At 37.2% G+C, this 71,642-nt stretch overlaps 6 protein-coding genes and 1 pseudogene across 6 annotated transcripts; 5 read left to right on the top strand and 2 right to left on the bottom strand.

Annotated features, from left to right (window-relative positions):
- Positions 1 to 2,007: 2,007 nt before the first annotated feature.
- LOC116525291 (olfactory receptor 51A4-like) lies at positions 2,008 to 2,949 on the top strand. The gene is given in 1 exon segment (XM_032241091.1): positions 2,008 to 2,949. A coding segment is annotated over 1 exon segment (942 nt).
- Positions 2,950 to 13,840: 10,891 nt separating this feature from the next.
- On the top strand, positions 13,841 to 14,782 carry LOC116524975 (olfactory receptor 51A7-like). The gene has a single exon (XM_032240494.1). It carries the CDS (start codon positions 13,841 to 13,843, stop codon positions 14,780 to 14,782), a length of 942 nt encoding a protein of 313 aa, XP_032096385.1.
- A 9,955-nt stretch (positions 14,783 to 24,737) lies between these two features.
- LOC116525290 (olfactory receptor 51G1) lies at positions 24,738 to 25,822 on the top strand. The gene has a single exon (XM_032241090.1). It carries the CDS (start codon positions 24,800 to 24,802, stop codon positions 25,763 to 25,765), a length of 966 nt encoding a protein of 321 aa, XP_032096981.1. The 5' UTR covers positions 24,738 to 24,799; the 3' UTR covers positions 25,766 to 25,822.
- An 11,359-nt stretch (positions 25,823 to 37,181) lies between these two features.
- On the top strand, positions 37,182 to 38,205 carry LOC116525289 (olfactory receptor 51G2). The gene has a single exon (XM_032241089.1). It carries the CDS (start codon positions 37,198 to 37,200, stop codon positions 38,161 to 38,163), a length of 966 nt encoding a protein of 321 aa, XP_032096980.1. The 5' UTR covers positions 37,182 to 37,197; the 3' UTR covers positions 38,164 to 38,205.
- A 6,311-nt stretch (positions 38,206 to 44,516) lies between these two features.
- LOC116525287 (olfactory receptor 51A7) lies at positions 44,517 to 45,550 on the bottom strand. The gene has a single exon (XM_032241088.1). The coding sequence runs from the start codon at positions 45,517 to 45,519 to the stop codon at positions 44,581 to 44,583; it is 939 nt and encodes a 312-aa protein (XP_032096979.1). The 5' UTR covers positions 45,520 to 45,550; the 3' UTR covers positions 44,517 to 44,580.
- A 14,058-nt stretch (positions 45,551 to 59,608) lies between these two features.
- LOC116524974 lies at positions 59,609 to 60,548 on the top strand (annotated as a pseudogene).
- A 7,390-nt stretch (positions 60,549 to 67,938) lies between these two features.
- On the bottom strand, positions 67,939 to 69,300 carry LOC116525286 (olfactory receptor 51T1). Its single transcript, XM_032241087.1, has one exon. It carries the CDS (start codon positions 69,169 to 69,171, stop codon positions 68,125 to 68,127), a length of 1,047 nt encoding a protein of 348 aa, XP_032096978.1. The 5' UTR covers positions 69,172 to 69,300; the 3' UTR covers positions 67,939 to 68,124.
- Between the last annotated feature and the right edge of the window lie 2,342 nt (positions 69,301 to 71,642).

Raw genomic sequence — 71,642 nt, 5'->3', positions numbered from 1 at the left:
GTGCTACCTGTCTTACTGCAGCTTACTTTACACTGTCATGGAACAAGTTGACTTGGTCCACAAAGTTGAACATTGAGCCAATGAACACATGAACATTGATCCAATGAACACAGGACCCAACCAAAGCAATTTCACACACACACACATACACATTCTGCTGTCTCTTCAATAAGAAGTACTTGGAGAAATCTCAGAGAAAAAGCAAAGAGGAAGGATAGAATTCTTGACAACATAACCAAATGGGGCTTAATTATAATTGCGAGGCAAATAGGCAATTGGCAATTAAGAAGTAACCATCACATAGTTTAAAATAATTTATGGGAAGATTATGGTAATACTTTCTTATGTTTCCACCCTTTAGTCAATAAATATTAACATCCATCCAACGACTATTTACTAATAGGAGAGAGTATACAGTTTTCTTCTCCTCAAAAGCCTTCTCCTTAGGATCTCTGTGCTAGCATGATTTTCGTTGTAAAGATTTCCAACTGTAGAACTAAAAGTTTTATTTTACCCCCTAGAATCTACTAGTATTCTGTTAAGAATGCTAAAAATAATACACAATTCCAGCTGTACATGCAGTTCATAATGCCTTAAATATTGCTTAGCAATCTGATAGCATACTATACACTTAATTATCAGGAACATAACAGACCTGAGTTCCTATTTTACCTCTACTCTGCAACCCTTCTGTGATCTTACACCCCTCCTGTGACTACTTGATCTCCTTGAGAAAAATTTGCTTCATCAGTAAAATGAAGATAAAGATATAACTTGATAATCTCATTCAAAAAAATTCAGATTTCAATATCATTATGTGGTAATGGAACTCATTAAATAAACAATTTAATTGTAAGAAATATTGGTCATTATTTTGTTCAAAATGTAAGAAAAGGAGCTCAGATTTTTGGCTTGCACATTCTTAAAGGCTTATTACTGTAATAGGTCCCTTAAAAAGGATAGATTTGGGAAGGGAGAAAAACTTAAGTTGGGCAAGTTGGTTTTAAAGGATATTTAGTTAGTAATGTCTAATGGGTCTGGGGAGATGGATCCAGGATTCTGGAATAAAATCTACGATAAAACATTGTGTCCTAGGATGTTTGTCCTGCAAGACTTCCTTGAATTCAGAATCAACCCGTAGCATCTCTGCTTAGACTTGGCCTTGTGCAGAAAAGTAATACACAAGCCAATTATCCATCAGAAATATTCAAGTGAGATTTTGCAGAGAATTTACCATGTTTCTCTAATACCTAGAAATTAGGACCTCTTGCCAACAAAATAGTCTCTTGTTACAGGTGTTACTAGATGTTTTAGTTTCCTTGGTATCAACTGTCTCTGTAAATATACTGTATCTGCAAATGTTTATTCTTATTTTCAGAAAAGATCTAGCCTTGCTGCAATCCCCAGAGAACTCAGCAGTCCCAGAGCCAATGGTGAGGTAATAAGCAACAGGCAAGCCATTATATATAAGAGAAGTCTTTTGTGGCAGACAAATTCAACAATACTGTGGGTTTGTACATCAGAATTCTTTAGTTTTTAATCAAAGGTGCCTATATCCACTCACTGGTGAGTACCCATATATTCTCATTTTTTTGGGTTTCATTTGAATTCTATTATTGGCAATTAATCACATAGAACTGAAGTTCAGAACATAGATCTGAAAGCAAGAATTAGTAGAGGATTCCAGTTAATTGACTAGGGCTTATTAATATTTTACAGGAAAAATACAATCAGATGCATGTATAAATGCAAAATTTAAATCTGGCTTCTCTATAGAAAGACATCCACAAATAATTTTTCCAATGTATTATATAGGCAGATTCTAGAATAGAGTAACATCCATTTCTCTTCAATGTGACAGCCATATAAATGCTTTGTTTTGTCAAAGGAAAGCTGAAAGAAGTCACAAATTTTAACACTGCTTTTCTTTCTGCTAAATTTTCAGATATTCCTATTTTTTCAAAACAAGCTTCTGTATATTTCATTGCAGAGCCCTATGAATGTATCATGTCCATTATCAACACATCATACGTTGAAATCACCACCTTCTTCTTGGTTGGGATGCCAGGGCTAGAATATGCACACACCTGGATCTCTATCCCCATCTGCAGCGTGTATCTTATTGCTATTCTAGGAAATTGCACCATTCTTTTGATCATCAAGACAGAGCCCTCTTTGCATGAGCCCATGTACTATTTTCTTTGCATGTTGGCTATGTCAGACTTGGGTTTGTCTTTATCTTCTCTACCCACCATGTTAAGGATCTTCCTGTTCAATGCTCCAGAAATTTCTTCCAATGCCTGCTTTGCTCAGGAGTTCTTCATTCATGGATTCTCAGCATTGGAGTCCTCAGACCTCCTGATCATGTCATTTGACAGATTCCTAGCCATCCACAACCCTCTGAGATACAGCTCAATCCTCACAACTGTCAGAGTTGCCCAAATATGAATAGTATTCTCCTTGAAGAGCATGCTCCTGGTTCTTCCCTTCCCTTTCACTTTAAGAAGCTTGAGATATTGTAAGAAAAACAAATTATCCCATTCCTACTGTCTCCACCAGGATGTCATGAAGTTGGCCTGCTCTGACAACCGAATTGATATAATCTATGGCTTTTTTGGAGCACTCTGTGTTATGGTAGACTTTATTCTCATTGTTGTGTCTTACATCCTGATCCTCAAGACTGTACTGGGAATTGCATCCAAAAAGGAGCAGCTTAAGACTCTCAATACTTGTGTTTCACACATCTGTGCAGTGATCATCTTCTACCTGCCCATCATCAGCCTGGCCGTTGTCCATCGCTTTGCCCAGCATGCCTCTCCCCTCATTAATGTTCTCATGGCAAATGTTCTGTTACTTGTACCTCCACTGATGAACCCAATTGTTTATTGTGCAAAAACTAAACAGATTAGAGTGAGAGTTGTAGCAAAATTGTGTCAACGGCAGCTATAACTGACATATGTGATAGAAAACAAGGAGACGTCTGGTAAGATATTTAAGATAAATGTGAGAAAAAATAATATTTGACACCAAGAATTATCAACACTTATTTTTTTTATTGTAGACTTATTCACTCTGGATACTGAGAATGGGAATCGAAGTAGAAACAGGAAATACGTTGCCTGATGTCCCCATTTCAGTTAACTAGAATAAAAATAAATGTCTTATGATAGCAGCTCTGATACAAGCAACACATTACAACCAAGACAGAAAAGTGACAATTTTCAAAGTTCTGACAGAATTTGGATCGCTCATTTTTCACACTCAATAATTAGAATAATAATAAATGTCTTATGATAGCAGCTCTGATACAAGTAACACATTATAGTTAAGGCAGAAAAGTGACAATTTTCACAGTTCTGGCAGAATTTGGATTGCTCATTGTCCACATTCAGTCTCACAAACCAAGTTCTTTTAATGCTAGACCTAAATTATATATTAACCCTTTCTCTTTGTTCATTTTAATCATCTTAGTATATCATCATAGTTTTTAAAAAATTTAATCTTTTATAATCAATATGGGGGTATGTGTGTTGGATTTTTACATGGGTACGTTGGATCCAGATAGTGAGCACAGTACCCAAAAGATAGTTTTTCAATCCAGTCCCACCTCCTTCGCTTTCCCACTACCAGTAGTCTGCAGTCACCAGCATTTCTTTAGTAAATTGTTGCTAAGTTCCCTGCTTTATAATTGATTCACTATGCAAAGCAAGAGTAATCTATAGCCAAATTGAATGTATAAGTGCCTGTTTTAAATTTAAACTCTTACTTCATTAAAAATACAATTATATCAATAAAGAATATATTCTAAGACCCTACATAAACAAGACCCTTTCTACTTCAACACCACGAAATGCTTGTTAATCTCCAGCCACATTGACCTACTGAATGGTTTTTTAATTTAGAGAGCTCTTTGTTTTTTGTGAGTATTCACACCATACCTCTTTTGTTAAAATGCTCTTGACACCAGTTTTGTATAATGCATTTCTATTCTTTTTTCTTTAAATTTTGGCTTAATTTCATCATAGATTACCTAGTCCGAGTTTGTATTATGACCTCTTTTTTCTCTTTTATTGCTGGTATATTTTTTATTATACTTCATATTTGCAATTATAGGTATATTTATGCTTATTTCATTTCTTTCTACTTCTTGAATAAAGTGTACTATAAGTGATTGAAGAGACCAATCTATTTTCTTTATTTTTTTTTCCTGTCTAATGTCTAGGACACTTCTGATGCAGAGTAGATTTCAATAAATAATTGCTAATGAATGAATTTAAAAATAAGACCATGTTTGTAGAAAAAGTTGTTTGCAAAAGCACTCAGTCATCTTTCTTCAAGGTAGGATACAATTTTTCGCTGGGCAGGGCATCTGTGAAAAAAGGCAACAACACATCAGAAACTTATAAATAAAACCCCAACTTCCTGAGACAAAGCACCTGGGAAAAAAAGGCGGTTATGAGTTCCACTGCAGCAGACTTAAAAGTACCCGCCCAGCAGCTCTGAACAGAACAATGGAACTCACAGCTCAGCACTTGAGTTCCTATAAGGGACAGACTGTCTCCTCAAGCTGCTTCACCACCCCCATATATCCAAAGAGACACCTCATAAAGGAGAGCTCAGGCTTACATTTGTGGGTATCCTTCTGGGACAAAGATAACAGAAGAAGAATCTGGCAGCAACCCTTACTGTTCTGCAGCTACTGCAGGTGATCCCCAGGCAAGTGGGGTCTGTAGTGGACCTCCAGCAGTCCTACAGCAGAGAGGCCTGTTAGAAAGGAAACTAAGACACAGGAAGAAATAACTTCTTCATCAACAAACTGAACATCCACTCAGAGACCCCATCTGAAAGTCAACAGCTACAAAGACCACAGGGAGATAAATCCACAAAGATGGGAAGAAACCAGTGCAAAAAGGATGAAAACACCAAAAACCAGAATGCCTCTCCTCCTCCAAGGGATCACAACTCCTCGCAAGCAAGGGAACAAGGCTGGATGGAAAATGAGTCTGATGAATTGACAGAAATAGGTTTCAGAAGGTGGGTAAAAACAAACTTCTCTGAACTAAAAGAACATGTTCTAACCCAATGCAAAAAAAACTAAGAACCTTGAAAAAAGTTTGATGAAATGCTAATGAGAATAAACAGCTTAGAGAAGAACATACATGAATTGATGGAGCTGAAAAACGCAACACAAGAACTTTGCGAAGCATACGCAAGTTTCAATAGCCGAATCGACCAAGCAGAAGAAAGGATATCAGAGATTGAAGATCAACTCAATGAACTAAAATGAGAAGGCAAGATTAGAGAAAAAAGAGTAAAAAGAAATGAACAAAGCCTCCAAGAAATATATGGGATTGTGTGAAAAGACCTAATCTATATTTGATAGATGTGCCTGAATGTGACAGAGAGAATGAATCCAAGCTTCAGGGTATTATCCAGGAGAACTTCCCCAACCTAGCAAGGCAGGCCAATATTCAAGTCCAGGAAAATACAGAGAACACTACAAAGATATTCCTCAAGAAGAGCACATAATTGTCAGATTCACCAGGGTTGAAATGAAGGAGAAAATGCTAAGGTCAGCCAGAGAGAAAGGTCAAGTTACTCACAAAGGGAAGCCCATCAGACTCACAGCAGATCTCTCAGCAGAAACCCTACAAGCCAGAAGAGAGTGGGAACCAATATTCAACATCCTTGAAGAAAGGAACTTTCAACCTAGAATTTCATATCCAGCCAAACTAAGCTTCATAAGTGAAGGAGAAATAAAATCCTTTATGAACAAGCAATTGCTCAGAGATTTCATCAACACCAGGCCTGCTTTACAAAAACTCCTGAAAGAAGAACTAAATATAAAAAGGAACAACAAGTACCAGCCACTCCAAAAATGTACCAAATGGTAAAGAGCATCGACACAATGAAGAAACTGTGTCAACGAACGGGCAAAACAACCAGCTAGCATCAAAATGGCAGGACCAAATTCACACATAACAATATTAACCCTAAATGTAAATGGGCTATATGCCCCAATCAAAACAGACACACTGGCAAATTGGACAAAAAGTGAATTTCAAATGTAGGCATATCATTGATGCTAAGGATTTTTAAAACAGGGGGAAAAAAAGATATAGTGTTAGAGGAATTTATTGCCTTGGATTTGTGGCTGAAAAATAACCCAAATTGCCTTTTTAATATGACCTCAAAATCTTGCATATTATGAAAATCACCTTAGCCTTTTCATTTTACCCACTGATTGAATCAAGTCATTTCCATCAACCACATCAGCTCAAGTCTTCTACATTTGCATCCTCAGGTAAGTCAAGAAACACCTTCCAGGAGTGTCAAATGCATAAAAGTAAAAATCAGTCCACAACTGACAGTACCTCACAATTAATGGAAAATTTTGATAGACACAGCATTGCTTTTAAACCCCTAATATATGCACAATATGCTGCCAGTATTTTTAGGCATTTTAAACGTTTGGTTTTCACAGTGTCCCAGCTTTTTATTAAATGTTTTTTTCTATTCTTTTAGTTGAAGAGACTAGGGCTCTGAGAGTTTGATTTAATCAAAGTCACACAGAGAGGAAGTCAAAAGCTGGGATTCAAACCTCATCTCTGATACTCCAGGATAGTATTACTCTGAGTATATTTCAGTTTTTAAATTCAGAACTACATATCTTTTCACAAACTTTTTCTAGTATAGGAAATCCTATCATCGGATCAGGGCAAGAATTCTTTCTATGTTTGAGGTGCCTGACTATATCCATCTGCCTTTTCCAAAACCTTACAAATACAGACATGGGGTTGGGGTTATGGTACAACAAAGCAGTAGTTTACGTGTTTTATTAATTGAAAGAAACAGAAGCTCATATTCTCCAAGTGTGAGGATAGGCAGGCCAATATGAAGACTTCACTTTTGCTAACAAGTTGAGTAGCAATTAGGTAGCTTTAATAGGCATCTTATTGTTTCAGGATATTGTACGTAGATGTCACATACAAGAGTCTCTAAGATAATGTGTGTTTGGGGGAGTTTGACAGTCTTAATAAAATGAATGAAAAATAAATTAAAGATACATAAATGCCAATGAGGAGGTGATGATTTATGGTCAACGTAATGATTTTCACGTTTCTGAAATGAAGAACGTAGTTTTTGAAGTATTTAAAGCTCAACTCTGGGGCTCCTTAAACAGTGCTTCTCAACTGGCAGCAATGTTACCTCCAAGAGATGTTTGGCAATCTCTGGGGACATTTTTGGCTGTTGCAGCCTGGGGGCATGTGTGTGTTACTGACTTCCACTGGTTACAGGTTGGAGATGCTACTAGCCATTTTTTAGTGCACAGCATAGCCCCTACCAAAAAAAAATTATCCAGCCCAAAATGTCAGTAGTGCCAAGGATAAAAATTTCTAGCCTAAATGTAATTGTCAAATAATAAATTATTAAGCCCCATGGTTGCACAGATTATCTTGCGCTCAACCACACAGCACCTAGGATCAATCTGGTAACAGATAAATTCCTCAGAAAGGAAACCAGTGAGAAACTTTGAGAAAATTGAAAGATTTCATTTTAGAGATATTAAAAGACATTTTTATTCATCATGAATGAAAATGTATAAAGAGTAATGTGAAGAATGTAAACCTTACCAAAAGGCAAGTTTGAATACTTTTTAAAGAAGATTCTAGTAAGTCTTGTTGTTATTGTTCTGCTGTGTTGTGTTTTGTTTTTTTATTGGACATTGGCCATTTGTGAGAGGTTTGGGGAAAACATTGTAAGGGATGGAACACTATAAAATTAAAAGGGAGGGAAGGGAGCATCATTTAGTCCACGTAGAGAATATGTGAATTAGGTGGAAAGAATATGCCTTTACGATATAGGAGTTACATGAGAACACTAGCACAATTTTCAAAGTAGATGACTGCTTGTCTGTATGACCTAAATGTCTTAGTTTTACCAGGGCCCTTTCTTTAGTATGTTTCCCACAAATATGATCACTTAAGACCTCACATAAGTTGGAAGCCTACTGTCTTCTAGACTTCTATCCAACTCTAAACTATAGAAGCTAGTGCCATATTGCATCAAATCATAGACGCTATTGACTGTAAGCTGCATTTCTTTTTCAGAGATGTTAAAATATAAAAAAGTGCATCCTAAAATGCATAAAATACACTATTATATTTTCATGTAAAAGTTGCCCCTAGTTGTTGTGAATTAGGAATTTTCAGAAATATCGGGGTACTATAAATTTTTAATCTGGCAATAGCAAGAGACTCAGAAATAAATGTTTTAATTTTTTGCAGACATTTGGAAAGAAAATTAGAAAATTGTTTCTCTGCATTATTCTTGTTCTGTTTCTTTTGCTATCTTTCTGCCACTCTCTCAAACACTTTTTATTTCTGTATGACCATTTCTCACAAATTAATTTTTTCCCAAGTTTCTCAATTTATAGTTCAAGATGCTTTTCTACAATTTCTTTTTGTATTGTCTGAGGCGGTTTGATAAATTACTGATCCTAGAAACTGCGCAGAGATTCTCATTTTAAGTGTCTTTTAGAATGCTCATTGAAGGCATGCATATTTAATTATTTGGCACCAGTATATTCAAAAGTCATTTGTTAAATGCCTACTTCGTTCTAGTCACTTTACTACATGCTTACGAAAAAAATGATCAATGCCATGAGAAAATTTCTTTAGTATATTCAATTAATTGTATGCAATCAACCCAATCCACTTAATTGAATGCATTATTCTTGCTTGAGAATTTGAACAGCCCATACATGTCACATTAAAAAAGATACAGTATATTTGTGTGTGTTTATGTGTGTGTACCCATGAGTTTGCCCATTTCTTAATGTTTTTGAAGTAAATAAGCCAAAAAAATTTATCCTTTTGGTTTTTGTGACATCATTAACATTCTTAAAATAATCATAACTTAAAAATACATTTAAATACAACAAGAGCATGTTAGAAAATATTTTATTGCAACAAAATCAAAAATAGTTCACTACAATATAATAGCCAATCATAATTTTAAAAGAGTTTTAGAAACCAAGGAATAGAAGATAACTACTTTAATTCTAGAAAGTGAAACTTAAACCCTTTTCTCAATAAAAAGCAGTAAGTCTAAAAATCAATGATAAAATACTAAAACATTCTCTCAAATTTCAAGACAAACAAGGATATCCTACATCACCACTTTCCTATAATTTTTATTCAAATCTAGCTGGCCCACTAAGAGAGGAGAGAAAGTAGCAGGAATAGAAGATAAATAGATACCCAAGAACTCCTGAAGATAATCCAGGATATAAATAAATAAGTAATAAACAAACAAACAAATGTAGTATAATTGATAAAAGAAATAAAAACCTTTTTTAAAAATGTAAGACTCACAACATTGTCATTTTAACACAACAAAAGCAGTTCTTAGTCAACTTAATCTAGAAAAGGCAATTTTTATCAGCTGTGTTCTTCTTGGCAGCAATCTGAGTAAGGTTTTACTTTTTTTTTTTTTTTTTTTTTTTTTTTTGAGATGGAGTCTCGTTCTGTTGCCCAGGCTGGAGTGCAGTGGCATCATCTTGGCTCACTGCAACCTCTGCCTCTTGAGTACAAAGGATTCTCTGACCACAGCCTCCTGAGTAGCTGGGACTACAGGCACATGCCACCCTGCCCAGCTACTTTTTTGTATTTTTAGTAGAGATGGGGTTTCACTGTGTTAGCCAGGATGGTCTTGATTTCCTAATCTCCCCACTTCGGCCTCTCAAAATGCTGGGATTACAGGCGTGAGGTATCGCCTCCCACAGGTTTTACTTTTAAGTTACAAAAACGAACTTGCAGCAAACAGTTTGCTTGTTTATTTATTTCTATCTTTTTTTTTCCTTTTAATAAAAACTGAATAACCTCCCAAGCAAATCAAACATGATGGACAGATTTGTTTCCACCTAACAGAACATGTAGCATGGTAGTCAAGCAGCATGCCTCAAGCATGGTGGTCTTAGAGGACCAGTGCAAGCATCACCTTGGAACTTATAAAAAATAGAGTAATTTACAAACCATTCAAAATCTACCGAATCAAAATAAGTATTTTAACAAACTCTTTGGATAATTTTTTGGCACATTAAAGTTTGAGAAACACTGTACTAAAGCAATTCATTATCATCAAGTGTATAAGAACTTGTATGTGTTTCTGTATTAACAGAGGTAGAAAGACTTATAAGGATTACAGGTAAAAAGTGAAAATCCATAGTGAATTTGTCTCTTTTTAATTTTCACATGACTAATTAGATCTTAAGTGCCTTATATTAAATAAAGTGGATATGATTTACACTGAAAAGACAAGCTGTCTACATGTGGTTGCTGGCCCATGGTTTGCTCAAACTTGTTACAAAGAGAATCTTCTGCCTAACAATTAAAGATAGTGTAAATCTAAATAAACTATCATGACTGATTCCATCAATTGGTATCAGTCAATCTAAACAGGATTGACTAAGGGACTAAATAGGCAGTGATATAGTGAGAGAATAAATATGCTCTGCTTAGCTAACAAATGACATATCCTACATATATAAAACGTCATTTTTCATTCAAATCAACGTGCAAAAGGCATATAATCCAACAGAAAATGAATAAAAGCCTTGAACAGATGCTTCAAAAGGAGGAGATGTAAATGGTCAATAAGCATATAGACAGGGGAGTATAATTTCCAGTTGGAGGGAAATTAGTATGCAATATTAATTATCTGATCTCCTTTAGAACTTGGGACTCTAAAACAACTAGCTGATCTGCCTCAGGTTATACTAGCTGATTACAGCTAAGGGAAAATGAGCCAAGGTCAAGAGCTGATAAAGGTGCTGGGTTTGAATATGACCCCCAACTTCATTTTTTTTTTCAATTTTTTTTATTGTACTTTAGGTTCTGGGGTACATGTGCAGATCATGCGGGGTTGTTGCATAGATGCTTAGGTGGCAAGCTGGTTTGCTGCCTCCAGCCCCCTGTCACCTATACCTGGCATTTCTCCCCATCTTATCCCTCCCCAACCTCCACACCCCCCTCTGTCTCTCCCCTAGAGCCCCCAACAGACCCCAGTGTGTGATGCTCCCCTCTCTGACCCCCAACTTCTGATCGCATGCAGTTTTCTTTGCCTGAGCCTGCATTATAAGTTTGGCCCTAAATTTGCGTCCCTTGAGTCAACCTTTAGAAGATTTTCCATAGAGTATCGTGTTATTCTTCAAACAGTCCCAGGCTTAGGCATCCCAAGCGGCTCTTAGGGCTTCATAAAACAGTGCCTGCAAGCATAAAAGAGGAGCTTAAAGGATTTTTTCCTACTTCCGATCACTTTCTTATCATTGACTTTATAGGGAAGTATCAGATTGATTTTAAAATGGTAAGATAAAATTCTACTTTTTCAAAATATCTGACATAATTTGCATTACATCTTCTGTTTGGATTATGAAAGGGTGGATTAAGTGTCAAATTAACAAGAGGAAAATAGATTTCATGGAGATTAAGAATATTGCAGAATTTTCAAGGAGAGATAGAGTGTACCCAGTAGGAGTGGGTGTCTGTGGAAGTATTAGGAATATTAATCCAGCCATGCCCAATATGTATATGTGCGAGAAGAATGTGTATCTATATTATAACATGATTTTCCTTTAAGTCATTGCACCTCTCTAAGATTTTTTTAAATGTATAAAATGGATAAAATAATAACCTAAGTGAGAAAACCTATATAAATCATTAACCAAAATGGCATATTACTATCTACAAGTTAAAACATAATAATATATCATACAATAATTAAGTTTGTGGGTGTTTGTTCTGCACATTTGAATTATATTTCCATAGTGACTGCCTCTAAAAAGTAATGCAATATTTAAGAAATGGTGAGGCAAATGCCAGAGCACACATGGCCGCGGTCTGTTGACATACGATTACTTTAGTTATACCTAGTACAGTAAAGAAAGCAAGTGATGTGGCTTAGATAAGAAGATTCAGAGGATGTGTAAACTGTAAACACATAAGTAATGTATATTATGTGGGATTTGGTCTTTCTCTTAAGTTCCAAATATTTATTTTTAATAAGCTATAGATACCCAAGGAAACAAGTCCTGGGATAAAACTCTGAGCACATTGAGAGGTTGTGAAGAAGGGAAAAGTCTCTCAACAAAGAAGCCAATAGACACCATCCATAAGCACTAAGAAATTGTACCTTCCTTGAAGCCAAAGCTCTCCCATACTGTCAATGTCTTTAGAAAAGTCTGAATCCAACATTGACAGGTAATTAAAAATGAGGGAGATTTTGTGTTTAAATAGTTAATAATTCCTAGATGATTATGAAAATGGAAAATACAACCCATATAGAAAACAACTTTGGAAAAGATAGCCACCCTCTTGGGAAAACAGCCAAAGAACTGTATTCTGAGATGTTACTAAGGAATAATACATTTTGCTGTCTGAGGAGCACTGAATGATTGCTCTAAAATAAGACAAACCAAGAGGTAAAAATCAGACACATTTTATTTGACGAAATAAGTGAAGTTTAGCCTAAAGAATGGGGAAAATTATATTACCATCTTTAACTTTGATAAATGATGCTCCATTCAGTAAATAATTATGAAGCTACAACTAATTTTCACGTACTATGTTTGGTGCTAGAAATGCAATAGTGAAAAGTGTAAGGTAATTCTCTACCCTTATATTCTAGTTGAGGGAAAACATAGACATCAAATAATAATCAGAAAAATAAGGAAGTTATTTTGTGTAAATGGGACTAGATTACATACCTGAAGAGAAAATAAGATTAAAAAATTTAAAAAGCATATATCAACTCAATTCAAAGAAGAAAATGAATTTGAGTATTCAACCATGAAGCAGAAGGCTGTAGATATTAGTTAATATAGGAATACTGAGAAGAAGGTAGGATGTGTTGGCTGATGACTACCCATTCAGCATGATTTAGACTACCTTCTCTATAGGAAGGAGGGTAAGACCATATTTTCTAAAGGTTTTTTTTTTTTTTTTAATCCTAAGATCATATAATTAGGAACTTCCAGTTCTGCCATTATTTCAAATATTCATCCTATACATATATGTTGGTAGGAATATAGGTTTGGAATAATTTATGTATTTTCCTCCTAATTCACAGTAAATTGTGCTGTTCCCTTCAGAATTTTGCTTTCTTTGCTCAAGAAGTTTTCATAAAATTGAAATAAGATAACTGGTTTTATGAGACTGAGACATGAGTATTTTCATGTAGTCAATGGATTGTCTAGAATTGTTATGTGCAAAGCCTAAGTTGTTTGATAATTTAACAAGTTCCAACAACGTCCTGGATGAGGAAGCAACTTGTATTCTTCCCATGTGCTTTAATGTTTGGCTTTCTCTCTTTTTTTTTTTTTTCAGTCTGAACTGACAGTAGGAACATAGATGTTTGACATTAAGAAGTATCTACTCTTAGTATCTATAATGTAACAGAAACGAATATCTGGAAGCCATCATTCTCAGCCAACTGACACAGGAGCAGCAAATCAAACACCGCATGTTCTCACTCATAGGCGGGTGTTGAACAATAGGAACACATGGACACAGGGAGGGGAGCACTGCTCACTGGTCTGTTGGAGGGAAATAGGGGAAGGACAGTGGGGGTTGGGGAGTTGTGGGGGGATGGCATGGGGAGAAATGCCAGATATTAGGTGATGGGGAGGAAGGCAGCAAATCACACTGCCTTGTGTGTACCTATGCAACAATCTTGCATGTTCTTCACATGTACCCCAAAACCTAAAATGCAATAAAAAAGAAAAAAAAGATATTTCCAATGTCACTGAGAGAAGCACCTAGTAAATGTATTCCTATGTGTCATGCCTCCTCTTAACGACACAGAAATGGAAGTCCTTAGATTCCTCCTTCTTGGGATCCCCGGACTGGAGAAGAGTCACATCTGGATATCCATTCCTTTCTCATCTGTGTACCTTCTTTCTTTGATGGGTAATTTTACCATCCTTTTATTAATCAAGACAGAGCAAAGCCTCCATGAACCTATGTACTATTTCCTTTCCATGCTCTCCATCTCTGACCTAGGGCTGTCTCTCTCTTCCTTACCCACAACTTTGGGACTATTTCTATTTGATGTCCATGAAATTCATGCAGCTGCATGCTTTGCCCAGGAATTTTTCATCCATCTGTTCACAGTCAGTGAAGCCTCTGTACTGTCTGTAATGGCATTTGACCGGTACGTGGCAATCCGCAACCCTTTGAGATACAGCACTATCTTAACTAGTTCCAGAGTCATCAAAACAGGGGTTTTTCTGACATCTAAGAATATTCTTTTGATCCTTCCACTGCCCTTTCTCTTGCAATGGCTGAAATACTGTCATCAAAACCTGCTCTCCCACTCCTATTGTCTCCACCAGGATGTCATGAAGCTGGCATGTTCTGATAACACAGTCAATGTTGTCTATGGACTCTGTGCAGCACTTTCTACTATGCTGGACTTGGTGTTTATTATCTTCTCCTACATTATGATTTTAAAAACTGTACTGGGAATTGCTACCCCTAGAGAACAGTTCAAGGCCCTCAACACGTGCATCTCTCACATCTGTGCTGTGCTTATCTTCTATGTGCCCATGCTGAGTGCTGCAATGCTCCACCGGTTTGCCAGGGATGTGCCTCCTATGATCCACGTCTTCATGGCTGATATTTTCCTGCTGGTGCCACCCCTGATGAATCCCATCGTGTACTGCGTGAAGACCCGTCAAATCCGAGAAAAGGTTGTGGGGAAGCTTGGTCCAAAAAGAAGCTGATCAAAGGAACGAGAAAGGGAATGAATATCGAAGTGGTGACTAAATAGATATTGACTGTTTCAGTGGGAGAGAGTACAATATACTAGAGGGGTCTTGTATTTTATAGTCAGATAGAGCTCATAGAGTGAATGACTTTTGACACTCAGTACCCTAAGTGCCCTTATGCCCCCGTGAGTTTGTGAAAATTACTTCAGGTCTCTGATTCTAAGATTGTACATCCAATAATTTAAGCCTTAAAGGAAGACTGGGAGCATCTGCTTCCTGCTTTTAAAAATATGCCAATAAAATAATATGAGAAAAGTACCTATATAAAACTTGTCTTAAAAAAAAGTATTCTCCTACTTTTCTTTATATTCGCAGCAAAAAATTCCTATTAAGAGAAGAGCTGAATTATTTCTTCAATTTTATTGAAGATGCAATATTTGATCAAATTCATAAACACCTTGCATAGGCTTAATAATTTTAAAATATGTATACTAACTGCATTTTTGGATGGATATAAATTCATACTACAGAAGCTATTTTTCTGGAGTCATACTATTCAGTTACATTATTACAAAGGTCATTTTTTAAAAGAACTCTAGACGACCATATCTCCGTTGTTTATTTTAGTGACCCATGTTACAAAAAAAATACATTTATCTTCTCATGGGAACATTCTTAGCTCTGGCTATTGCTTTTTAAGCCTTTTCTGCATATATACTTTACTCCCAGTTCTTAGACTCAGCTAATCATACCCATTCTCTAAAGATTGTCTTTTTTTATAATTTAAAAGTAATTAGTGAAGATCTTACTATTTTCCTCAATCTTTTATCTAAGTAAGACTGCATTTTCACTATGAAGTCTTTCCTGACCATTTCCAGCCAAAATACACTTTTGAACTTCTCTTAAATATCAATCTTTCTGTCTTTATTAATCATTTTACATATGTAAATTGCCTTGCCACCCTAGAGTCCCAAATGTTGTTTTTGCATATATAACCTGTGTTTGTAAGGCCTTAAACAATTATTTGATGTTAGAATGTGAATCTCAGGAGACTAGTGATTGTCTGCCTTATTTACCGATTCATACTATTTGCAGGCACACTGAGAAGCCCATAGTATGAACACAAATAACTGTGAATAAATAAATGAATGAACACTTAGCAAACATTGAGATAACGTATGCAGAGTCACAAAAATCACACATACACAAATACGCACGCATTGTCATCTTTAATCCTGAATTTATAATTTCTCCAAATTTTATATTTTCTCAATCCTTTTAAATATTTTCCTACAATAGTCCACAGAGATCTTTTTAACATCATAGAGAAATAAGGTTTTTTGGTGACTCATTCACGTCTTTGTTTGTTTTCTTTGTGTCCAACACACGCTTCAATGCCAATGTTTGTCTTAGATTGTAAACAAGGCAATGAACTTTTATTTTTATAATGCCATGAATAAATATACTTGATAAAGCTCTTGAGAGGAACTAGTGAAAATGATGTTTATTTTGATAGAGAAGAAGTTCATTTCTTAAAGCCAAAGGTCAGAGTAATTCAGAAAATGACTTTGGGGACTTTAACTGCGAAGAAAATTAGGTTTCTTGACCAGGAACCATATTCAAAAATAGCTGGATAGCAAACCACTCCAAAACTAAGTGACCCAAAACAACAATTATGTATTTGGTCATAGCTCTGTAATTTGTGCAGAGCTCAGCAGAGATATCTTGTCTATTCTCCACAAAGTACCAACTGGACACCTTCACTGGGATGGAGGATACATTTTGAATACAGTTCATTCCCAAAGCTTGCACCTGATGCTTGCTGTCAGCGTTGAGTTTAACTAAGCTTGACATATGCTTCTCCATGTAGCTTAGGCTTTTATGAGCATGTTAGCTGGTTTCCAAGAAAAACTGTTTTCAGGAACAATAGAGAGCATGCCAGGAAACAGGATAGAAACTTCTCATCTTTCTAAGGCCTATAGCTGCAACAAATAAAAGGTAATTTCCACTGCATCTATTAGTTATACATTAATGGAACAAGCTCAGATTCAATGGAAGAGAAATAAATTCCACCTCTTGATGGAGAAAGTGATACATTATTTGGAGCTGCCTTTTATCCAACACAGACCAGAATGACTATTTAGTTTGATAGTCATTTTCACAAACTGCAAATTATGAATCAGTGTAGGCCTCCACCTGTGTGTCTGTGCCTGCGTGTCACTGAGCACTAATGGAGACCATCCGGGAGTTGTTCAAAATGGAACACCTCCATCCCGGAGTTGTTCATAATAACTGCTATTTCAATTGATCATCAAATATGACAAAATATGATTACTTTGCATTCTTGTTCAGCTCCCACATTTATTTCTCTCAGGGATCAAGGAAGCTGTGTATAAGCATCTTTATACGCAGTGTTCTGAAGAAAATTCACAAACTTTTGACATTGAGTGTAGGAGGGAAACCCCATAAGTGCTGTGGCAAGGGTCTGAAGCCTCAGCCTGTTCCCATATAAACATTGATTTATGTGCACGTGTCCTTATAGTAGAACTATTTAGAGATAGCAAGGGGAGAGATGCCAGATGTAGGTGACGGGGAGGAAGGCAGTAAATCACACTGCCACGTGTGTACCTATGTAACAATCTTGCATGTTCTTCATATGTACCCCAAAACTTAAAATGCAATAAAATAAATGGGAAAAAAAATTGATTTAGAAAAGAATTAGAAATGTAGGCACATAGTTATTCCTTTATATAATCATATATAATCTTACAGTTACCTATAATCATAAAGATATATACTCGATATAACCTTTAATTTTACTAATGACTATCGATTGGGTTATGAAGCATGGAACTGAGGTGACATTGTGAACAAAGTGATCCTAAGGCAAGATGCTCTAAGCCCTCTGCCACGCCCTCATAAGGGCTGCTGGAGGGTGCCTCCGCTGTGCAGCAGCGCCAGCTCTGTGAAAGCACCAGCTGTTTAGTCAACTAGGGAAGGAGATGTCTAAAGTGACGGAGACATCTCCTTCTTTGGGGGAGTGAGGAGAAAACTCCGCTTCTCCAAGCTCTTGTGGCAAGGCCTGACAGCTGTCAGGGAAGCCGGCAGACATCCAGGGGCTTAACTGTCTCTATGTGATGCTGTGCTTCAGTGGTCACATTCCATGTCTACTTTCACGCCCTGCTTCTGCACCTGGTTTCTCTTTTTCTCAAGAATTAATAATAGTAATATAATCTTAGTGTCCTTGATATTTCTGACAAATATGCAAAGAGCGATGATGCGTCAGGTTTTCTCCTCACCTCGGCTACTTGAAAGTCTTGGGCCCCCTATCTTCAAGACACGTGATTTACCTGACCCTATCACCGACCACCATTACCTCACCCTATCTTCCCTGCCCACTGCTTTGTATTCAATAAAAGTCAGAGTGTCCAGGCACTCGGGGCCACTGCAGGTCTCCACGCGGTTGGCAGCAGACCCGCAAGCCCCAATTCTCTTTTCTCTACCTCTGTGTCCATGTCTTTTATTTCTACAGTTTCTCATCTCCACACCAACAGGGAGGGGCTCACAGAACCCTATAGGGCTGGACCCTATATCTGGCATGCCAACGTGGGTGTTTTCCAACGTGGGCTTCTCCCTTGAGGTGTGAAGGTATGCCTTGAGCGTGGAAGTGGAGGATTTATTGACGAGAAATTCCTGAGGACTGCGACTGATAAGCTTGTGGTAAGCTTAGGCAACTCAGAGGAATTCGGGGTAACCATGGGACAACGGAATACAAAGTATTCAGCCTTTCTTAATTTTATTAAAATTCTTATTTAAAAAAGAGGGGTTAATGTTTCTTCTGATAAACTCTTTCAGTTATTTGAGGTGATAGATCAGTTCTGTCCTTGGTTCCCCATTGATGGAACCTTAGAACTTAAGGATTGGGACAAGGTCAGCAGCTACCTTAAAGCGGCTCAAAAGGAAGGGCATGTTTTTCCTGTTACAATCTGGTCTATTTGGTCTTCTGTTAAAACTGTCCTTCAGTCTTTGCAGACACAAGAATAGTCCTTGGAGGTCAACTCCTCCTTGCTCTCTTTAGAGGAGGTTGAAGACGTTCTTGAAGTACTTTCTACTGAGAACACTGCCAAGATAGAGGAAGCCATTGCTGATATGGAAGCAGACCCAGCTCTTTTGGATCTGCGTCTACTCCTAAACTTTTAGCACCACCTTTTGATGACTATGAGGATCTTACACGTGAGTTACACACTCTTAATTGGCAAAGCTCTGTTGAGCCTCCCATGCAACAACCGTCATGGTCAGAACCTTCTCTGCCTGGCTGTGGGCATCAGCCCAGTAATGAGGCTAAGACTTTGCCCTCCTGTAGGGCTCAGCCTGCTAATCAGGCTCAGACTGTCTTATCTCTGCCTTCCGTGCATCAGGCTCCTCAGAAGCCTGCTCTGCCCTCCACCGGTCAACCTGATTTGCAGGAAGCCGTGTGCAGGCCTCGCTATAAGGCTCTCAAATTTTCCTTTCAACAGTCCAATTTCCTTTCCATTCTGGTCTGGCCACGACTGTGGTTAGCTCCCAAAATCAGCAAATAACATATATTGGTGAAAATAATACTTCTCTTTTGAGAGCAATTGCTCAGGCTAGGGAAAAAGCAGATGTGCTACTTACTCACATTTAGTAAAGCACCTCTTAAGAACAGGAAAAGTTCAAGTTCTCTATCAGTTGTTTTCAATCTATCTGTGCTTTCTTACTCCGTTCTTCTGTTGCTTTGTCTTTCATTGCTTCATAAAGAAATAGCTGAGCAAATAGGGATGAGAAAATTAAAGATAACCCAGCTAAGAAAAAAGAAAAAATAAATGAGGAAGAAGGAGTCCGTCAGACCCTCCTCCGTATTTTATCAAAGAGTGGCCAGATCCACCTGACATTCCTCCATTAGAGGAATCAGAAGCCATTTCTTTTTTTTTTTTTTTTTTTGAGGCGGAGGTGCGCTCTTGTTACCCAGGCTGGAGTGCAATGGCGCGATCTCGGCTCACCGCAACCTCCGCCTCCTGGGTTCAAGCAATTCTTCTGCCTCAGCCTCCTGAGTAGCTGGGACTACAGGCACGCGCCACCATGCCCAGCTAATTTTTTGTAGTTTTTAGTAGAGACGGGGTTTCACCATATTGACCAGTATGGTCTCGATCTCTTGACCTCGTGATCCACCCGCCTCGGCCTCCCAAAGTGCTGGGATTACAGGCTTGAGCCACCGCGCCCGGCCCAGAGGCCGTTTCAAAAGTGAAACTTGCAGCTCCAGCAGCAAACTTTAAGTCAGCCCAAGGCCAACAAACACTGCCCAGGCAGGGTGAGCAAACAGCACAAAGACAAACAACAAGCAGCCGCTGGACGGGGCCAGGTCCACAAACCTACACACTGCTTTCCGCAGGTGTTCCACAGTGAAATTTTGTATGTTCTTTGCGAACAAGTAACATCCCAAATTGTAATTTTCTACTAAAATTTAGGTAAAATTTAAGTATTTGTAAGACCTTTAAACGTGGCTCTTTTAAAATCTGATTTAAGTAAAGCAATAACCTCTATAGGGAAAGAAATTACAGATAGCCCATAAATTAGTAAGGAGCAATTAGAAGCAAGCCATATAGCTTTGCTCCTCCGTACAAAAGAATTTCCTAATTAACTGATAATTTGCAAAACCTTCTTAATATCTTAAACGTCAACAGCAGCAACAAGATGGTTCAAGGCCTCATGCCAAAAACCTTGCAGGCAAAAAAGTGCAACACTTGTACCAGCAGGGTAAAAGACCACCAGCCCAACACAAAATCCTGCTCCAGCCAGAAAAATGTTACAAAAAGGGTTAAGGTATGTCAAAAGATAGAAAGAGAATGTGTGCGAAAGAAAGAGAAAGAGATAAAGAGGTAAGGAAGGCAAAGAGAAAGAGAGGCCCAGAAAGTAAAATACAGGAAACACATAATGAGGTGAAGAAATATTTAAAAAGCTATAAAACTGCACCCTTAGTAAGGAAGGTTATAAACCAAACAAAGTTTAGCATGTCTAAGTTTGTCAGTGAAAGTTGTAAAAATGTCATAAAAGGGCATTTATGTAAATAGGTTGTATAAATTTTGGTTTCAAGGTTTAAACAAGTTTTAAAACATTAATTGTAAAAAGAAATTTTTTGTGAACGTATTAGTTAAAAGTATCATCTAGTGTTTTGTAAACTAGACATTAAAATAAAGCACAACAGATTTTCTTAAACCACTAATCTGCTATTTTACAAAAATTACAAGTCTCTTACATGTTACTGTTGACACTTTCTCTCATTTCATCTGGGCTATGCGCCAAACAAGAGAAAACACAACTCGTGTTAAAAAGTATTTGTTATCTTGTTTTGCTGTTATGGGCATTACACAAAAAATTAAAGCAGACAATGGCCCTGGTTATAGCTTCAAAGCTTTCCCAAAGTTTCTGTTACAATAAAAATATTTTAGTATTCCTTGCCCGCAGATCACAGACATGATAGATTTCCATTTTAACACTTGATTTTTGTACCTCATTACATTATCCAAGTATTGGAGTTTCCCAGCCTCTCATGATCTCCATCCTCAGAAAAGAGCCATAAGAACTCTTCAGGGAATTCTCAGACTCGGGAAAGGCCACTGAAGAGAAGCTTCTGAGCTCTTCAAAAAGACCTTGAGTCTAAACAGGGAATATTCTTGGAGCTGAGCTACCAGCAAACCTGAGCTCTGGATGGAAGTGTGTCCTCCAAGCCCTTTTCTCTTCAATTGCCAGGGCTCAGGTATGCATTGCAAGCAGAAGCACAGACAACAGTCAGAACACAAAGATCACTAAGCACAGGGAACTTGAGCCACACACTGAGCTCTCAGTCTTAGCAATTTGTTAAACCCCCTCATCATGTCAGTCAAGGCAGTTTTGAGGGGCAGATGGACTCGAGATTGACCTGTGGTTCTAGTACTAGCTTTGTAATTTTGTTTAATCTTGTAAAGCCATGTTCATCATTTTGTTTAATCCTTGCTACCTCTCATCTCTTCTCTCATCATTCGAAGCACTAGTTTTTCTACCTTCCTCACCTTAAATTGTATCATGTGGATTTGACAGCACTTTCTAACAATTAAGCTCTACAGTAAGCTAAGGTTATGATTGTACTTGGAAGGTATTTTGGAGACTGTTGTAAAGACAGATGCTGATAATAGTAAACAACTTTGTGTGCAACTATGTGAGGAATACGAGCAGAGGGAATCAGAGTCTCATCGGAATTATTGCGCAGCCCACCTCTTTTCTGTCTCTGTCATAAGCCCTAGGATGACATTTCTTTATTTCATTAAATAAGAGCTGAAAGAGCCATGTGTCATGTAGTTTAGTGGAGGAAATCAAGTGACACTTCTCTGATCCACTGAACTGGAGGTAAGTGCTATTGAGAAGAAAATGGACAGTAGCTGTACTAAATACTATTCTGTGTAATTCCTACGGCATTTCATCTCTTTTTATCCATTCACTCATACATTTATTCAACATGTATTGAGAAGACTTTAATTAAGTTCCAAATCTGTGCTAGGCTTGTGAGCTCTGATGATATGGCCATTCCATTTCCTGGGCGTGAATCATGATGTGCTTTTACCTATTTTATTCCTCATGCTTTGCACACTTGCCTCTTACTCATATCCAAATTATAATATGCAAGGAATGTATTTTGAAAGTGAGAAAATAAATGGGATGGAGTATTATGATTGTAACCATTCACTAGGTAGGCAGGATAACTCTTCTCTGGAGACACAGAAGTGAAAATAGATGACCTCTAAATGTTTCTGGTATTTCTCAAACTCTGAAATGGCTCAGAGCAAGATAGATGGAAATTGTGTCTTCTGCCTGAAAAGTCATATATGTATTTAAACTTTTATTTGCATCTTTTTATTGATAGAGAATTTTCTCTTCTTTATCACTATTTCTTATTAAAATATGTTGCCATTTTCTCACTTAATCAATGCTGTTAATCCCATAAGGGCTTTCATCACTGCCTAAGCTGCTCATAGCAAACTCTGCAAATCCTTTGATAGCTGCTTTTTCCTTCACAGCCCAGCTCCCTTCCAAGTCTCCACATCTTTCCTTTATTTCTTCTTCTTTCCTTGCCATCTCTCTTTATGTCCTTTTTTTGCTTGTCTTTTGAAATCATAAAACGAGAATGGTTTTATTCTTATATTAATTATTATGCTATTACTTTATTGTTACTCGCTTGCATTTGAAATGTGAGTGGCAAAAGCTAGAAGGATGATATTCTTTCTTCAGTAGAGGACCTTCAGCATGCCTCTAGTTTACCAGGAAAAAAAGAAAATCTTTTGAAAGAATATTCTCAACTTCCTATCTTTCTTTCCTACAAAATCCTAACATTCTCATCCATCTGTAGATTTTCTCTCAGAGGGAAATGACACAGATGATAAACTTTTTACTTAATCCTCCTCACCCACTAATAAGTTAAGCCCTTATAATACTTTTTCAGTCTATTGAAACAGTCTCTGAAAAATTAACCGCGACTTAGTCATTGTAAGTAAAATGATATATTTTAAAAAAGAAAAATACCTTGACCTACTTCATCTTTTTTTTTTGTAGTCAACAGTGGTGGCTTGATTTTATTGACATTGTGTACTATTACTTTCATCCTATTTCTCCGATTCTCCGTTCTCTGTCCCCTTTCTAGTTTTAATATCATGACCTGCCCTCATTTAAAAGTTATCAGTTTTATGAACTAACCCATCTTTCCTTTTCACCTTGCATCTCCTAGGAATTTTCTCCATATTCATGGTGCATACCTGTAACTCAAGCCCTCAATCACACCACAATCACTATATATAATGTCGTCTAGGCCCACTCCCCAGAAATTTCTTTTTAAAGTTAAATTCAGCAAATCCCAAACTGGACTTGGTCTCTGAAACATGTGTCTTCTATTGTTATCATCTTGACTTATTGAATGCTACTCATATAATGGAAATATCTATTTGTAGACTTTTCCAAGACAGGAAAATCATGGGGTTTAAAATTTTATTTTTTTAATGTTCTCTTATAACAGCTAAAGTACTGTGAAATCGTAATGGAAAAATATGGTTTAATTTCTGGTAACATAGGCTTTGCAGTACACAGTCAGGGTCTAAATTTCCTCAGTCCTTACTTGCTCTGTAAACTTACCCAGGTCACTTTACCTCTCTGTGTCACAATTTTCTCACCTGTACCATGCTCCTAAGAATAAAACTTATAAGATAAAATTGCTGTCAGAGTTGAATGATGTAATACACATTAGGCATTTACAAAATTAACAGGTTTGTAATGTGTTTAATACATGTTATCTAATATGATTTTAATGCATATAATAAACAATGTACTAGTCACACTACACTTATATATATAAAACACAATGGAGCATTTTTCAATGCAATTGAATAAAATTTACGGAGGCAGAACAAAGGAGAACTCAGTTCAGATATTACAGGAACAGACCTGGATACCTACATGTCATATCAACCCAAGCTGCCCGGCATAACTCACTCTGAGTGCCTTCTGATTTAGTTTCCTCATTCTAGAGATTACAGGCTTCTGCTGATTTCAGATTTTTCTCCTTTTCTCCGTGTGCTTCAGACCCGGTGTAGATCTCTTCTGCCTCCCCATCTCTAGATACAGTCCTGGCTTAATTGCCCTGCTATTAGAGAAACACATCTCTCCTCATATCTCTCAGAACTAAGTCCCAAACTCCCCTTTTCTAGAATTGCTTTCTGAAGTCCAAGATTCTTCCAAGATGTTCCTTTGTTCCAGGCTTCAGATTTGCCTACTACTATTTGCCTCCTCACCCACCAAAAGCCTCCTTCCTAGACCCAATAGAAAAGGCTAATAGATTAGCGCCCCCCCCCCACCCAGTTCTTCCCCATGCTCTCTGCAGACCCTTCCTTACTGGCTGGTCATGGGACATGTAGGTGAGTGAAAATTCAGCCTTGGCACTTTCCAGGAATCTCATCATATATTGCAGGTTTCTGAATCCAAGACTGTAAAGCTATGACAATTCTTTGTAATAGCAGCTTCCAAAGAGCCACTTTCTTTCTGACGGGCTTCCAAGGTCTAGAAGATCTCCATGGCTGGATCTCTATTCCCTTCTGCTTCATCTACTTGACAGTTATCTTGGGGAACCTCACCATTCTCCACGTCATCCATACTGATGCCATTCTTCATGAACCCATGTACTATTTCTTGGCCATGCTAGCTTTCACAGACTTAGGCCTTTGCCTTTCCACACTGCCCACTGTGCTGGGCATATTTTGGTTTGATGCAAGAGAGATTGGCATGCCTGCCTGTTTCACTCAGCTCTACTTCATCCACACCTTGTCTCTAGTGGAGTCATCAGTTCTATTATCCATGTCCATTGACCGCTACGTGGCCATCTGCAACCCACTGCGTTACTCCACTGTCCTGACACCTGCACGTATTGTCAAGATGGGGTTAAGCTCCACGCTTAGAAGTGCCCTCCTCATCCTCCCCTTGCCATTCCTCCTGAAGCGCTTCCAATACTGCCACTCCCATGTGCTGGCCCATGCTTATTGTCTCCACCTGGAGATCATGAAGCTGGCCTGCTCTAGCATCATTGTCAATCACATCTATGGGCTCTTTGTTGTGGCTTGCACTGTGGCTGTGGACTCCCTGCTCATCTTCCTCTCATACACCCTCATTCTTCGCACCGTTCTCAGCATTGCCTCCCGCCAGCAGCAACTCCGAGCCCTCAACACCTGTCTCTCGCATGTCTGTGCTGTGCTGCTTTTCTACATTCCCATGATTGGGTTGTCTCTTGTTCATCGCTTTGGTGAACATCTGCCCCGCACTGTACACCTCCTCATGTCCTATGTGTATCTGCTGGTACCACCCCTCATGAACCCCATTGTCTACAGCATCAAGACCAAGCAAATTCGCCAGCGCATCATTAAGAAGTTTCAGTTTGTAAAGTCACTTAGGTGTTTTTGCAAGGATTAAGTTAGAGTAGAGAGAGGAAGCCCACGAGTTTCTGTTTGTTTGTTTTCAGCTATGCTGTGGCAAAACAATAAACTGTTGTCAACAAAAAGGCAATTGGATGTGCAACAGAAGGCCCTGAGACCAGGAGAAAATTACCTACCTCTCTGTTCTCCAGTTTCCTCAATTGCAGAAGAAGCAAGGAAATAATTATAATACCTGCCTTCCTTGTAGGAATGTTGTAAAGATTAAATAATTCGTGTCGTTTTCTAATACAGTATCTGGCAAATACACAGTTCTCAATAAATATTAACCATTATGATTGGACAAAATCTGAAACAGTACAAAATTTTCATCTTCAATTATCTGGCCAGTATCATTTCATTGATGATCAACTTTTTAAATATTTTAATTAATTAATTTTATGTTACTTTATTATAATTATAAATGTTATTCATTTACAGAATATTTGTACATATCTACATCCACACCCCAGGTAATGACTTTTCATGATAGTCTTTACTAAGCGTATGCCCACAAAATTAAGAAAAGGAGAAGATGCCCTGAAGTTTAAGGGAAGTTATCAAATTGAAACAACACAAAATTATTCATGGGTTGTCTTCGAAAGATGTAATTGAGATTGAGGATTATCACCTACTGAGTAACTAGGGGAAGCTTGATTGCTTCCCCTAGTTATGATGGTAAAAGAGGGTAAAAATATAAAAGAAAATTATGTGCTATTTTATGCTTATTTGTAAGATGTTTCTCTCACATCTGTATCTAGACATATCAAACAAAGCCTGCATGAACATACAAGTACTACTGTTTTTCTTTCTTGGTGTATTTTGATATTTGTCAGCATATATATCTGCTGTGTCACACTTGTTTGTGTTGATACATATGTCTTAGTTGGCCAGTTTGTATGAATTCATTTCTGTACATTATCACATATATCTAGATACAGAGAGAATGAAGTTAGTAACTCTTTATATATTCATGTAGGAAGAAGTATTCTCTGCTACAACTTTATGTGGATTCATGGGAAGGAGCGGGTTTTGATTCAGCAATTTCTTTTCTTTCTAGTTACCTTGGCTTGACTCTAGATGCCAAAAAGAAAATTAGTGGAAGGAAAATACAAAAATGTGAAATTCACCATGACGAAGAAGTAAATTTAACTAGTAGTGCTAGAAGCAAGTTACCTACATTAAAAATGATCTATGAAGTTGATTATTTTTTCATATGTGTGTTGGCCATTATCTTAAGTGAAATATCTCAGAAACAGAAAGTCAAAAACTGCATGTTCTCACTTATAAGAGAAAGCTAATTAATGTTTATACCAGAACATAGTGTTCAAAATAATAAACACTAGTGACTGAGAAAGGTGGGAGAATGGGAGGGCAGTAAGATATGAGAAATTACTTAATGCGTACAATACACATTGCTTGAGTGATGGTTACACTAAAAGCCCAGACTTCACCACTATGTAATATATCTATGTGATAAAGCTGCACTTGTAAAGGTTAAAATTAGACAAAATTTTTAAAAGTAACAACTCTAATAAAACTTTTTTAAAACTAAAAAAGATATATTTTAGAGCCTTTTCTTTCTCTGTGAGGAAGACACCAAAGAAAACAACTATAAGCATAACTACTTTTGCATAACTTTAAATAAGTGCATATGATTAGGAATACATGCAAAGGTGCACAATGTATTCACATAATGGCTTGAGTATTTTAAATATGTAGATTCATACAAATATACATCCTAATGAAATATCGAGTTTTGATCAGACACATGCAATGAACAACCATGCTTACAGGCTCATACAAGTGAAACCATACAGGCATACACATACATGCCTATATGTACCAATTTATAAACCTTCTGTAACTACTCTTTTTCTTAGTACACTGTTTCCATACTGGATGACGCCATCAGCCTTTGGTCAGTGCATGACTTGAATCCCTCACTGACCTGCCACTGTCATTTATTTTATTTTATTTTGTTTTGTTTTATTGTATTGTATCCATGTTTACAACCTAGTCCCCTTACTCATGTTGGGCCTCTTTTGGAAAAGTCAGTATGTCTCTCTCTGCTAGACTGAGCCCCCAAGGCAAGATTTGGGACAACTTGGTTATACCAGAGATCTTTGGACTACACCTGGACTGTGGGCCTAGGGAAAATGAAGAGCTTCTCTTTTACAGAGTTCAAGTAAGACAGGCTCGTCATCCATTTGTCATAAGAAGGTAAAAGTCCAACAAGCTGTGTCTATGCTTTCTACCATTTGTCAGTTATCCTTTCAATACCAGGTTGTTACTCAGCTCCTGAAATATTGTTTGGAAATCAGGACAGAATCTAAATAAGCTCCAGTGATTTGACTTCAAAGATTAGCTATCTCTAAATTCACAGAAGTCAATAAATATTTACTTGTTTCTGTAGTGTTATATCTAAGTAAACACTCAAAGATGATGTCTGATACCTATCAGTAATGACTGGATTTATTTTCTACTAGAAGCATTTTATTTTCTGAATTAAAGTATATTTTTTAGGTAGGATGTTAGAGAAAAATATTATTCTTCTCATACGATGGCAAACCATAAGTATAGGTAAAATTTGAATGAAACCCAAAGGGATTTTTATAATACAATTTCTCTCCCCATTTTGGGCTGAGAAATGAAACCAAAGTCCTTGACAGAACTGCGTGCAACACTGCCTGAAACCATACTGAAGACATTATATTTCACTGTTCTGTGCTTGCTTTGCATTTAGTTATCTTTGCTATTGCCATTATGACCATAATCCTCCATGATATTCTGAGCACCTCTTACGTCTGGGGCCTCATGACAGAGTATGAAGGCTTCCTTTCTGTGTCATAATGAGTTTGGTGTAAATCCCAGTCTCCAAATATCAGTGGCTAGAAGGAACTATGTTGTAAGAAATTAAGCTGGAAGTTATAGAAATGGTCATAGCTAAACAGGAGGAGAGGAAGTACATTGTGGAATAACATAGAAGGTACAGCAAGAAAAAGAGCACTTACACAAACCAGTTATAGATGGCCTACTCTTGGTTCTACTAGGAACTTATATTAAGGAAGGATGAAATTCAGGGCTGTCAAAGATTTCTGAATAATGTTAGAACCCAAGAGAAGAAGGCTTAAGTTTCTTAAAGAGACCACAAAGAGCGCTTATAAAAAGGTTCCATAAAGACAGAAGAAATCTAGGTATCTGCAAAACATAATATCCTATTCCCTCCCTTTTTTTCCATCTCTGGCGCACGCCGCTCTCATCATCTTTTAGATTCACTCACGTGTCCTTGCTGTGGTTCTAAGTACAGGTGAGTAAACCAATAACCTCTAAGGCAGGAGGAAAAACAGGCAAGCTGGCAGGTCTTCGTTGTTCCTGTGCTTTTCTGAAGTACAAAATTTAGATGTAGGAGAGAAATAATTAAGATGCAGTGATAAGACAGGAAGTTATCTGTGATGGAAGAAAGCCCAGAAAACCTCAATCTAGTGAAACATTTTCAAACAAATAGATAATTTGAGAAGAAAACTAGAAATGCATTCAGGTCCTAAGCATGGAGCAGGAGACCTAGAGATAGGGGTGGGTGGTAAGCAGAACTCTTTTCAGTCTTGCTGCTATGCTAAGCACACAATGGAAAAGTGTCCTTTGCAAAGCATTAGGAAGCCACGTTCCAACCTTTCAAGTTTCTGTTTCATGAATGTATTTAGAAATATAAATCTGAAACTTGAACGTTTTTCTTCAAAATAAAGAAATTAAGAATGTGGTTAAAAAAAATAGAGGGAGAAAGAAGGAAGCCTTCACTATAAAGCATTTTCTCTTTCACAGTGTTGCTTAATCAATTTCCAGATCTTCAGGAAATGGGAACTTAGGAGAGTGGATTCGGAAAGCTATGGGAGAACAGCTAGGGTGGTCAGATATGATATATTGAATTCTAGTATCAGAACTCAGGAAGAAAGGAAGGCAAGAAAAAGAAGGTATGCACACAAGCAAAGGTTCTGTGACCTACTTCACCAGAAAGCAAATATATCCTGAGAGCCAGGTGACGCCTGGCACTGTACTAGGCATTCGTAAGATGGGGGAAGTTTATTGTTTACATATTTCATTGGGCTTCTGAGAGTGTTAAATGCCAGTCAAGGACGAGTACATGGGATGTACATTAAAATATTAACACATCCTATTTTAAAATTTTTAAAATTATAATGACTTACATTTTTATTATAATCATCAGAATTTGTTTGAAAAGGTAGAAAATAGATATAAAATTTACTGTTAATTTTATTATATTTTTAAATCTGCCTCTTTTATAAACATCAATTTAATTTTATATTTATATTTAGGTTCTTTTAAAGAGACATGGAGAGAGAAGAGACAGAGAAAATAAAGAAGCGGGGAGAGAAAAGAGTAAAACATAGGGGAGGGAACAAATGGAGAAAATTGCACACGAGGTTTAACATATATGTGTTGAATAAATTAACACATAAAGGAACCACTAAGTAAATGAGAAGATAGTCTTATTTTTCTAGCTAAGGTTTATTTCTGGAGAAAAGTGATTATTTGTCTTCATTTTGTGTGCTTTTCTTTATTCTTATCTTATTCCCACAATGCCAAGCAAGATGTAGAGCAAGCAGCTGCCAGAAAACAAGGAAAGTCCAAATTACTACTTTATAGGACTGTAAAGGAAATAGAAATAAACAATCAGAAATGATAAGATAAAAAAAGATCCGTGTGATTAAAATGATCAAAATTAGGCAAGACATATATTCTGAAGAAAGTACTAATGTTCAGGACAATAATGGCAACACATTATATGTATATAACTTTTCATTCAGACCATTTTACCAAGCACATTTGACTTTCCCTTCGTTCTTTATAACACTTCAGTGGAAAAAGCCAGACATAACTTCCCTCTGCTTGAGATAAATTACTGTCATCAATATCACATATCTAATACATGAGAACCCAGAGTCACATACAGGTCTATCTGACCTTGAACCCTGAACTTTTGGGTATTGTGCCATTTAGATTTTCTTTCAGCCAATGGTACTGAAGTTTCTCTCTAGAGCCAAAAGCACAGGGTCTTTCATAAATGGCAGCACCCAACCTGCAGCCTGTATTCAAATGGGCATTCCAGAGGAAGTACCTGCCTGGCTTGTCATGCTCATTTTCTCTCTCACCTGTGTAACTCAATACATAGACATGTCTGTCACCTCTATGAGCTCATGTATTAATTACTGGCTCTCTTGGTTGCCTCTGGCTTAGGTTTTGCCTTTTCTACCCTTCTTGGTGCCCTGGATGTCTTCTAGTTTAATAATTGTGAGGTTATTGCTGATGCCCACTTTACTTAGCTGTTTTTCATCCACATTTTCTTCTGCATAGAGTCTTAAGTTTTTCTCACATGGCCTTGGATCACTTGGAAGTCATTTCCCACCCATTGAAGTACACTTCAGTGCTCACTGTTTCCAGAGCCTAAGAGGAGAGATTATTTTGTATTGTTTTGTTTGTTGGTTGGTTTTGGGCCAAGAGCCTGGCCCTTGTTTTTTCCCTCCTTGTCCTTCTAAGACAGTCCTTTTCTTGCAGAGTGAGCATGCTGAACTATTCCTCTGTCTACACCAAAGTAACATGAACCTGGCCTGCTCTGGTGTAAATATCAACTACATTTATGGCCTAGTGGCACTGACGCAAGTTTAGATATGGGTACAGTTCTCATTCTCACCTCCTACTACCTATTTTAAATCTCATGTCCTGCATGACACTCCCTGGGAGCAGGGTAGAGGCATGGGACACCTGTGTTTCTCTTCTTTGCACTGTTCTTATGGTAGATATGGGTTTTCTCATCAGAGAACCTCTTTTTCATTCCGAAACTACTTCATTCTTGATTGCCTTCACCACAATAAATGCTAATTTGTTTTAAACAGGCTCTGATAATGTTAATTGAAAGTTATGTTTAAAACAGACATTTTTAAATAATTGTAATGTTTGTCTAGTAAAATATTGAATATCAAACATTTTGTTAAAATTTTAATTTTCTCAAACTATATTCAGTGCTACCTTACTATTTAATGAGTCAATTTCTTCTTTAATTCTTACACAACACTTTTTTAAAGTAGGCTCGGTGAGATAAATTACCGTCATCAATATCACATATCTAATACATGAGAACCCAGAGTCAGATACAGGTCTATCTGATCTTGAGCGCTGAACTTTTTGGCATTGTGCCATTTAGACTTTCTGAATTCTAGTGTCCCCATATTATATCTTGCTTTGACCTTACAGAAACTTCATGGTTGAAACTTAAAGCACATAAGGTTATCTTCTCTATAATATGGATCAATCTCTGTAATCTTTCTGATTAAACCTATTTCAAATATTAACCAAATATCATTCTCTCTCTATCTCTCTCCATCTTTTTTTTTTTTTCTCTCTCTTTCCAGATATCTGGAATTCAAATCTAGTTTCTGCCAAAACATGTCTAATACCAGCTCTCTTCTCCCAGAGCTTGGTCTCAGAGGCTGTGAATAATTACCTGTGGGGGGCAGAAAATAAAATATATGATTTTATCATATGCAAAATATTATTTGGGTTATAAAATATTAAATAGATTAATAAAAGAGTGATAGAATGTATGGTGCTGTGGGCATAAAAAAGGTAATTAAGTTAAAATAAGACCAATACAGTGGACCCCAATTCAATATAACTGGTGTCCTTAAAAGAAGAGTAAGTTTGGATAGCCAACAAAAAAACAGGGACATACACACATAGAGAAAAGGGCATCTAAGAACATAGCGAGAAGGTGACCATGTGCAAGCCAAGGAGAGAGGCCTCTGGAGGAAAAAAAAAAAAAAACCTGTTACCACTTTAATTTTAGATTTTACTGGCCTTCAGAACTGAGAAAAGAAAATAAGAGAGAAGAAAAAAAAAGAAAAGAAAAGAAAAGAAATTCTGTTGTTAAGCTAACCAGTTTATGGTATTTTGTTACAGCAGCCCTAGCAAACTAATACAATAGGTAACTGTGTTTTAGAACAAATCCTACACTAAAAGTACAGATGTACTTTTAATTATGGAAGAGATAAAAATTCTATAATTAGAGTTGAAAAATCATAAGACAAAGATATGTGAAAGTTCCTAAACCTTTGTAGCTGTTACAAATGTCAAAATTTCTGATTTTTTTTTTTTCTGCAGGAATGAGAACCAGAAATCTACATTTTAACAAGTATCATAAGTTTCTGATCCATATTATCTGGGAACTCTGAGTTGAAAAACACTGTCTCATGACCCTTAAATGTTTATACAACATGCTCAACCAAAGAGTACTGTGGCCACAAGAGGAAGCTTACCACATTCCAAAGGGATCAGCCAAGCCAATAAATTGAAATCACCTCTGGTGCATGGTTTGGTACCGTAGGGCATTTATTAATATTTATACCTTTAAACTCTCAAGATAAATCAAGTAAGCTGGTTACCAATTATCTGGCTAATGAAAACACTAAAATACCCCTTCTCTTCTCTCTCTAAAATGCCTTCTTCATCAGCTTTCCCAGGGGCACAAATGGATAATTAACTCTTCATACCCTTGTAATCACATAAAAACTCCTTTTGAGTTTTAATTACCTTTTGCAGGGGCTCATTTCATCCCCAAGTGTACAAGAATGGATTAGTTTCTTCAATTATCTCCTGGACGTCTAGAAACAAAGAACTGAGTTCTGAGTGGATCAGAGACAGCAAGAGGAGATGCAGTTCCTGAGAGTAGGCAGGGTCAGGAGCATGCAGGGTTACCTGAGCCCCCAGAATAATTATCAATACAATCCCAATATTTCCAAGAACCTAGCCTGACTTCCTTTCTCCCCTTGATGATGGAGAAAGCATTCATTTGAAAAATCCCTTTTTAAATTCACTTATGATCGTAAAGTGAATTTAATTCTCCAGTGTGCATAAACTGGAGTTATGCTATGTCACACATAAAACATTATCAATAGCACCCATTCTGCTTTTCCAAAATTTTGGAGTTGGTTCAAAACTTTTGCCATGTTCTTCACCAGTGGCTGGTGCATGGTATCCTCTGGGCTTCTCATCCAGGTATCTCACAATACTAGTCTCCTCACTCCTTTTTTCTCTTGTCTCCAGGGTCTGAGGTAATGAGGTCCAGGGAGACAGGCCTACTAGGGAATTGATTAAAGATCCTTTAAAGGGTCTCAGTGGATACCTTGGTCAGTAGCATAAAAACCATGGATTTAAACAGCCATCCTCCAGTCACTCTACAGTGCTTATGGCCTTTAATTTTAGCCTTGGTATGTGAGTTTATATAGTAGGCAGGTGTTTGATGCTGAGTGTGGAGCCAAGAAAAGATCCCCGAAGGCTCAGCCTCAGCTTTGGAGAAAAAAAGGATAGAAGGGACTTTGACTATCCAAAGGCTGAAGAGGGCACCTGCTAAAGATGGTAACTGCTACAATCAGATCTTGCTGGCTTCATGGGATCCCAGGTCTGACCTTAGCACCAGCTCAGAAAGTAGGCAACAGCTTTCTCACATTCACCAACTTCCTTGGTTTCTTGCCTGGACACTTGCCTCCTATGTGGTAACAGCAGGAATATTGATGAGACCCAGAGAGTTAAGCAAGTTAGGTGGGCAGAATTGTCATGCAAGCATGAACCGAGCTCAGTTATTAAAGGTTCAACATCTATCCGCCAGTCTCAGACACAAGTTAGTAGAAGCAAGAGTTATTTCCAAGAAACAAGGATATGGATAGGAAGCAGTTTGACCCTTTGGGAAGGATATTTCCCTGAGTGATCACAAAGTGTGGTCTATTATAATGGAATCAGAACAGTCATTCAACTTGCTCAAGTTCCTTCAAAAAGTAGTCTTAAAGCAAGACAATTTGAGGGCAGAAAGGCAATGGGTTAAGTCTTTCCTCTTGATACCATCATATTCTGGACAATTGCTTGAGTCCTGATCAGAAATAATGCAGTCCACACCAAACCTGCTAATGGATTCTGCGATGATTTTAAATGAGAAGTGCTTAGAATAATGATCATACTAAGAACTCTCTGGCCAACTGGCTAAAGATGATCTTTTCCAGGCAGATTATCTCCTGGCATCATTATTCTGAATTTTATTTTCAAGTCCCCTCTGCCAACCTATCCTCATTATTTTCTCTGATTCCTATTCTACTATACTGCCTTACAATATGAAGCACAAGTTCCAATCCCAAAGTGTCTTTGGGATTATAGGAAACAATCCCAAAGATGAGTTTATAGGAAACAAAGATGTGACCCGGATATTTAATATTCCTCTGTATCTTTGTAATTTAACCTCCACCCGCTTCAGGCTGCCTTAACTTAAACAATTGCTGGGATTTGTTAACCAAATTTTTTCAAACTTTCAGTATGTGCCTTGGAGCTACGGAGATCTGAGTATGAGTTCCAACTTTAGTACTGGCTGGCTGCATGATTCTAAGCATATTATAAAATTCTCTAAACCTCTCTTTCCTCATTTGCAAATTGAGGCAATAATACTAACTTGCAAAGTTTTTCTAAAGTGTGAGTGCGATTATTTTTGGAAGATCTCTAATACAGAGGCTGGCAAATTGTAGCTGTTCTTCAGTAATTCCATTTCTTTCTTCTTCACCATCCTATTTTATTTTCATATCAAAAATATTTTCCGCCTTAAGTTATTTTGACATTAAACAAAATAAGGTAAAGAAGGAGAGAAAAATGGAATTACTGAAGAACATCTACTATTTGCCAGGATCTGTGATTTTTTTTACAATAATAATTATGAAACACTGCAATGAAAACATTGCCACATTTAGAGACAATTACATTAATACAATAAAAAGCGATTCTACAGAATACATAAAAGTTATATTGTTGGCTGGGCATGGTGGCTCATGCCTGTAATTCTAGCACTTTCAGAGGCTGAGGTGGGTAGATCACAAGGTCAGGAGTTCAAGACCAGCCTGACCAACATGGTGAAACCCCATCTCTATTAAAAATACAAAAAAAAAAAAAAAAAAAGTTAGCCAGGTGTGGTGGCATGTGCCTGCAATATCAGGCACTCAAGAGGCTGAGGCAGGAGAATCGCTTGAAACCAGGAGGCAGAGGTTTCAGTGAGCCGAGATCATGCCACTGCACTCCAGCCTGGGCAACAGAGTGAGACCCTGTCTCAAAAAAAAAAAAAAGAAGTTAAAAGTGTTAACCGCTATGTAGCTTACCTGTCCCTGACAGGCAAGTTTATCCCATCTCTTCCGAATTCACTTTGATGTGTAATTTGGTTACCACTGATCATGATCACAGCAGAAGCTGAGGAGCGCAGCATGAGTCCCTGTATGATCTTCAAGTGGACAGCGAATTAATGGCACTGACTATTAATGCCACCGTGACTGGAGTGAGAAAGTGTCTGTGCAGATCTTTATGTGTATTTGTCCAATTAGTTTATTTACTTATTCAGCTAAAGAATCACAATGTTTTTTGAAGCCCTGTTGAGCTAGCTCTGATAGTTGACACTGAATTATTATCTATGTGTCAAGAAAGAGTAATCATTGTTTATATCCTGAAGTCTAGAGAAAAGTCAAATATTGGTTTGAATCTCATTTGTCTTTACTATTTGGCTATATCAGGAAGACCAGAGGAAAAGGTGAGTGAAGGGCTGGTCTGTGCCTAGAATTAGGGCTTGTATGTGCCTGGAGAAGTAAATCAAGAACAAAAAAGAGAAAGAAAGAAAAAAACTAAAAGTATAGCAAAAAAAGTATAGTAAGATAAGGGAAAAGAAAAGAAAATGAAATAAAAGTTGGAATATTAGTGAGAGGCCTGGTAGAAAAAAAGCATGTGAGGATTTTTTTTTTTTTTTTTGTAAAATATCTATTTGCAAAAGACAGGCAAAGTTAAATACGGCCAGCAGGATTAATGAGGAAACTCTTACTCCTTAGTCTGAAGGAGCAGAGAGCAAGGAGCACGCTACTATAAGAGAAAAGTCCCCAACAGCAGCTGTGGCCTTCAGTGGCAGAACACAGTCACTGCCAACCCACAATGCCAGGAGAGGGAACCTGAACTCTCCTTCCTCCCATGCTCTTATCTCTCCTGGGTACATCCCATTGGCTGAGATTAGTAAAAAGTCCAGAGGCTAAGAAGACCTGGTTGATACAGAATTCAGAAAAGAGCAAAAAGGGTGGAGAAGCTCATTTAGAATCTCCAACTCGCCCAGCGTGGCTCAGCACTTCACAATTCCATGTCTTTTCTTTCTTACGGAGACTATGAGACTAAATATATTTGCCTCCAAAAGATACTGAGAGGAAGCCAAGAACCAGAAAGAAATAGCCACTAGAAGGAACTGCACAGTTCTAGGTATATTTAATTCTATTTTTCTTTCCTTTAATTTCCACTAGGTGCAATCACTGGTACTGCCTCAATTTACTTCAGGATTTTGGAGGGCACTCACCTTCCCCCATGTCTCCTCACACAATGACCCTGGAATCCCTGGGAAACAGCAGCAGCAGCATTTCCTCTACCTTCCTGCTGAGTGGCATTTCTGGGCTGGAGCACATGCACATCTGGATCTCCATCCCACTGTGCTTCATGTACCTGGTCTCCATCCTGGGCAACTGCACAATTCTTTTTATCATTAAAACACAGCGCTCGCTCCATGAGCCTATGTATCTCTTCCTGTCCATGCTGGCTCTGATTGACCTGGGTCTGTCGCTTTGCACTCTGCCTACAGTCCTGGGCATCTTTTGGGTTGGAGTACGAGAAATCAGCCATGATGCCTGTTTTGCTCAGCTCTTCTTCATTCACTGTTTGTCCTTCCTCGAGTCCTCTGTGCTACTGTCTATGGCCTTTGACCGCTTTGTGGCTATCTGCCGCCCCTTGCACTATGCTTCCATTCTCACCAACACAGTCATTGGCAGGATTGGCCTGGTCTCTCTGGGTCGTAGTATAGCACTTATTTTTCCATTGCCTTTTATGCTCAAAAGATTCTCCTATTGTGGCCTCCCAGTTCTCTCACATTCTTACTGTCTCCACCAAGAAGTGATGAAATTGGCCTGTGCTGACATCAAGGCCAACAGCATCTATGGCATGTTTGTCGTTGTCTCCACAGTGGGTATAGACTCCCTGCTCATTCTCTTCTCTTACGCCCTGATCCTGCGCACCGTGCTTTCCATCACCTCCAGGGCTGAGAGACTCAAGACTTTTAACACCTGTGCCTCCCACATCTGTGCTGTGCTGCTCTTCTACACTCCCATGATTGGCCTCTCTGTCATCCATCGCTTTGGAAAGCAGGTACCCCACCTGGTCCAGGTGGTCATGGGTTTCATGTATCTTCTCTTCCCTCCTGTGATGAATCCCATTGTCTACAGCGTGAAGACCAAACAGATCCGGGAACGAGTGACTCATGCCTTTTGTAACTGTGTCTAGTGTTAGAGGCAATGTCTCCTGAAACATGACCTTGTTTTCCTATCCTTTATAGTTTCTAACATTTGTAAAATAAAGGAGACATTTATTTACTCAACAAATATGTACAGGGATGAGTCATAGTCCTTGCAGAACCCTCTTTCTGTTGTGGCGAGGAGAGGGGGTAGAAAATGTAGTATGATGTGGTGAATTCTATTTTCCAAAAACAGCCACAGAAATAATTCCAATCCCACATTCTCTTCCACGAACTTGCCACACCTCATAAAGAGATAGGGTTTATTTCTTCTTCCCTTGTAACTGGATAGGAATTTGTAAATCCCTCACAAATTGAATATTGTGGAAATAGCCCCCCACATGCTCTGTCCATCTCCATTGCATCACTATTTCTGTCTGTCTCACTCAACACTTGCTTTTGAAATTCAGCCCCTATACTAAGAGGAAGCCCAGATGACGTGGAGAGGCCCCATGTAGGTGTTCCATCCAATAGGCTCAGCTAAGGTCTCACTCAGCTGAGACTGAGACCTTAGCAGAGTCGGTGTTAAACACAAGTTAGTGAAGAATCCTCAGATTATTCCATTCTCCAACCTTCCAGCTTCTCCAACTGGGATCTGGTAAAGCAGTCGATTGTTCTCTGACTCAGCCCAAATTGCAGATTTGTAAAGAAAATAAATATTTTTAAGACACTAAATTTTGGGATGATTCATTATAGAATCACATGTTAATTGTATTACTCAAAGTAAAAAGAGGTTGGTTTAGGAGCTGTCTTCTCCTAGCTGGCGGAAATGATCACCAAAAAAGGTTTCCCTGAGTTGACACTGTAGTAGGCTTAAGGGAAATGTAGACATTAGGCAGTCAAAAACTATATGAGGAAGGAGACAAAAATATGTTCCAGGTGAAGGAACTGCATGTGCAAAGCTGAAGTGAGAGAGAGGACAATGTATTCTGAGAATTATCTGAAGCGTGGTTTTTGTTGCCATTTTTATTCTCTAGAATGTCTGGAAGGTTTAAGAAAAATGAGGTGAAGTGGAAACAGATTGAGGTACTGACTACGTTAGAAAGATTATAAGCCAAGGAACCAAGGAGAAATAGTGTTATTCCCGATTTTATATGTTATATTGTGATTGTACCCTCAAGATATTCTAGATAAAAAGTTACATTTTTGAGCAATACATGTCAATATAGTATTTGCAGTTTTGGTTTGGAGGTAACTGTGAGGAAAGCAAGCTTGAATATGGTGTTGCCAAGGAGAAATTTAAACACCTAGAGAAAAGCATAAGAATGTCACGTTCCTGCACAGTTTCAGTGCAGGATCAAGAAAGGGTGTGTCTGAACACAATGTCTTCTACTATGAAGTGTATATGTGGATCCAGTTCTCACCTGAGGTTGGTCTCCTCCAAGGCTGTCTGTTACACATGACATTTAACACTGGATACGCCCCAGCTCCTAACACTAGTGTCCCATCCTGTTTCTCGTGAGAACACTGTTTCTGCAATGATATTATCAACCCTGAAATAATCAAAAGGATCATAACCCAGTTTAAAAGAGCTTATTTTGCCACAAAGTTGAGAATGACCATTTGGGTAACACAGACCCCAAAGAATGGGGTCATTGCTCCAAAGCTGAAACATTAAGGACTTGATTATATATGTGGAAAGCAAATAAATTTAAGAGGATTACAACATTTTCCATGCAAATCTGGCTTGTCAGTTATAGTAATTTGAATACTTACAGCTTGTTCATTTTTCAATTTGAAAGAGTATATTTAACATTCCAGCCTAGACAGCATGTTAGTCCTTACGTTTTTGTGTAAGAGAAACAAAACGTAAGTTAATCTGTAATGAAGATCAACAATGAAGTGGGAAAAGGTCTTCTCTTGCATTCTGTAGTTTTTTACAACATTTTAAAAAACAATATAATTAAATAAAAGAATAATTATAATAAGAGAAACAAAGATTACAGCTGCCTAGGTTATAGCTGCCTGTTACATGATTCAGATCCCACGATCACATTCCTTTAAGGCTCAATATTCCAACATCTTTCATTTTGAATTCCTTATTTTTACAATATGTATATGTGAATTATGGGATCAACATGCAGAAGACCTATGATTAGCTGTACACAGCAAGTTGAATAAAATATAATATGTCTGTGAATGTCATGAGTTGTGCATGTCTTTTGAGTTTGTATATACAGAAAATTCCAGAAAAACACATTATATCACTGAAAAGTTTGAGGCATGCATACAGCTTCATAGCTGGATTCTCTCTGTGATGTGTACTTGTAATTTCAGTTCCCATAAAGGAGTTATGTCTTCTTATGGCTAATTATAAGTTAAAATGTATTTGATATAATAGAGAGTACACTAAACTTGGAATCTGGTATAGAAAGTTCGACTTCCTCAATGTGTGACTTGGACAAATTATTTTATTTATCTGAGATCAATTTTCTATTTAAAATAACTAAAACTTCCTTTTTTGTGTGTCTACCCCACAAGGCTGTCTATGCAATTTAGCTATATCATATATGAAAAACATTCAAAGATAATGCTTAGTATGTTCTTTTATTCACAATAAACTTTAGTTATTTTAATTCCTTACATAAATCATAAACATAATGACACAGACCAAAAACACCATGAAGAATGTGTGGCAAGTGAATGAGGGACTCCAGAAACCACCTGGAGGGTATGAAGGGCCGTAGCTGGTTTTCTAAAGGGGTTGCCTAAGTTAAGGCTTAAAGTGCTTATAAGCAGAAGTTAGATGGGTAAAAAAAAAAAAGTTGTTGAGTGTTCTCCTTTCTCTAAGCATACATTATAGGAATATAGTGGGCAAAAGGATAACAAAACCTGTTCTCTTGACACATTTTGGTGGTAGAGACAGACAACAGCATAGAAAATGATTATTTCACACACTGCTAAGTACTCTGAAGGAAATATAGTGGGGTGATGGGTTAAGAGCAATTAAACGGATGAGCAGGGATGGCCTCTATAAAGAGGGGATATTCTGAACAAAATTATGAGTGATATGATGGAGTTAGGTATTTGAAAAATAAAAATTGAGGGATGAACATTGAAGAATGGCAGAACAAGTATAGCAGTCCTGAGATAGACATAAACCTGAGTGTTCTAGCAACAGCAAGAGGACCAGTGTGGCTGGAGTGAAGTAAGCTGGAAGCTACATTAATTAGTGAATTGAAGATGGTGGGGGGGTGCTAGACAAGACTGACATCTGTGCATTTATTCATTATTCAACACTCACTGAACAATTTCTGCAAAAATTAATAGGAATAAATTGATGAACAAGACACATTTCCCATTCTCAAGAAATTGTCTAGTGAAGGTGTCTGAAATATTTTGCAACTTCAGATGATCTACTAACTGATTCCTGAAGGTCAGCCAGAAGTTATCTGGGTGAAATTAAGGAAAAATAGCATCCTAAGCAAAGCAAGTATTCTTAGAAAAAGCCAAGAGATAGCTTAAGTCCATTATTTGCTGAAATCATTATTTGTTATTTGTTGATGACAAAGACTATTATAAATAATTATTGTCAAAAATACTTAAGTGGTAAACTGAGAGAAAGAGGCTGTCTAAAAGTGCAGTCAGTAATACACTGAAATCAGAATTTGCAGTGACTGTAGGTTTAGTATTCATGCAACCAGTATCTATTGAGTACCTCAGGCCTTTAGCAGAGAAGACAAGTAAGTTTTGGCAGACACTACAGTTTGTGCTTTAGGCCTGGCATGATTGCAGCAGGAGGAAAGAAACTGCCTGAAGAAGTCATGATATCTTCCAATTGGATATGGTTGACATATTACAATTTGAGGACTCCATCCTCAGGGAATGCTTAAGATTTCGAGCTTAGGAAATGAGCAGTTTTTTTATTCCATGACGGTCACTCACACATTTGCAAATTAACCAACAGATATTTATTGGGCCCTTATTTGTCCTAATGTGTGCTAAGCCCTAGAGGTATAGAAAAACGAAGATGTGCAGACATAAGTGTCATGTGGAGTTTACAATTTGGCAGAGAGGTAAACAATCTTTTAAACAATTAAAGACTCCTATTTATTTTAAATTATGGTGTAGATCAATCAGTGTATAAGAAAGGGAACAAAATTTATGTATAAATTTGTCACACTTGGAGCAAAAATGTGTCGGCAAAGCTGAATACAGTACATCTAGCTATGTCCTGCTACAGAAATAAACAAGATAAAGAGAATTGAGGAAATGCATTTGTGGTAGGCAGAGTGCACCTTCTCCTAATGATTTCAACATTATAATCAATGAAATTTGTAAATATATTACTTTACACGGCAAAAGATACTTTGCAGTTTAATTAACATTCAAAACCTTAATGTAGGCAGAATAGCCAATATTATCCAGGTGAACCCAATCTAATTATATGAGTCCTTAAAAGTAGAGACTTGTTACTGGCCATGGTCAGAAAGAGATGAGATGATACAATGAAGTCACAGGAGATGCAATGTCCATGGTTTGAAGATTAAGGAGGGGATCCATAAGGCAAGAATTGTGGATTACCTCTAGAACCCAGAAAATTCACAGAAACAGATTTTCCTCTATTTCTTAAAAAAGGAATGCAGGCTTGCTAACATCTTGATTTTAGCCCAATGAAACCCATGTCATAACTCCAGCCTACAGGTTTGTAAGACAATACATTTGTATTTTTTTAAGCCACTAAGTTTTTAATAATTTGTTATGCAGAAATAGAAAACAAATGCAGCATTTCTGACAAAAAAATACACAAAAAGCAGAGGTTTGGATAAAAGTAACATGATGTGTTTATGTTACTCTGTTGAAGTGTAGGACAGAGAATATTTATAGAGACACAGTAGAGAAAAGCAGGTACTGAATGATGGAAAAGGCTTTGTACATATACAGAGACTTGCCACTATCTTGTAAGTTGCTGCACAGGTATCGAAGCATTTTAAGTTGGTTAAGTTTACATTTTAGAAAGATCTTTCAAATAGCTTGACTGGAGAATCCAGGGGAAGTTTTAAACATGAGCTAAAATAACAGCAGTGGAAAATCATGGGTGAAGAAGCATATTAGACTTTAGCAAGGTAGGATCTTCACAGTTTGACAACCAAACTTGGCTTAAAATATCTATTTACTCCCATGTCTATATCCAAGGATCATTGTCTAAGAGGGACACGGCTACTTTCCTAGTCATGGCAGATAAGCAGCATCTAGGTTTCCTGTTTCAAATTCTCTGTAGTTACCGGTTTTTGAATATTCAGTCACCTGTGCCAAATCCTCAAGACAAAATTCAAATCCGTCATTCAAACCTCCAGTTCCTTTGAAAAGCTTTTCTTTCCTGTTTAAGCTACTCTTACCTCAGTACCCCAGAGAGATTGCCATGTCAGTCTTAACTTTCATCCTTCAAATTGTATTTTCAACTGAATATGAAATCTTTTGATTTTTCCATAAAATATTTCCTCTGTACATGAGAAAACAGTTTAAAATATAAATTTCCATGAAAAATACTGTGGTGCCAAATGCCATGTCCAGCAGGAATCAATTTTTAAAAACATTAGAAGGGCTAACTTTTTTTAAGGTGAAGGGAAAGACTAAATCACAGGAAAAAACTGAACAGCAAAATCGTAGGGGTTTTAAAATTATCTTTTAGTCACTTAGTTAAATGTGTGAGAATTGTCTATAAATTACATGTTGGTGTTAGAAAAAAAATAACAATAACAGCTAAATGATTTTGTTCTCTCCCTGCCTTTCCTAAGTCATTACTTTACAGCAGGATTATTGTGCCTTCTCCTGTCAATCTTCCTCATTTTCCCCAAATTCAATCCATCTTGCTCATGCTTACAGGCACACTCTTCTTTAAATTTATCATGCAGAGACTAAATTGGCATTCCAATACCTCCTGAATTTAGACTTTTCAAAGCTTTTCTTAAGTGCTCCAAAATCTGGTTCACTTATTTTATGCAAAACTATCACTTGCTATTTATTAAATTATACTTTCTATTCTAATCAGATCAGCATCCTTCATAGTTGCTATGTGCTCTGCTATTTTACCTTTCCTTGATAGCACGAGCTTAGACTTTGTATATCATCTGTACTTTTAATAGATACTAGTTGAATGATAATCTCAATCTGCCCTAATTTTATTAATTCTTTGTGGGCTGGCTCAAATCCAGCTGCTTCATCATATAAGTGTTTTGTTTCAACTCCTCTTAAAATGTTAATTAAACCTCTATATCTTATATATCTCTTGATTATTTTTTTCTATCCTGTTAAATTATATTCTCAACTTTATTATAAATTCTGCACTACACAGCTTTCAGTACCTTGCTCCAGTCCTTCATTTGTGACTTCTGTAGCCTTAAACACATAGCAAATGCCAGTAAATGCTTACCGGTTGATAATTTATTACCTAATTATTCACATTCTTATTTCCCACATATGTGAAGCAACTTCTCCAAGATCTTCTCCCAGATTTGTCGAGTCTTTACACAATACACAATGGGGTTCATAATGGGTGGCACCAACAAGAACATATCTGCAATAACGATTACAGCAAAAGGACTTTTGTGCTTGGCAAAGCGGTACACGGCAGCCAGGGTGATGATGGGCACATAGAAGGTGAGCACAGCACAAATGTGGGAGACACAGGTATTTAGGGCCTTAAGCCTCTCTGCCAAAGATGCAATGCTGAGTACAGTCTTCATGATCAGCACATAAGACAAAAGAATCAATGCCAAGTCCAGCATAATACAGGAACCAATGAATAAGCCATAGATGACATTGATCTTGTTGTCAGAGCAGGCCAGCTTCATGGTATCTTGATGAAGACAGTATGAGTGAGAAAGAAGATTCTTTTGACAATATTTTAATCTCCTTAGGGTGATGGGAAATGGAAGCACTGAGAGAATGCTCCTAATGGCTAAAATAAGTCCCATTTTAGCAGCCCTGTTGCTAGTGATGATAGAACTGTATCTTAAGGGATTGCAAATAGCAAGAAAGCGTTCCAAAGACATAATTAGAAGTACTGAGGATTCCATGACAGAGAATCCATGAATGAAGAATTCTTGGGCCAAGCAGGCATTTGGTGAAATTCTCATGGTGTTGAACAAGAAGACCCTCAGCATGGTAGGAAGGGAGGAGAGGGACAGGCCCATGTCAGAGACAGCCAACATGGCAAGGAAATAATACATGGGCTCATGAAGCGAGGGCTCTGCCTTTATGATAAAGAGAATGGTGCAGTTGCCCATGATGGCAACCAGGTACATGAGGCAAATGGGGATGGAGAACCAGATGTGGGCATGTTCCAGTCCTGGGATCCCAATCAGAAGGAAAAACTTGACTTCAGAGTTATTGAGATCAGACATGATGAGGCAGATATGAGCTCATTAGCCAGATCTGAAACCATATAAATGAAAAGCAGTCATGCTTTTGATTAAAACTCAGTTTTGTGGGGATAAGGGGTTCATTCATATACTATGCTCAAAAGCATATTTGGCTGTTAATCAACTGCACTCTTCAAAATTTACCAGAAGCTCTTAAGCATGTTCATATTCTCCAGCATGGTAAAGTCACTTCTAAAAACTTGGCCTAAGTTGGTGACTTTTTACATTTTTTTTTTTTTTAGATGGAGTTTGCTCTTGTCACCAGGCTGAAGTGCAATAGTGCAATCTCAGCTCGCTGCAACCTCTGCCCTCCGGGTTCAAGCAATTCTCCTGCCTCAGCCTCCTAGGTAGCTGGGATTACAGGTGTGTGCCACCACGCCTGGCTAATTTTTGCATTCTTAGTAGAGATGGAGTTTCACCATGTTGGCCAGGCTGGTCTCAAACTCCTGACCTCTGGTGATTCACCTGCCTCAGTCTCCCAAAGTGCTGGGATTACAGGCATGAGCCACCGCTCCCGGCCCTACTTTTTAAAATTTCTAACCAAATATATAAAACATATCAAAGTGGAGCTTCTTTGAAATGATAATAAGACGCTTAGAATCTTTTCTACTACTTTTTCCATGGTCTTCAGTAGTACCTATATGGGCTTTAAAATAAGATCTCTGAGCTTTGTGTAGAAAGTTTGAAAGAAATGGTCTAAGAACTGTAATCCCAGCACTTTGGGAGGCCGAGGCAGGAGGATCATGAGGTCAAGAGATTGAGACTATCCTGGCCAACACAGTGAAACCCGTCTCTACTAAAAATACAAAAAAATTAGCTGGGCATGGTGGCACACACCTGTAGTCCCAGCTACTCAGGAGGCTGAGGCAGGAGAATTGCTTGAACCCAGGAGGCAAAGGCTGCAGTGAGCCGAGGTTGCGCCACTGCACTCCAGCCTGGCACCTAGTGACAGAGTGAGACTCTGTCTCAAAAAAAAAAAAAAGAAAAAGAAATGGTCTAAGAAAATATTCAGAGATCACTGCAAATATTTGGAAAATATTAAGTCATTAAATGCTATAAAGTAAATGAGTTTATAGACTACCTCTTATACTTAATAGGCAGGTACTTATGCACATTTTACACATAAGTAAATATATATGTTATATCAAGTGTTATTGAACAATAAACACAATGATTTCTGTTCAAATGCATTTTCCCTTTGTTTGACTTAAACTTATTTGGGCCTTATTTTAAATCTGTAAAATGAATACAATTTTGGTATGTTTTGATGATTATAGATGTTTATGAAGTTCCAAACACAGATCTAGGTATATAAACCACAAACAAGTTTCTATAAATATTAACACTGATTACACAGTAGTTTCCAATAGAACACATTGGAGAAATAAAACAGTGGATGAATCCTTTGGAGCTATGTATCTTTATTTCTTCATGTATATATTCATGTATTAAATATGATAATTCCTAGCCCAAACACTTATGATTCACACTTAATGTTATCATTTTATTTCAAGAAACAATTTGAAGCTTTACAGCAGTATAATGTGCATATTTATCTTATCTATCTTGATTGGATTTTATCTCATATCTCTGTATTTAATTAGTCATAGAAATTAGTCAAATAAATGCATATTTAGTCAAATAAACTCTAAATGAAAAAGAATCCAAAAGTTTGAAATAAAGCACTAAAAATTTACCTACATAATAAACTGAACCTGGTTTTGTTTTATTCTCTTTTAAAAATATATACAAGTTATATTTTCAGAAGTAAATTATGCAATCTTGCAACTTATCATCAAGTTTTTGGCCTTCAAGATAAACAGGTCAAAATTGGTAAAACTATCAGAGAAGCAGATATCTCAAAGATAACCATCAGAATTTCCAGCTATTATTTAATAAGCTTTCTAAGTAAATGCATAAATAAAAATTATGAAATTAATAATTTCCATTAAAAATAGCAAAAATACAAAAGTTGAAGGTAGAACCAATGGAAGGCTAGAGAGAACAGGACATGGTATCCTCAAACAGAATTTTTTAAACTTCAACTTGCAAGAAAAAAATGTCATCAGTTTTCAGTGGAGAACATAGGGGCACTGAAAATTTATTGAGCTCCTTTCTATGAAAGCTTAACTGTGAATTTATATTGTATTTTGCAATTTTTTTTTGAGGATAATTTTAAAAGTACATAGTAAATAACAAGCAGTCCTGGACCAATACATTTTACTTTTGCTAGGTACTGTCTTCTAAGAAACATTTTGAGAACACATGGACACAGGGAAGGGAGCATCACACACTGGGGTCTGTCGGGGGGAAACAGGGGAGGGACAGCAGGGGGTGGGGAGTTGGGAAGAGATAGCGTGGGGAGAAATGCCAGATATAGGTGATGGGGAGGAAGGCAGCAAATCACACTGCCATGTGTGTACCTGTGCAACAATCTTGCATGTTCTTCACATGTACCCCAAAACCTAAAATTCAACAACAACAACAATGAAAAAACATTTGGCAGCATGTGAATGGATCTGCACCTTCTACACAGAAAAAGCCTTGAATAGTTTGAACTTTAATCTCCCACCATGGTGGTGAACCTAATGCAAAACACAGGATAAGTATATTGTGAAGGTGGTAGTGGATTGTGAGATGTCATTAAAACCATTCTCCTGGTATTTGTTGGACTATGCTTTCTTATCAGCACTTAAATCGGGGTTCTTTTTTTTCCCCCTTTTGCTGAGGGATATTGACTTAGATCTTTCAGAGAATGCAGCTGTCATGCATCTTTTATTATAGAAGATTCTGCAGTGTTTTATAACGTACTACTTTCATGTAACTCTACCCTACCCAACTCCACTACTACCGTACACATTGACTACTCAATGTTAAAAAGGTCTGGAAAAGGTTATATTTTTCCTCCTGTATCTGTCATCAATATAATATGTGGCATACAAAAGGCTCTCAGCAAATATGCAAAGAATGAATGTGAATAGAAGGAATATATAATATGTAGAATCATTTCTTAGCACCTTCTCCCTTTTCTTCTGTGGCAGGAACTAGGGGATATTGATGTCTACTCCTCCCATATTTTCAGTGGTAAACTCATTATTACACAGAGTATGCATTTGGATGTGGATGAACTTCAGAAGAGATAGTTCAACAAGGCTGTTTATTCAGTAGTGTTGACATGATAGATGGTATCTGAAACCAAAGAGTAAATGAAATCATATAGTAATACAAAATTTAAATCTTATTGAATGCTGAGGAGCAGGAAGATTGTTGAGAGCATCTTGCAAAGCAGTATTCAGAGAGGCAGAATATAGTAGATGCCAAAAGAAGGGAATGTTTAAAGGAAGGCAGTCCACAGATCAAATATTGCCCATGCCATTTAGAATTGCTATTCTTTAAGGCAAAAATAGTTCTCCAACTAATGCACAAACAGCTTGGTGTAAATCTCAGCTTGGCAATTTACCCTCTGTGAATCCAGGAAAGCTGCTTAAGCAGATGTTACCTCAGACTTATGCTGGACTATCTGATACAGTTTCTAACATGATGAAGATAATTAGTAAATACAAGTGACAAATAACTACTTCAACAAAATTTCCCTAGCCATTCCCTCCAGACATCAAGTCTTAGACTGGACAATAGTAATTTGTATTTTTTAATTGACCATAAAGCTTGCTTTTATTTGTCATATTATTAAGTAAATAGGTCCCTACTAATATCAGTGTATTAGAAAAATGATATTTAACCTTCCTATTTAAACCTCAGGCCATAATATATTTTCTGTTCATGTATGCACACACACTGAAGCCACTTACTCTTCCTCCCCATAGACATGCATGCAGATGTAAACTGTTTAGTAAAACCTTAGATTTAGGCTTCCAAAAGGATTTATAGCTCCTTAAACTTACCAGAATCAGATGCTCAGTAAGTTCCTGAAGGATAAAAGCAAGAACTCTCCACTTTGACCTTCACTTTACCTAGATGTACCTACTTCTCTTTTCCTACCCCTCTTTTGGAAACAAAAATATAATTTATTAACAGCATAAAATACAAAATAATAGTGCAATTTTTAATGTTGCTATAACTACTACTAATAATAACAGAAGGTTGTCCAGGCAGAATAAAATGCCCATTAATGGAAAAACAAAATTGTGGAGAATAAAGAAAATAAGTAGTTAAAAATGAACAAATAGAATCACAAAAATATTAATAGCAATGTCATATACATTTTAAGTACATGTGGAGTTTAAGATGCATGCCAACAATTACACAAAGGGAAAAAGGAGATAAATGTATCTGAAATATCCTACGTTTCTAACATTATCATATGTGTGTGTACTGTTGGTGCTCTGCCCAGATGTCCTTCACTGGAGTGGCTCATCAAAGCCACAGATGCTGTGAATATTGGCTGATAATGGCTCAAACCTGTTTCTACCCTATCCCCTAAGAATTACTCTGAGCCTACTGGGATCTGCCTTGCTTAGAAAGCTATGTCCCACACCTTGGGTGAACCAGAGGCAAATGACTTGCTGAATCTGAGATGCAAAAGGCTGTCCTCTTGCCTCAGTATTAGACAAATTCTGTGGTTCAACCTATGTTTTAGAGCTCCTTGTAAGACCAGGCTGACATCATTCGCAAAGAAAAAGCATTTCTTTACTTATCTTTCATCCACTGTCCTATTACACCTTCTTTATTCCCCTTATTTTGAAAGCACCCTTTTAGTAGATCATTTTCACAAAAATCTCCATCACAGGTTCTGTTCCCAGAGAATCCAACCTAAGCTAGTTGACACCAGAAAAGATTCTAGAAAACAGATTGCCAAGAAGAAATTCTGGAGGTGGATTAATCACTGTATGGATCACAATAAGAACCACATCACTTGTTAAAGATGAAATGTTAATGGTCCCTGACATGCTGTAGCAACTTATTGTTAAAACTGTCATCTGAAGTGAACTGAGATAGCACTCAGAGGAAAGATAGCTCACGAGATTTCTTTATAAGTAGAGCATTCTTTGTAAAGTAGACTCTCATATTGGCTACTTTTGTGCGTGTAAAGAAAAGGGTCATGGAGGACTACTGTGGACTTCAATCTCAACCAAGTAGAAACACCAATTGAAAGTTCTATGTCAGATGCAGTATTTTCACCAGGGAAGACTAACATGGACTTGATTATCAAGTATGTAGCATTTGATGTGGCAAATATATTCTCTTCCATCTTCTATAATAATTTGAAAATACTTATTTTCTTTGGACATTTTGCAAAATATTTTCTTAGCCCACTATATCAATGACATTATATTAATCTGGTAGACGAGCATGAAATGCAAGTATATTGACATTCTTGTTAAAACACAGTGCCCCATAGGTGGTAGAGGATAGAAATAAACACCCACACCAAAGTGTAGGAATCTTAAACATCAGAGAAGTTTTTAGGAATCCTGTGGTATAGGAAAAACTGGGACAGCCTCTCTGAGGTAATAGACAAAGTAATGCATTTTTTTCCTTTTCCACCAAGAAGAAGGTACCACGTGTAGTGGCCTCCTGAAACTCTGAAGGCAGTGTGTGCCTCACTTTGAGTGCTAATTCTACCCATATAACAGAAAGAAGTATATTCAGGCTGAGGCACAAGTAAGATCGTCAAGCAGAACTGAAAGAGCACAAAGAGGTGATGCAAAATTCACTGATGTTAGTGCACTATTCTTGCAATGTGGTGTACTTTCCCTAAGCTACGTGGATGATCCCTTATGACCCCTGGTAGAGGATGAAGGCCACATTAGTTCATAAATGAGTAAAGTTGGTATGCCAAAAATGAATGAACTGCAGATGTGTTACTGATCCATTTTTGAGTGACCCAGAGATACTGCTGAGAAGAAATGTGTCCAATGGACAAATCAGCTGATGGACATACTCATCCTCTTTGTATAAAAAAGAGGTGGCTCTATGTAAGAATATACAAAAATTCAACTTATTGTTAATGGTGGGTAACTTGGCTGATTGGCCAGGCTGTTGGAAGGAGAAAGATTGGAATACTAGTGGCAAAGAGGGAGACGGACAACATGGCATGTGGATGGTTCTAGAATTTAGAACAAAGTTTGAAGATCTTCATGTAACAGATTAATGTTCATCATAGTCCATATATCATGGAAAAGAACCTAAACTATAAAGAACATTGACTGGATCTGACAATTTATATCAGCTAGCTTCTGATATAAGCGACCTCATGGTGGCATAATGAGCTCCTAACTGAAGTAGCTATAATGGCAGGATGAAAACTGTGCATAAACACAAAGCACAGCTTCCCACTCAATAAGGCTGATAAAACTTCTCTTTCTGTTAAACATAAACCTGGCAATGATAGAAAACAACGTTAAGTGGCCAATGTAGCATCACTCCTTGAGTAGAAAATGGCCACTTAATGGAAAATTTTCCTACTCCACAAAAGGCAGAAAATGAACTTGATAGAAATTAACACATACGATGGGTATAGGTTTGTTTTATTCTCTTGAAGGGCCATAGCCAAATCTAGTATTTCAAGGCTTATAGAAAGTTTGATCCACCAGCATAGAACATTATGTTATATCACTTCATAAAAAGGAAGACATTTTAGAATAATTGCAACAGTAGACATACAATCATGTTTGTGTGTCAAAACCTTCCAAGCTGGTACAGTAATAGAACAGGTGCAGTTGAGTCTCCACCTTAGAGATGACATTAGTGATGATGAGACAACATACCCCAGATGCATCATGTACAGCATACCAACAATCATTATATAGACCTGTGACTGAAATAATTGAATACATGTATTTGGAAACAAAAGTGCTGAAATTAGAAGGAGTCCTACTTATAATTTTTAGTGACCTACCTGGGAAATTTGTGTTTCCCATTTCTGCAATTTGGGTTCTGCTGAGCTAAGGTGGGAGACATTGTGAAGACCTTATAATTAATTTTTAAAAATAAAATAAATAAATAAAATTTATGTTAAGCTCTTGCGTAATAACCTTGATCTCCAAGCTCAAATTTCAGCTGGCAAGGAAAGAAGTCATTAACCTGATAGAGTAATTAGTTAATCCTTGATCATCAGGGAAAGATAGGGCTTCTAATGAATGAAATAATATGTTCAGTACCCAGATAGTTGACTGGTTGTCTCTTGGTACTAACCTGGCAAATTTATAGATTAGCAAGTGCAGTAGCCATAGCCTGAAGAGGTCATTCTATAGAGACGTTTTTACCTCTTGTGAAAAAGGATCTGGTCACTCTACCATGAAAGACACCTAGGCAGTAAAGGTTGTAGGCTTTACTAAAGAAGAATTTAGAATGGATTATAGAGATGGCAGATGATAAGATCAGTTGAGGTTTCAAGAACAGCTTCAGTGAGGTATGTTGTAGTTCATTCAAAAGCTTTTCATGATTGTGTCATCTTTTTGGGGAAATAAGCAACACAAACACGAGAAGAGCTATTCCCAAATGAAACAGTTGAATCTGAGTGATACAAGAGTAGACTACAAAAAAATTATGCAGTGAATTTCTCTGTCAGCCTTACTTCAGAACTGAGACATCAGCTCCTAGATTCCTGGATTTGGGGCTGCTGTGGGAATACAGATAAGTCCTTTCTTGGAATTGTTCTGATCAAAATGAACTTGCCTCACCCAGTTTGAAACCTTTGTTCGTGGGCAGGCCACATTCAGTTACTGGTTAATGCAAGGGTACAAAGATTTTGCTTCAATTTAGGATAATCCTGAAGGGCTATTCCTGTTCCATACTTTCCTGTCGCATTGACAGAAGCCTCAATTGCTACCATCTTGACTGTCAAATTATCTTACTAACTAATAAAGCTTCCTTTACACTCTTGGTATCTTTCTTGAAAGAACACACACACACACACACACACACACATATACAGAGAGAGAGTGATCTGATCCTGACCCAGACTCTCCTCTAGGAATTTCCAGGAAATGTTTCAAGCAAATCATTTGTTTACAGAGGGTGGCAGGGTTGAAGGAACTGGTGTCCCATGAGAGCAAAACTCAGAAGACAGATCAAGGAATCAGTGGTGTGTAGATAAAAGTCTTGGCAAGCAGACATGGGCCATTGAGGCAGAGAAAACGCTAGAATAAACTCATTTCTGTTTTTCTATATGAATAAATGGTAAGTAAAATAAGGCCATAACATAATACTGCTGTGCAATATGATTTCATCTCCTCAAGTATATCTGAAATATAAGTGCTCTAAGAACTGAGACTTGGAAAGAACATACATGAAGGTGGCTATAATAGAAACTCCAAAATTTTGACATAGGAGGAACTTACAGGTGAAAAGCAAACAAACAAAATGATCTCGATGGGAAATGCAGGAAGCTTATCTTGGAGTTATCTTTGCCAGACAAGAGGAGACTTTCACTAAAATTTGGAGAATTTATGAAAATTTTATTTATTTATTTTATCTTTTTTAAATTATGCTTTAAGTTCTGTGGTACATGTGCAGAACATGCAGGTTTGTTACATAGGTATACATGTGCCATGGTGGTTTGCTGCATCCATCATCCTGTCATCTACATTAGGTATTTCTCCTAATGCTATCCCTCCCCTAACCCCCACCCCCTGCTAGCCTTCCTTTATCCTCTACCCCATGACAGGCATCCGTGTATGATGTTCCCCTCCATGTGTTCTCATTGTTCATCACCCACTTACAAGTGAAATTTATTCTATCCCCAAGATGGAGTCTTACTGTGTCACTCAGCCCGGAGTACAGTGGTGTGATCATAGCTTCCTCCAGATTAAAACTACTAGGCTCAAGTGACCCTCCTGAGTAACTAGGACTATAGTCAGTCATGTGCCACCATGCCTGTCTAGTTATTTTTATTTTTTTGTAGAGATAGGGTCTCCCAGTGTTGCCTAGGCTGATCTCAAATGTCTGGCCTCAAGTGATCCTCCCACCTTGTGCTACCAAAGGGCTGGAACTACAGGTGTGAGCTCAGCTATTCCTTAATGTTGGCATTGTTCACTTCGCTTCACCTATTGTTCATCTCAGAAATCATACAATTGTTTGTTCACAGTTAGAGAAAATGCAGGTAGACTCAGAACTCTGTGGGGGATAGGGATTGTGGAATAGGACAACTCTGACAGCAGGGCAAATGATCTGCCTTAGCAAAGAACAGAAAAAGCAGTCTTCTCAGGGTCAGAGGTCAGTCCATAGACAACAGGGTTCTAGCCACTAGACTGGACTCAGAGGTGAGGGCTTCAGTCTTGGAAGAAAGAGCGGGTGAAGTGATGTTATGATTTCAAGTAATTTTAAGAACTTTGGAATAGAGACCAGAGAGCACCTGGTTATGCCAAATAGGCAATATACAGTTGGAGAGGAAGCAGTATAAGGTAATATGTGGCATTCAGCAGAAGAGTGACACAGATCTAGGTTTGTCTCTCTTTCCTAACTTATAAAACAGAGTTAATAATACTTACTTCATAGGAATGCTCTGATAATTAAGTAGAATGATGTATATAAAGAATTTAAGACATCGTCTAGGAAAAGCATCCTTAGCTGATGCTGAATTTTAATACCTGTTAGTAGTAAAATCTGAAGATTTCTTTGCAAAATAATTTACTTAAAAATATTTGAGTAAATTTTCTACATAAAATACTATACTTGGGGAAAATGCATCAGTCCTTTTTAAATTAAAAATGTGGCTATTTGGGAGGTTTATTATGTTTTTGACTGATTAGGGCTGTGCCAATTCTATCTCTTATTCTCAAAGTAGTAATTTTGGTATTTTACTACTTCCTGTTCATAAATAAAGCCACAGAGCTCCATACATAAATATATATTTTCAAGTTTAAACAAGTAAAATGAAATTTGGAAAGCAGAAATATTTGAATGTAAAAATAATCTAGCAAAAAGTGTAATCTAGCACGTAGTAATAGTTCCCAATGTTTTCTTTTTGCTTCTCTCTTAAAATTAGCTACCCTCTCTTCTTTCTCCTCTCAGCTTTTTAAGGCTCCAGCCATCTCTTACCTTCCTTCCCTCCTGATCTGGCTTAGCAGATATTGCTCTTGGCTCCATTTGTTGAGTTTTGCTACCAACAATAATTACAGGCATTTTTTCCTCTTATATGATGTATTTTTTCAGAAATTAGATAGAAAAGGCATTTGTTGATTAAAATCAGTCTGGAGGTGACTCCATAGGGCAAAGAAGCTGACATGAAATGAAGCCCAAGGCTTTGGCCTCCCTTAATCTTTATATTGCATGCCGTAAACTAATTTGTACATAGCCTCAATTAGAATGTATTTACTTGCATTCTAAACATTTTAAATTATTTTAATTAATAGGAGATAGAAAACAAGATATAGATTAAAAAGCTTAGAATCAGACATCTATTCAAATCACATGTGTTAATAATAACATCTGTTCTTTGAGAAGTTAATTTCTCCATGCTTCAGTTTTCAAATCTGTAAATAAAAAATAATACTACTTATGAGGATTGAATGAATAGCCTATATAAAAGATCTAGTATAATGCAATAAAAATTAATGCCTATTTCCCTGATTTTTCTATTTTCTCTTTTAACCCACTCTGCTTCTATGTCTACTTTCCCCACACCTTAGCATTTTGGGGTAAAATAAGGCATCTAATTAATTAATTTTATAATGATATATACAAAGTCTAATGAGCTATCTTAATAACTTTATTTTATTTTTATTCATTCCACTAATATTGAATTATTTTTAATATTTAAAGAATATTACTTTATTTTAGTTTATTTTTGTGGAGACAGAATCTCTCTATATTGCCCAGGCTAATCTCAAACCCCTTTCAAGCAATCCTCCTGCTTCAGCCTCCTAAAACACTGGGATTACAGGTATGAGACACTGTGCCCAGCCAATAATATTATTTTAACTACTTACCACAAGATATTTTAATAAGATAAATTTTATAAATCCAGAGTTGATCTCATTAGACCAAAAATATATTCATGTTGTCTTAATAGAAGCTGTTTATTCCGTTTTATCTAAAATTATTTAAAGAAGGTCTACTATGTGGCAGAGATACACAAAACAATATAGTGATAGAGCTGGATTTTTCTTCTTACTGTAAATACTTAAAGAGATAAGACTGTTTAAAAGAAGTGAATAGGAATAAAAGGAAAGAGAATGACTCAGGCAGTGAGGGTGTTCAAAGCTGACCTTTCTGAGGACATGACTTTTGAACAATGACCCAAACATTTGTGGAAAGGGCATTTGAGCTGAGAAGACAGCAGTATAGTGGTCCTGAGATGGAAGGATGTTGGAATGTTTGAGGGACTGCTAAAAGGAGTGCGACTGGAGTACACTAAAGAAGTTTCTAGTGGTCTTTTCCTATTGGGCCTTATCAGCTATGGTAAGAAGTATAGGTTTTAATACAAATATGAAGGGAAATATTGGAAGAATGAAGGATTATATAAGTAAACATTGTTTTATCATTCATTAATTCACTTACTTTGACTTTGATAATTAAACCTTAAAACATGTTTATTGGATCCATATTATATTTTACATAAAACATATAAGATATTATGTAGCATATATTATACTACATAGACCCTTTTGCATCCAGACTGGGGAGAAAGCAAGGCATTAAACATTGACGATGGCATATAGAATGGAGTTGAGAGAAAAGCCCAGGGTATCAAGAAAAAAGAGGAATCAAGCAGAACTTTGAAATCTTCCAAAGCCAGAGGGTTAAATCCAGACTGGGAAAAGATTGACTTTAGCAGAAGAAAATGTAAAATGTTATGTGAGTGAAAGGAATTAATCATAATTTATTAAAATAGATGTTAAATTAATATTAATAACGAATCAACATGAGATTCACATTGGAACAAATCTGAACAGTTGAGTAGCTATAAGGAAAATACATCAATGCACTCTGCTCTGTGACTAGAGGAAAATGACAAAGGTCATGCCAAAGCAAGACTCTTACATCCTCAAATCAGAGAAGACCCTCATATAGAAATTATAGATAGTACCTGCTTTGAAAGAAAGACACTTCAGTGACTCACACAGAACAAAAATAATTCTCAATATTAGTTTTGGCAAATGAAAATCAATTTAATTTAATAAGATTAAAATAATAATAATTGGATGTATGCTATTTGCCAGGCACTGTGCTTGGTGCAGAAAATATCAAGATCGGTCTAGCACAAACTGGGCTTTTAATGATTCTATTGGCTACTGTGGAAGGCAGACACATAAATAGCAAATCACAGGAAAATTGAGGTATTGTAACAGCGTTGCAATGCAAATTATGGTAGGGACACATGGACTCTGCTTGGAGTGATTAGAAGGGAAAACTTTAAGGAGCAAGACACTTCTAAGTTGACCTAGTGGAGTTGCTAAAGAATTAATGATACACTATCCATAAGGATCTCTGCACACTTCTTCCCTTCAGGTGAGAGTGGACATCAGGTGAGAGAGAGTTGCTAACATCCAGATCACGACAAAACAACTGTTTTATCCTCTTTGGATGGTAGCCCAGGTCTTCTAGAAGAGGATTTGTCCTTAATGACTCATAGGAGTCCCATTCTGGAGGATAAACTCATTCAAAAGTTTGTGGTTTTGTTCCTAATTGTCAAGAGTTCTTTTACCATGCCCTAGCCCCTCAATAAAACCTTATTTTTTAGGCCAAGGAGTAGAGATGGATGCTTTATATATATTGGAGCCTTATCAACTTGGATATGCTTAATGTCATAAAGCAAATGAAAACTCTCAAATATACATAGTTGATTCAGTTACCTATGAAAACACTCTAGAGTTATGGAACAGCTATTTATCTTATAATGCCAGGGGGAAAAATGGACCCAGATAGTACCAACCCACTTCATCTGTTACATACTAGGTCTCCAATCTTGCTATAGTTTAGTTAACTGAGCCACTCTATAGCTGTGAAAGTGTACGTTGAACTACAGTTAAAGTCCAAGAATCTCTTCTCTCCTCCCATCCTCAAAGATGGAGAGCACGATTATGGATTGGTCATATGTACGGACATTGTATCCACTGCCATACAAAAAGGTGGGATTTTCACTATGCTGTAAGAGAGGGTTATAGTCAATCATACATTGCATATGTTGTGTCCTTACTTTGGACTGCTTCCTTTGGAGAGCTTGTGAGTAAAAACAGCTTTAGAAGCTGAGAGCCTGGTGATATGGTTTGAATATTTGTCCCACCCAAATCTCATGTTGAAATATAATCCCCAACATTGGAGATGTGGCTTGTTGGGAGGTGTTTAGGTCATGGGGACAGATCCCTCATGGCTTGGTACTGTCCTCTTGATAGGAAGTGAGATTTCACAAAATATGATGGTTTAAAAGTATGTGGTACCTCCCCTCCCTCTCTCACTTTTGTTGTTGCCATGTGACATGCCTGTTCCTGCTTCACCTTCTGCCATGAGTAAAAGCTCTCAGAGGCCAACCAGATGCCAGTGCCATGCTAGAAGAGCCTGCAGAGCCACGATCCAATTAAACCTCTTTTCTTTGTACATTACCCAGCTCCAGGCATTTCTTATAGCAATGGGAGAACAGCCTATCACACCTTCCCTGAAAAAATGTTTGTAACAAATGACTAGAAATTGAAGAAACCATTAATTTTATTCATTCTTCAAAACTAGTAACAACTTCCTGGGGTTCCTTAGTCCTTTTTCTTTTAGTATTATTATTATTCTAGGTTCATTCCAGATCAGGGAAAGGAGTCCTATAGTCCATTCTGCCTCTATACAATTTGTTGTTGAAATGGGGTAAGGCAAATTCTGATAACACAAGAGGAATTTGTTTGAAAGTTACTGCTCTTTCTGTGGATATGTTTTCTGAGGACTTAACAAAGACGTATTACAGTACCCGTATTCCTGGTTCTCCTTTTCAATTAACATCTGACTTTTTTATAGTCTGTTTAGAAGTAATATCTCTCTTTTATTTCTTAAAATAAGAAATCTTTCGCAATTCCATTTTCTTTATTTCCCAGACAGACATGCTGAAAGGAGGGAAATGAACATAGGAGATCTGTATTGAGTGTCATTTCAGACCTGAGAATAAAGACTTTTCAATGAACTCAACATGTACATTCCCAATTCTTCTGAAATTGAGATTACCACCTTCTTTCTGATTGGAATACCAGGGCTGGAGCATGCTCATGTATGGATCTCTGTCCCCATCTGCCTCATGTACTTGGTAGCCATCGTACGCAATTGCACAATCCTCTTTGTGATCAGAACTGAGCCCTCACTCCATGCACCTATGTACTATCTCCTTTCCATGTTGGCTGTCTCTGACCTGGGCTTGTCTCTCTCCTCCCTACCCACTATGCTGAGGATCTTTGTATTCAATGCCACAGGAATCTCCCCAAATGTTTGCTTTGTTCAAGAATTCTTTATTCATGGATTCACAGATATGGAGTCCTCAGTGCTCCTGGTCATGTCTTTGGACCACTTTTTGGCCATACACAACCCTCTGAGATACAGCTCTATCCTCACCAGTGCCAGAGTTGCCAAAATGGGGCTGGTGTTTCTCATTAAAAGCATGGTCTTAGTACTTCCATTTCCTTTTACTCTTAAGAGGTTGACATATTGTAGGGAAAGCCTGCTTTCTCATTCCTAGTCTCCATCAGGATGTCATGAAGCTGGCCTGCTCCAACAACACAGTCAACTTCTTCTATGGTTTCTTTGTTGCCCTCTGTATGATGTCAGACAGTGTGTTCATTGCTGTGTCTTATGTTTTCATCCTGAAGACTGTCATGGGAATTGGATCCCATAGGGAGCGGCTCAAAACCCTCAACACCTGTGTCTCCCATATCTGTGCTGTGCTCATCTTCTATGTGCCCATTATTGCTTTGGCATCCATGCCCCGCTTTGGCAAGCACAAGTCCCCAGAGGCCATGATCCTCATTGCTGATGTTTTCTTGCTAGTGCCACCTCTTATGAACCCCATTGTATATTGTGTGAAGACATGGCAAATTCGTGAAAAGGTTTTGGGAAAACTGGGTCTACAACGATGGTGATGGTAAACGTGGTGCAAGATCAGCCAGCATCAGGAAAGAAAGTAATATCTTTCTAAGCAAAGTATGACCAGTGATTTATCATTATCTTTTAAAATTATTCACATATAGTAGGCCTTTCTTACCCATAGATTTCACATCTGCAGATAAAAAGCATTCAGAAAAAAATGTATGATTGATTGTATCTGTACTGAAAATGTAGATAATTTTTTATTATTATTCTCTGAATAATATAGTATAACAACTATTTACATAGTATTTTTATTGCATTTGGACATAAATATTCTAGAGACACTTTAAGGTATATGGGAGGATGTGTATAGGTAAGATGCATATACTATGCCATTTTACATGAGACTGAACATCCTCAGATTTTGGCATCCTTAGGATTCCATGATCCTGGAACCAATTTCCTATTGATAACGAGGGATAACTATAATCATTACAGCATATAAGCCGTTTAAGGGTTCTGTGAACAAAGGACTGACATGGCCGTTGATAAGTATGTATGTGACAGTCTTAGAATATTATTGAAATCATGACTCAACACACTGAGACAGCATTTTAGTTACACTGTTTATAGCACAAGGATAAGCATATGTGAAAGCAGGGATTGTATTCCCTTGCAGACAAGGACTATCAAGGAGCCGAAGATTAAAGGTTATCACCGTAATCCAGTTGCTGGTTTTCTTTCAGGTGATTTTCAGACACATGGCATTTTTTGAGAAGCATTCAGTCAAATTTTGTGTGAATTACTGATTTCCCATTTAAGTGAAAGAAGTCTATTGTCAAGTATGAGTTGGTTAACAGCTCGCTCACTTTGTGTCTTCATTAACAGTTAAATAGGTAGTGTAGGGGGAAAATCCCCCAGGTGCCGTGGCAAGGGTCTGAAGCCTCAGCCTGTTCCCACATAAATATTGATTTAGAAAAGAATTAGAAATGTAGGCACATAGTTATTCCTTTATATAATCATATGTAATCTTATAGTTACTTATACGTAAAGATATATACAGTACTCAATATAACCTTTAATTTTACTGACTACCGGGTTATGAAGCATGGAACTGAGGTGACATTGTGAACAAAGTGATCCTAAGGCAAGATGCTCTAAGCCCTCTGTCACTCCCACATAAGGGCTGCTGGAGGGTGCCTCCACTGTGCGGCAGCGCCAGCACTCTTAAAGCTCCCACTGTTTAGCCAGCTAGGGAAGGAGATGTCCAAAATGGCCGAGACATCTCCTTCTTGGGGAAGTTACGAGAAAACCTCGCTTCTCCAAGCTCTTGTGGCAAGGCCTGACCGCTGTCAGGGAAGCCCACAGACATCCGGGGGCTTAACTGTCTCTATGTGATGCTGTGCTTCAGCGTCACGTTCCATGTCCACTCTCACACTCTACTTCTGCACCTGGTTTCTCTTTTTCTCAGAAGACAAGAATTAATGTCCTTGACATTTCTAACAAATATGCGAAGTGCGCTGACGCATTAGGTCTTCTCCTCCCCTCGGCTGCTTGAAGGTATTGGGCCCCCTGTCTTCAAGACAGGTGATTTACCTGACCCTATCACCGACCACCATTACCTCACCCTACCTTCCCTGCCCATTGCTTTGTACTCGATAAAAGTCAGAGTGCCCAGGCACTCAGGACCACTGCAGGTCTCCCTGCTTTGGTTGACAGTGGACCCCGGAGCCCAAACTCTCTTTTCTCTGTCTCTGTGTCCGTGTCCTTTATTTCTACAGTTTCTCATCTCCTCACCAGCAGGGAGGGGCTCACAGAACCCTATAGGGCTGGACCCTATAAGACAGATCCAGTAAGTCTTCTACCTTGTCATTTTCACAGCCTTGAATTACGGCAATAAACTATCTCATAACATTTCTTAATAAAAACCAACTTTTTTCTATGCTAATCCAAGGTTCCATAAGCCATAGTCATGTAAAGAACAGAGGAATGATTGTGTTCTTGGTAAGAAATAGGAAAAAAAATTTAAAATACAGTATTTTTAAGTACTAATATCCTTGATTAGAACATATATCTAAAATATGTTCTAAAATAATAGTTTTTATGATTGTTTAGAAATTTCATATTGTAAATTACCATCTGTTTCAGTTTCACTAAGAGCTTAGAAATAACTTTAAACTAGCATGAAATAACTATGTAATATTCAATATAGCATAATATGCATGGTTATATAGTTTCATATGTTTTAACGAAAATAGCCAACCAAAGATGTTTGGGTACCTTCAATTATTTTCTGTAAAATGCATTTGTTTCTTGTCTATCTTTTATTTGTGAGTACTTAGTAGTAGACAAAGGTATAAAACATAAATTTAGAATAAGTCAGTCCTTAACAATTTTCTGCTATGGATTAGTAGAAAACTATTGTTAATTTATTTCAGTTTTATTGCCTAAGTTGAGCTCACAAGTAATTACTATTATTTCTATTTCAAAGAACCATTTTGAAGAAGGTTCAAGTAATCTTATGTATTTTATATGGTGAAATAATCTTACATAGTCTATGCCCCCAGGTGAATTTAGGTGAGTTTTTATTGTTTGATAGTTGATCCTGACTAGATGTCCACAGCCTCACTGGGGAAGGGAAGGACAATCTTGCTTGCCTCCTCCCAGGCTGCATTATTAAAGTCTTTTTCTGTGACCTCAAACAGTCTCCATTTATGTCATAACTATTAGTTGCTTCTCTGTTTCTCTTAATTTGTATTTTGTTTCCTTAGAGGAATTGCATTGATCAAATGTATTGGCATGTCTCCAGCACTTGTACAGTGTATAAAACTGGCATCTGACTAGTAGTCTGACACATTTCCCAGCTTGTTTTGAAAAACAAACCAAAACAACAACAAAAAAGTATTTAACAACTCAGAATATGTTGATAAATTATAAGCACAACAAACATCTCAAATGATAGAAAACCTATTGCCAAAATAAGTAAGGAGTAACTATAAATTTCAAGTCAATTAAACTGTCCTGAAAAACAGGTCATGTTCTGTTCAACCACAAGAAAAAGAAAACATATTTTTATGAAAGAAACAATGGAGTTTTTAGTTTTCCTCCTCAACTCAGAAATACAAATCTGTACTAGATGGAAATGACTCAAGTCATAAAATGTCAATAAATGTTTCTGGATCAAGAGTCAGTAGGCTAAAAATTATCCGTTTCTCTCAATTATCCAACAGGTTTAATATACTTCTAATTAAGCTTCCAGTAACATTTATTTTGTAATAACTAAAATAATTCTTAAAACAAAGATATAAGAATAAGCTGGAAAATATATAATAAAAATAAATACATTACAAACTATAATAAAGCTTAATATAATAGTAAGATTTATTTAACAGCTGTAAAATTGTGCAGTTTACTCAACAAATTGATCAGATCAAGGAAATAGAATAATCATACTGCAACATATATAAGATCTGAAAATGTAACATATAATCAAGAAATATCAGAACCTAATATAAAATTGATGGAGTAGTCAAATAATACAGGGAGGAAAAATGAAAACCTATTCAACATTTCATATTTCTGTGCATGTGATATTTATCACCCACAAAAATTAAGTTCAAAGATAATTTTAAATTCTACTGAAATATAAGCAAATAAATTATGTCTGGATGAGATAAGTTCTCTGATTAAATAACTACAATGCTATTACAATGGAAAAGTGAAAAGAAAAAAGCAACCCTGGAATTCTTGTCAAAGTTCACAAAGTCTCTTACAAATAATCCTTAAGGTTGTGGTTTTATTCTGGGTTTGCCAATAGGCTGTCTGTCTAAAATAAAGTCTTCTGTCCTTAATCTTAATTTAGGGTCAGATGCTACAAACTAGATATGTCTTGGAATTCTTGCACTTTTGAATAATAGTTGTATTTTTTCCTTTTGACGAAGATAGAACCAAATATATATTAATTTGGCAGCAATATGAGAACAAAAAGCATTACACATATTTATTGAAAAGTAATTAGCTATATGAATAACATTTGAAGTCACAATTTAGAAGATAATGACAATAGAATATATCTGGTACTGACCAGGTGCCAAGCATTGGGCTGTATGTTTACCAGAATTAACAGCATTAACTTTTGCAAGAGCCTGAAAGGTAGATTTTATTACTTCCTTTCCTTCTCTGGGTTAAGAAGTTAAAGATTTATGAAGTTTAACAACTTTTCCAGTAATATAGAGCAATAAAGTGTTAGGAGCTTAAATCTAAGCCCAGGAAGTATGATTTCAGAATCCACAAATTCAGCCACTACAGTTAGCCAACCCAAGGAGACCAACAGTTATTTTGCCTCCTTCTAAATTTAATAATTTATATTCCTGGAAATCTATAAAGATGATCAGAGACAGAATCAAATATATATTTATAAGAAAATATATCAAGGGTTATTGAAGTGTTAAGCAACAGGAAATAGTAGCATAAACCATGACATACAAATATGATGACATGTTATTCACCAATGCAACACAGCATCAACGACAAAGTGTGCTTGCTAAACCCTGTATTGGTTCTAAGGATTAAATGAAACATTAGACATAGGCCTACTATCATGTAGTTCAGGTGGTGGGGAAAACAACTAAATAAATAATAAATTAGCAAAGTATGGTAATTTTAATTATACACCTAAGAAAGGGCCAATTTTGGTGGATAATGAAAGCAAAGCTTCCTAGAAGTAAAATCTAATATAAAATATGGTTTAATAGAGAACAATGAATAATAGCAAGCAAATATTTAAGACATACATTTGCATATAAGCTATTATCTTAATTTCTAAATGTACACATATGTATGCCCATGTGTTTGTTTATTAAATAAAAAACAGGTTTAATACACTTAGGTTATATACAGTCATGAGTTGCTTAATAAGGGGAATTTTTTTCTGAGAAATGCATTGTTGTGTGACTATCATATAGCATATTTACACAAACCTAGAGGGTATAACCTACCACATACCTATGAGATAACCTATTGCTCCTAGACTACAAAACTGTACAGCATTTTACTGTCCTAAATACTGAGATAACTAACACAATGGTATTTGTGTTTGTCTAAACACAGAAAATGTACAGCAAAAATACTGGTAGTATAGTCTTATGTTTCTACTGTGGCATATGAGGTCCATTGTTGACTGAAAGGTAATTATGGGGCACATGACTGTATTATGTAATCTCCCTATAGGATTGCAAATAATTGTTATTATATTTTAAATATTTTTCTATTTCTGCACACATTCACACATTTTAATTGTATATATTACACTCATAATCAGAAAAACTCCAAATATATAAAATACATTGCTTAAAATCACAAAACAAATTCATAGCCTATTAACAATTACTATAGGGATGGAGTACATTGATAAAAATGCTTTTGGGGTTGAGTGAAAATGTTGCATTTTGAGTCAGGTATTAAAAACTATATTTTTGAGTAGAAAAAGATTAACACACATATGGCTCACTATTTATGGCTGTCATAAAACTGGAAGAAGTATCACACATTTTCACAATTGTTCATCTAAAACCTTTGGAATTCAATTATATTTCATATTTTTAAAAAACCATATATCTCTGGAGGTATTACCCTGCACTCAAACATAGCAATATTTCTGAAGTGAAATGTGTAAAATAAATTATGATCCATAAATACGTTCATACAATGTCCTGTTAGGTTTTTTAGCCAATAAATTTTGACACCAAACTTAAGAAGGTAAAAAAAAAAAAAAAAAAAAAAAAAAAACTGTTTTTCCAGATATTTTGAAACTTCTAAATTGTGAATAGAAAATTGTAAGTCTGCCAAGGAAAACTTTTAGAAAAGTCCTCAAAAGGAGCAACTGTAAAGCCAGAGATATCTGAAATAACTGAGGCAGAAAAGTATGGATGGTTAGATTAGTGTGTGATCTGGGACGTCCACTGCCACAAGTTAATTTCAGGGTCAGAGACGCTGCCGTAGTATGATACACTCTAAGGAAAATTGTATGGTATCAGATGTCTAGAAACTAGATATGTATTTAGATTCTACATCTTTACTATATCTTTGGATTCTAGATCTATTCTATATCTTTGGATTCTTGCACTTTTGAATAATAATTGTATTTATTTTCCTTTTATTGAGGACAGAACCACAGAGACATTTATTTAGCAGCAATATGAGAACAAAAATTGAAAGGTAAAATACTGAATTGTGGTATAACAGAATACAAAGACTTCCCTTTGAGTGCACAAGACCAAGAAACATTTTGGCTACAATGAGGGACTTGGAGTTTGAAAAACTGAATTTTACTTATAATTGCATTACTTACAGGATGGTCATTCACTTGTTTTTCCTCACCTAAAAAGTGTGTGAGTCCTGCCACACACTCTTATGTAATCTCAATTACCTGAAATATGATGTATAAAGGGAAACTCATGCAAATAATTTTAAATATAAATGATATGTGATTATTGTTGGTAAAAGGGATTGGAACCCAAGCAAAGTTGTCAGTGCTTGAGCTGAACAACGCAGCTTGAAAGAAAACTGAGGCCAAGAAACCAGATTGAGACTGGTGTTCTCTATCTGCCAAGGAATAGGAAGTTGATATAAGGGGAGGAAACAGGTGGCTCAAATCAAAGTACCTGCTTGATCAACAGTGCTCAGACATGAATTATCCTAGGTAAGATGAAATTGTCAAAACTGTGAAAAAAAAAATTGAAGAATTATCTCCAGCACCCTAACAACCCTGCACCTGAATTTACTTCTTCACAAAATAAATATGGCTAATAAAGGCAATCTAGAAATTTCCAATTAAAAAGCATCAAAGCTACTGTTCAATTCTACAGTGATGAGTATACCACAGTAGAAGCAGTTAATAGCTAAGTAAAAAATTAACAACCCAAGGAAAAAGAGCAAACAGAAAAAAGCTGCAGTTCTGAGAGTTAGCAGTGGAGTCGCTATGGAATCAGGATTAGAACTGGATTAGAATATACAGGCAATGGGAAAATAACAAAAGTCAATATGTAATGTTAGATATTGGATGGATTGGAGTATAGGCATAGGGAGTATATTTGTGAGGATACAGTGCTCTCTAGAAGTGATTCCAGGAACTGAAACCAATGTACAAGACTTTCCTAAAGTTTTTAATTAAAACTTTCTATGTGTGTGTCTTTGTGCACATATGTAACTTTTCCTTTTACCAGCTCAAGTAACAACCTTCATTGCCTCACTGGAAATATCACCTCAGGGGCAAAAAAATGTTCAGCTCGATGTGAAAAAAAATTGTAATTTATTTCTGGTCTAAAAATTACTGTTTTAAAGGAGATAACTAACTTATTCCACTATATTAAAGTGACTTTATTCTGCTTTCATATGCACAGGAGTCACGTCATTGTTTAAAATGGTTCAGGGACTATACTAAATTAATTTGGTTTTAAATGATGGCGTTAAAAAATAAAACTCTTTGATAAGCTCGGGGGAAGTTACTGTCTTCTTCCCACTCCAAAAATTCAGCTGGAATTGACTTAGCAACCAAAATGCCTGTGGATAAGACTGCCCCAAGTCACTTCCTTTTTGAAGTATAATTCATGTCCTGACAATTTCCTACCTTCAATCCCATCTTCCTCTGAGACCCCTCACATTAGCACCCCATGAACCCTTGGATTGGAGCAGCTGGAACATAGCCTGGCGGATTGTCTTGGTCTTCAAGCTGTAAATGATAGGATTCAGCACAGGTGGTAAGAGCAGATAAATATTGGCCAAAGTGCTACAGAGCACCCTTGGTGTGGACTGGAAGAGGCGATGTGCCAAAGACAGGCTGATCATTGGTACATAGAAAACAGTGACCGCGCAGATGTGACAGACACAAGTGCTGAGAGCTTTTTGTTGCTTCTTTGGGGCCACAATGCTCAGAACAGTACGGAGAATCAGGACATAGGAGAAAAGAATAAACAATAAGTCAGTGCCATTCAGGTAGAGCTGAAGAAACAATCCCCAAAAACTGCTGATCCAAGGCTTGGAATATGTGTATTTGATCACGTCGGGGTGGTAGCAAAATGGATGGGAAAGCTCTTGACCTCCATGAAAAGACGCAGCGTTTATGGCTACAGCAACAGGAAGTAAGAAAACTACTGGTCGGAAACAGATGACCAGTCCTATCACCAGGATCATCCTGTCTGTGAGGATAGTAGCATAGGTCAGTGGGTTACAGATAGCCAGGAGGCGGTCAAAGGCCATGGCTACCAGCACCGAGGACTCTAGCAAGGAGAAAGCATGCACAAAGAACATCTGAATGAAGCAAGCTTTAAAGCTGATCTCCCGGGCGTGAAACCAGAGAACACCAAGCACAGTGGGAAGGGTCGTGATGGTCAGACATAGATCAACAGCTGCCAGCATGGAGAGGAAACAATACATGGGCTTGTGGAGTCTCCGCTTAGTAATGACGACAAGAAAGATCATACTGTTTCCCAAGAGGGCAATGGTATAGAGACAGCAGACTGGAATGGAGATCCAGACATGAACACATTCCAGCCCAGGGTATGCAGTGAGGAGGAATTTTGAGGAAGACGAAGTGGTGTTATTGAATATTGCCATGGTGGGTTGAGGACACTGAACTATGAGGAAAGAAAAATAATTAAGATTCTTTGTACATGTCATACATTTTATTAGTCATTTTATATACAATTTTAAATTTATGGTAGACATTTTTCATCTGTTCTAAAGAAAGGAAATGGACACAGTAATGTTAAATAGTATATGCAGGCTAAAATAGTTAAATACAGATTCAAATTCAAAACCAAATTTACTAACTCCAAAGTCTATTATTTTTTACTGAACTTTAGATGATCTGAGAGGCCAGGCTAATGAGACAAATTTGGATGACTGAATGTTGTAATTTCCTTCTTTTAAAATATAAAAATTTTTAACATTCTTTTATATTTGTGTATAATCTACAGGAGGGATAGAGATGAGAAATACGCAAATAGAGAGCTATATTCTCATGACTCATCTAAAGAATGTTTGTGGAGTCCAAGTGTTTTTGAAACTATGTGTAAAAGTCTACATATGTTGGTATTGGTTTTATCTTCATGCTGACGAATGCAGAGGGGTGTTTGGGGTGAAAAAGTAAATGAGAGAAGAGATGTTTGTAAAGCAGATACCAGTTATCCTCAATTCTTTGAATGATATCTCATAAAGACAAAAAAGAAATGACACTGGATAATGTGAGTGGGGTAAAAGGAGAGGAGACAGTGGCTCCGTTTGCTGCTGGGGAAATTTTTCTGTGTAATGGAGACAGAAAAAGAAGGAGAGGGCTTTCTCTCTGTGAGCTCATACACTCTGAAGCCAGTGGTAGGTCCAAGTTCAGTGCCTAAGTTTATCAAATTTTTCTCAACATTGCCAGCTAACCAGAACAATATGTTAGTGCTTTCTCTCTTCAGGTACAAGCCTCCATCTGACTGGCCAGGAAGAAGATAGCACCTGCCCATTCATATACAGAAGGCCAGGTGAAATTGTTTGAATAACACTCACTGCACTCAATAACTGAGTGACCCAAAGGTCAACATCCAGATTTTCTGGGCTCAGTAATGTTACAGACCCATCCTCCTCATTTACGAACCCTACCTTCTGTTAATTTGTTAACACAATTGTATTTCCTACACAATTCAGAATCTACCCTGACAGTTCCGTGACATATTAAGCTAAAACTATCCTCTACTTCAATCTTTGCACCACATTTTGCTTGGACCTTTCACTTGGTGCTTAATAAAGAGGCACAGCTGATATTGATCATTTGCATATGCAAGCATACCATATTGTTTTTCTGCCAGAAGTTTGAGTTTTTTTTTCAAGTTTGGGCATGCATTTTTTTAACCTCTCAATACTAGTTACCAGTTATCTAGTCATAGGTTCAGAAAGTAACAGGATCAGGAAACACAGAAAGTTTCATTTAGCAACACTGATTGATTGCCAAATGATTATCGCCTCGGAAAGAGGGTTTTGAATCCTATTGTCCTTTGCCTTTGTCTCTTCTCTCTCCTCCTGTCTTCTCTCTCCCTATCTCAGTTTCTTCCATTATCTGTTACACCCCTCTCTTTCTTCATCGCATGTTACTTGTAGCTCCCATCAATTTATTGTTTTATCTTCTTCCTCTCCTTATCTTACCATCCCTCTCCTTCAGTTTTTTTCCCCCAGATTTGCACTCCCGCCTTACCTGGTCACATCAGCAGGAAACAACACCAACCTCTCTTCAGTCCCATAACAGAGCAGGGACTAAACCAGCTTCCAAAGCAAGGGCTTTATAGGCAACCCAGTAGAGTCCCCAGGCAACAGAGAGCATTCTTGATTAGTAAGCATTCTGGTTGGAGTAAGAGTGATGGAACCCATATGCCTATGTTCCCCTAGGCAACTCAGCCACATCTCTGAGACTTACCTTCAACCCTGCTCCCAGGCCCAAGCAAATCCCATCCATCAGGGGCTGGGAGAAGAACCCTAGCCCTGGAGGCTGACAGTAACAGATATCTGCAAAAGCTGCCTTCCTGGGTCAAATAACTATAACCATTCCTCTTTACCTAGCCTTAGGCTAAGGACTCTCATCCAGGAAGGCTCCTTGAATGTCAGAGCTGGATTAGGAGGGCAGAAAGAGTCATCCCATTGTTCTCTGCTTTCAATATGTCCTCTTCCTAAGAGGTCTCATTACTCTCCTGGCTATTCCTATATCCCTCTTCTTACACAGGAACTCCTCCTAAGAACCCCTCCTATTCAAGTCATATCTGGAGCCATCTACCTTCTAAGCATAAGTAACCTAACATTTGATAAACACATAATATATGCCAGAAACTATACCTTTCAAATATATTGTCTTATTTTTTCATGATTAATCTTATGAGTTAAGTATTATTACCTATTATTTCACAGCTGAGGAAGCTGAAGCTCAGAGAGATTTTTTAGTAACTTTCCTGTCTAAAAGTTAGTAGGTTGCAGAAGTGGTACTCAAGCCTATTTCAGAAATAGTACCAGAAATGGTACTCAAGACTTTGAAATAAGTCTTATTTCAAAGCTTTTCATCTTAACCAACATGCTATACTACCTTCTAATGCAAACTGTTTCCATTCATATCTCCAGGAACC

The sequence above is a fragment of the Sapajus apella genome, unplaced genomic scaffold (genome assembly GCF_009761245.1).
Source record: "Sapajus apella isolate SASKATOON/1434 unplaced genomic scaffold, GSC_monkey_1.0 scaffold47, whole genome shotgun sequence".
Lineage (NCBI taxonomy): Eukaryota > Metazoa > Chordata > Mammalia > Primates > Cebidae > Sapajus > Sapajus apella.
This window is presented reverse-complemented; position numbering and strand designations above follow the sequence as displayed.

Bases quoted from the DNA above. Each gene is read 5' to 3' on its own strand.
- LOC116524975 (XM_032240494.1), top strand. From the start codon at position 13,841: ATGCCTCCTCTTAACGACACAGAAATGGAAGTCCTTAGATTCCTCCTT.
- LOC116525290 (XM_032241090.1), top strand. From the start codon at position 24,800: ATGACAATTCTTTGTAATAGCAGCTTCCAAAGAGCCACTTTCTTTCTG.
- LOC116525289 (XM_032241089.1), top strand. From the start codon at position 37,198: ATGTCTCCTCACACAATGACCCTGGAATCCCTGGGAAACAGCAGCAGC.
- LOC116525287 (XM_032241088.1), bottom strand. From the start codon at position 45,519: ATGTCTGATCTCAATAACTCTGAAGTCAAGTTTTTCCTTCTGATTGGG.
- LOC116525286 (XM_032241087.1), bottom strand. From the start codon at position 69,171: ATGACATGTACAAAGAATCTTAATTATTTTTCTTTCCTCATAGTTCAG.